The sequence below is a fragment of the Chironomus tepperi genome, unplaced genomic scaffold (assembly GCF_022539635.2).
Source record: "Chironomus tepperi strain 1889 unplaced genomic scaffold, CSIRO-AGI_Ctep_v1 contig_343, whole genome shotgun sequence".
Taxonomy (NCBI): domain Eukaryota; kingdom Metazoa; phylum Arthropoda; class Insecta; order Diptera; family Chironomidae; genus Chironomus; species Chironomus tepperi.
The window spans coordinates 54,246-126,334 of record NW_027226465.1 but is presented as its reverse complement, the minus strand read 5'-3'; the positions used below and the strand labels follow the sequence as shown (position 1 = coordinate 126,334).

The 72,089-nt window shown below is 34.1% G+C and overlaps 2 protein-coding genes across 2 annotated transcripts; both read left to right on the top strand.

Annotated features, from left to right (window-relative positions):
- Positions 1-13,045: 13,045 nt before the first annotated feature.
- Positions 13,046-59,208, top strand: LOC139093839 (neural cell adhesion molecule 1-A-like). The gene is made up of 11 exons (XM_070644689.1): positions 13,046-13,441; positions 14,611-15,107; positions 40,889-41,551; positions 44,678-44,829; positions 50,234-50,378; positions 51,116-51,252; positions 51,332-51,491; positions 53,144-53,591; positions 54,867-55,545; positions 56,222-56,467; positions 58,910-59,208. Exons 2-11 carry the CDS (start codon positions 15,023-15,025, stop codon positions 58,988-58,990), a joined length of 2,796 nt encoding a protein of 931 aa, XP_070500790.1. The 5' UTR covers positions 13,046-13,441; positions 14,611-15,022; the 3' UTR covers positions 58,991-59,208.
- Positions 59,209-63,644: 4,436 nt separating this feature from the next.
- LOC139093846 (germ cell nuclear acidic protein-like) lies at positions 63,645-64,313 on the top strand. Its single transcript, XM_070644697.1, has 3 exons — positions 63,645-63,767; positions 63,822-64,067; positions 64,116-64,313. The coding sequence occupies exons 1-3, from the start codon at positions 63,645-63,647 to the stop codon at positions 64,311-64,313; spliced, it is 567 nt and encodes a 188-aa protein (XP_070500798.1).
- The last annotated feature ends 7,776 nt before the right edge of the window (positions 64,314-72,089 follow it).

Here is a 72,089-nt window from a genome sequence, read left to right as displayed (position 1 = left end):
ATTGATGTTATGAATTTTGGAATTGCTGGTGCTTCTTCTTGTATTTACATGACTTAGTAGGGCGGGTTCGGTGAAATATAGTTCGAGGCCAGAGTAATGGAGGTCGTCCAGAGATATGGAGGCCTTATGTAGGATATTTTGCATCGTATGCGTTCCATTCAGAGACCATGAAAGTATAAATGGTAAAATCCAGTATCAGCTAGAAGTCAGGCCTATATAAAGCCAATTTTAGCTTGCATCCTGTAACTTGCCGGTTTAAATGTCTCATTTTCGACCATTTTGATGTTATCTGCGTACCATAGTTGGGCCTAATTTCATTACCAGAGCCTCTAGCCATCACCAATCCTTAAATTGGTAGTTAAATCTTCTAGACCACTCTTTACTTCGTCCACACCCTTATTACACCCAAAAATGCCATAATTGGTTCTGACGCCATCGCCAAAATCCTCTCAACATCACCAATCCTTGCAACAACAGTTAAAGAGAATCCAATACTTCCAGATCCTTCCTCCATCACATCCATACCCTCATATCTCCCCCAAAAAATGAGCAACAATATTTTCCATTAATTCAAAATTTCCACAGTAATTTTTCCTCATTTCAATTCCATAACCAAACCAAAAAAGATGAAAGTAGAGCCATCGGAAATATTGGCATTATTTAGAATCAAAAGCATCCGCATAAATACCAAAACAGCATCTAAATTTAAATTTTATTATTTACCTTTTTACGACATGAATGTCTTCAACATATGGGAATGTGCAATAATGTATTTGCATGTGGCTGTTCCTGCTGTTTCTTTTTGTATTCTATAGAAGATGTGCTTTGCGGATAGCAATTAAATCACTATCGAAATGTTCATAAATCTTCTGGCTTTTCAATAGAAAATTTTATTTATGTCTTCATAGTCAGCTTATTCAGCCTCAACTAGTCAATTTAGGCTTGTTCATATGAATAGCAGGCAATATATATGTATGGATAAGATTACCGTTTACTTTACTTCTGCCGTACTCATTTAAATAGCATTTGACTAAGTGATGTTGCTGTGTGTGCGATGTTGTTTTTGTCAGTTCATACTCGTGATTTGCAATCATATTAAATTCATGAATGTTGGGTATTTGGGAGGAGTAAAGATGGTAGGGAATAAGTAGGGGAGTTAGATTGGGGATTGAGCATGAAGCGCATTTTTTGGGTGACGTTTTGAGTATCGGATCATTTAATATAGAGTTTTGGACATTGGCTGATTGAAGTAAGTGAGAGAATTAGCTTCAAACCCCATCTAAGGGATGTCATATATACTAAATGACCTGTACAGTAAGCAAAGTAAGGAAAAAAGCAATATCAACCTCTACAGAAAGGCTGTAACTAAAGAGAATTAACGACGTAGCTAAATTAGCAATATAAAGCTTAGAGTAGTTGAGATCGTTAAACGATCTTAGGTCAAGTTCATGCTCAAGTTTAGTCGATTTTGAACCTGTTTCATGTGCAACTTTAACTGTTTACTGGTTTTAATGACTTTAAAGCTGGCAATTATTCTAAATTGAAGAAGTAGCTCACTTCAAGTCGGCATAACTAACTATTGAACACTTTTTTGCAAACAAACACAGAGATATCACACTTTAGAGGCTCACAACCTCATGAAAGTTCATCAACCCTACCAGAAGCCTTAAGCCAGCCACCATACCATCCACAAATCATCAGCTATCAGAAAAACATCAATACAAAAGATGAAAGAACAATGAAGAATTTAAAATTCATAATGCATGGAATCGACAATACAGATACAAAAAAAATGACATGCTTTCTCTCATGTCTTCATCAATATGGCACAAATCGTGTGTGAGTTTTTCATACATGAGCTTGTTCAGTGCCGTTATGATCTTCCGGACTTTATAATATGTTTTGAATACTTTGTAGTTCAGAATTGTGTGTATATATGCATTCCATATGCTTTAAATTGAATTTTAAAATTTTTCATCTGTAACAGAATTGAAATCATCATGTGCATATCTCTAAGGTGCGAGGAGAATCAAAATTTACTTCACATATCATTTCATGAATATTACTTTAAAAATGCAAGAGTTGCTTTAAAAATGCAAGGTCTTACTGTGACACTTATTCGCTTACATAAATGTTTGTATTTCATATTAGATGATAAGGAATTTTTTTTACAACTCTACAGCTTGATGACGAGATGCAGGGTTGAGAATGTAGTCTAAATTGAAGATGTGAACATTCTTGAACAAACTCCAAGCGGCGCGGTGGGACGAACTTCATTTATCGTATGTTACCATTAAGAGAGCCCGTCTCGGTATACGAGGACGAAACGGTGTCCTTGTGGACACGGTATGCTGCTTAGGTACAGAGCTCTATGAAGCCAATTCACTTATATATGGTTTAGAGCCTTGTCCTATTTTGAGAACCTCATCAGGTACATTAAAATATTGTCCACAAAACAATTAAGCAGAAAGCGTAATGAGCGTAACAAAAGCAAAGTCTGTAACTATCCAGATAGCAAGCTAATCGCTACATGTTCCACTATGACAGGTTGCGTCCGCATGATCACAGCATTCATTTGTAATTAGTGTCAATTAGGTTCCATTATATAACGCTTGACAATCAGACAATATGGACAACCGTATAAGTATGCAACCAGTAGTCAACCAGCTCTAAGTCTCTAATCATCCTAGCAGAATTATCCATGATATTCCACAACCATCGCTTCCCTCCCGATTCCACCACTAAATTCCAACTCTATAAAATTTTCATGATGTCACACAGCATGTACTGAATTTTGATGCACCCTCCATTTCCATTTAACTATAAAAATAAATGCGATAAGGAACGGAAACTTTAAGTCTTATGAATATAAGTATGAGAGTGGTAAAGTTTGCACGATGGAAAATGCAGCTGAGCATCTTAAACATTGTGAAACATCTAAATTTTTACAGCATAAAATTGCATTAGAATTAAGTCTTGTCAAGCTGTTTATTTATCAACTTAGGTATTATAAAGTTTTTTGGTTGAGACTTTTATTAAATCTATGAATCTGCAGGAATTTATGGCAATGGGGAGTCAACAGCTTATTTTCTTATTGCACCTTATTAACCTACTCAGTTCCAAATGTCCTCACAATTATTTCAACTTTGGAACTAGCACAAATCATTCAAAACTTCAACATTTTCATCCAGTGGTGGACAACCAAACATTTTTTGTGGCACACTTTCCTTGATGATAAGCCTCGACCAAGACAGCAAATTCCAGACAGTCCTTGACATTTCTAATGATTTTTAACGACTCACCAGTTTGTGCCGCGGCACACAGTTTGCCCACGACTGCTTTACACACTTTGAAACTAATGAGCACCAATAATAAGCTCATTTATTTCCTATCTCACTTATTTTACCTTCTTAATGCATCTCAAGTCACTTTTAATCTTTTCAATCATGGAAAAATAAGAAAAGTTTTTTATATTTTTAAATTTATTTTCTCAAGCACCTGTAATCTTAGCGTCATGATTCTGAAATTACTTGACAGTTGAGCTTTTATGTTTATAAAGTATAAGAATGAAGGTAGACTAATTTAAAGTTTTCTTACAACTTGATTCATGAAACGATGCTGCAATGTAAATTATGTAACTATTTATAAACTATAGTTTTAATGGATTATTATAAATGGGGAGCTGGGAAGGTGGAGTGGAGGTAGATGACATAATGAGAATGGAATGATTGGATGGAGATGTATCTTGGGTATTAGTTCTGTATCAGGACTTGCTGGGTGTCCCGAACAGCTGAATTTACTTACTTGCTGACTTGCTGACTTGCTTACTTGCTTACTTGCTGACTTGCTTACTTGCTTACTTGCTTACTTGCTTACTTGCTTACTTGCTTACTTGCTTACTTGCTTACTTGCTTACTTGCTTACTTGCTTGCTTACTTGCTTACTTGCTTACTTGCTTACTTGCTTACTTGCTTACTTGCTTACTTGCTTACTTGCTTACTTGCTTTGCTTACTTGCTTACTTGCTTACTTGCTTACTTGCTTACTTGCTTACTTGCTTACTTGCTTACTTGCTTACTTGCTTACTTGCTTACTTGCTTACTTGCTTACTTGCTTACTTGCTTACTTGCTTACTTGCTTACTTGCTTACTTGCTTACTTGCTTACTTGCTTACTTGCTTACTTGCTTACTTGCTTACTTGCTTACTTGCTTACTTGCTTACTTGCTTAGCTTGCTTACTTGCTTACTTGCTTACTTGCTACTTGCTTACTTGCTTACTTGCTTACTTGCTCACTTGCTTATAATTGCTTACTTGCTTACTTGCTACCTTACTTGCTACTTTTACTCTACTTGCTTACTTACTTACTTGCTTCTCAAGCTTACTTGTCAATTGTGATCCATAAGCTCCTATAGGTTTTGCCTGAAGCTGCGTCTATCACCATCTTCCACTTGCTTATATCCAATGTCAATTATCTCTATCAACAGCTTCGTTTTAAGAGTTTTTAGGTCGACCATGATCTAGAAGAGACAAGACAGATTTGAAAGCCTCAAACATCATACTGTGCCTTAAATAAGCCGCCAGGTCACCCTTACGTCTTGCCATCAACTCAGCATTGTAGGAGCATCAAAGCGACTGCATAATGCTGCTAAGACCTTCATTGTGCTATAATGCAACTCTGTCGATCAAAATTCATCGATACCTGTCAACAGCACTACCCTGTTATCAGCAATTACACTAAGGTAATTACCTTATGAATTCGACAATTTTGTAGTTCAAGAGCATCAATGCCTTTAACATAATCAAATGCAATAGATACACAAAGTTCGCCCATTACCATCAAACTCAGAGCTTAATTAATAAGATCTACACATCTCATTCAAATTATCAACAATACATATGCATACTAGAAAGCTCCACTTAGCGATGAATGTCAAGTGCACCACACAAAAAACTTTCATTCACGTCGTACACTCAGTAATTAACGCAAAAAGGTGTAGACTTTCTGTAAAATTCACAATTTTAACCTCACTTTAATTGTCTACCAACCAATTATTACTTCAAGCTCAGGAGCACTTAAAGGCAAACACTGTTGATGTTGACTTTCGCCCCAAGTGCACGATGATTTCTCAACAAGGCGTGCAAAATGTAAATGGTTTTGGTGTTCATGTATTTGACATATTTTTTTTTTATTTCTCATCTCCCTATTTCCATTTCACTCAGTGGTGTCTCACTCCCTAGGAATATGTATGATTTTTATTTTTGCTCCTGTTGTTGTTGTTGTTGCTGAATGTTTTTGTCACTCATAATTTCCCATGTGATTCTCGCTGTCAACGTTTACTCACTTATATCTCGTTCCTACCTACTGTTTCAAGCTGGCTAGGTTACTTTATGTGCTAAATGAGAATGGTTCTGTTTGTAAAGCATAGAAAAAAAAATATTCCCTGAATGATGTTCCTTCTCTCCCACATCCAGTTACTGTATATTTATTTAACCAAAGTGCTGTTTAGCAACAACAAAGTTTCAATGCTTCAAGCTTTTTATTTTTTTGCAAACTCGACGTGTTTTACGTTTTTCTATCTCGTCTATATGCTTACTATGTTGTTGTGCTTACTATTCAACTTTCATAATAATTTCCACTTTGTGCTCTGTTGAGTAATTATAAATCATGGCGCATTATATCAGTGAAGATGATGGGAAGAGTTGTTGTTGGATGTTGGATGGGAGTTTAAGATTGGAATTTTTAAAAAAAAAATTGAAATGGAATTGATTTTTTTTTTTGGAAGGAGATAAAGAGCTTTCATGCTTGTTGAATGACATGATATAATGTATGAGAAGAAAGGACGAGTTTACAAAAAATTCCCATTTGTATAGATTTGCATCTGAATGTAAGTTGTGCAATCCAAAGCGTTGTCAAGGATAACACCCTCAATAAGCCACCCAGACATGCGTGATTCTGTTTTTCAGCAAATCAAACCCTACGTTAGAGTCGCGCTGTCTTAGAACACTTTTTCTGACTTTTTCAAGCAATTTTGAGTCAGTTTCAGGACTTGTCAATATATTTGTAATTCTACCAAGAGCGTAACCTATTACCAGGAGCGTAACCTATGACCAGGAGCTTAACCTATGACCAAGAGCGTTACCTATGACCAGAGAAGGTTTCCTGTTGTCTTTCAAATTCGGCAAAATTTCAAGAAGAATATCGAGACTGATTCTTCAAAGTCTTGGTCTCGAGAACCTCTACGTTATGACATCTCTACAAGAATCTAAAAGGATATAACCAAGATTAAGCCAAGAAGCTTTTCATGATTATGCTCTTATCCAAACAAGCAATCAATGTAACTTAATATGCTCAATCTTGCAAGCATACTCATAAGCATGCTAATTTAGATGAGTATACTTAAATTGTGTGCTGCTAGGCTTAATATCAAGCTTTTGGTGATTTTAATACACATTCTACGCAGCAGAGACTCAAAACCTTCAATGCGACGTAAATTACCAATATTCTTACGTCAATGGCTCTTTAAATTCAATGAAAATTCCATAAATATCTCCCATCTGTTGCCTCGGATATGTCAAAATATTTAGATACTGCATAAAAGCAATTGAGGAGCCTTCCGAGATTTCCATTCAATTTCAAATAGTTACCAAGAAATGAATGAAATAAATTTCAACCCGAAATTTGATACGACGTAAAAAAAAAGTCAGAAGTCCTCAGACAATGTGAAATGTGATATTATGCAAGGACATTCCACTTACCTATCCCAAGGGCTAATACATAATTGGAGCAGGAATAAAAAAAAAAATTTATCAAATTTCATTTAAAGCTGTAAGTAGGCATGCATGGCAATGTACCGAACATAAACACTCAGGCACGCTTCATTTATAATTTTTTTTGTGGCTCCTCTTATTTTTCATCTATAAAAATTAGATCGTGGGCAGAGATTTATGGTTCGACATCATTTTTTTTTTGTACCTTGAAGGTATCAAATTTTCAACAGAAAAAAAGGCAAGCCTGGTAAGTCAGAAAAATGAAACCATTAATGTTTATTTTTGCTTTGAATTTCCTTTTTTGTGCTGTTAATATTTCCGTTTGCCTTTTTTTCTGTGTGATGATAAAAAAATAAAAAAAAATTCTGTGCTGTTTACTTTTCATATTTTCATACAAATTGAGCTTAACAACTTGATGAGCACGTAATGCTCACGAAGATTACAAAATATTCTGCCGAAGACAAAGACAGCAGATTCTTCCGCAGAATTTGTCTTTCAAAAGATTTTATCTTCGGAAGAAAGTTGTCTTCTTGCAGATAAATAAAATTATTTATCTGCAAGATAAATTATTATTTAAAAACATCAATATTAATGTTTCAAAGTTTTTAAAATATTGTAGATCATTTTAAACACATGTAAATCGAGAAAAACAACTTTTGATTTTCAAAATGCCGTTATTCTTTGTTTACATTTGTTTTTGCACAATTTTGCATGAAAATTCCATGTAAGTTGGTTTTCAAAGGTTCAAAACATTAATATTGATGATTTCCGACATAAATAGTACATAATTAATAGGCAATATATTGTTAAATTAGTGATTTTGCAAAAAAAATTAAATTTTTGGTAGATTTTTCTGCGGCAGAATAAATCTACATGCAGATTCTGTCTTCCTGTAGACATTTTTTTTTGTCTACTGGAAGACAGTTGTCTGCGGAAGATTAAATCTACCGGAAGACACAATCTTCCGAAAGACAATTTTTTTTATCTGCAAGAAGACAACTTTCTTCCGCAGATAAAATCTTTATAAAGAAATTGTCTTCTGCAGAAAAACTGGCAGATTGCAACACTGTGGATGAAAATTGCATGATTTTGCATGATTATGAAGCTAAACTTGTGGCAGAACTTAAAGTAGGTTTCCAATTCTCAGAAGGGGGCCCGGACCACCAATGGTCCCTCTGGCAACGCTGAATAGTACACGACACACTGCTCTAAGATGATTTCGATGGCTTACCACCCATACGACTTCAAATTGACATTTCTAAGAAGAGTATAACGTGTTTACTAGCTGGAAGCTTTAAGATGTGAATTTGTCCTGTCGGCATTGTGACGGCTGATTTTGGCACATTTTGTAGGACAAAAAAATAATTCTACGCAATGTGCCACTCGTAATCATTGATAATAATCAACTAGACTTTTAAAAATCTTTCAAAATTTCAATGCTTCCTCAATATTAAGTATCACTTTACATCCATAACCATAACAGTACCAATCACTACTAAACTACCCAATCATTACCAATTCACGAGACAAACATTTAATTAAATCTAACAAAATTAAATAAATTTCCAAAACAAATCACAAAAAACAATAAATAAAAAAAAGAGACTAAAACTTTTACGTTTGTATCATACTTAATGAATGACTACATCCTGTCCATTTCACATTCATCTCTCGATTTTGCTCATTTTAATTCACATCATGAAACAAACTATTTTTATTATCTCACACACAAAAAAAATTTGCTTCCTCTATTTACCTTTTTAGTTCTATCAAATGTGTTTGCACAAAAACACATAAAAAAGGCTAAGTTGAGGGGATGGGGTCGGTAAAGGGAACAAACACAGTACACAAAAAAAATCTGCCAACTTGCTAAAATATTCATTGCATGTGTCATATTTTAATTGGAAATGCTTTTAAGCATACACAAAAAATTGTTGGATATTTTTTTATTGTTTCATATGTTTTCCCCCCGTCCCCCAGTCCCCCTCACTCCAGTCAGCCAATTACCGCGCTTTTAAATTCATGAAAATGCAATAACGAATACAACGACTGACTAATAATGATGCAGTTGTTGGAACAATATGATACTAGATACGTAATGAGATTGGATTGTTTTAACTGCAATCCCATCATGTTCATTACAGTGGGTGCATTTAGTGGTGGAGATCTCGTTTTGAATGTGGGATACTAAAAAAAAAAATTATTCCTAAAAAAACGCGGGCAATTTTTTGTTATTATTCACAACTCATTTTTGAGGCTTAATTACTGATTGTAATATGATATTCATATGATACAGAATTTAATAGATGCTTTGGTATAGTTATGGTGATGATTGCAGTTTGACTGACTGGTACTTTGGGTTTGTATGAGCAAATATACATCTTGGAAGGAAGCTGTCGATAGATGTGGTGTTGCGCTTTGTATTGGAAATAGGCAACTGGAAGCTATTGATAGAGCCAGTTTCAGGCGACACCTGTGGGAGTTCACGGATTACAATTGTTCTGTACAACCTGAGAAGTAATTAAGTGAATATGAGCAATTATAGTAAATAAAGCTTGGATTGTTACTCCTTACTTATTTACTTCTCTGCCCGTATAGATCAATTGTGATTCATGACCTCCCACAGGTGTCGCCTGAAACTGGCACTATCGATAGCTTCCAGTTGCCTATTTTCAATACAAAGCGAAACACCCCCTCTATCGACAGTGTCTTTCCATGAGTTCTAAAAGCATCAGATAGCTTGTTTGCTAGGTATGGTTAGGTTTGTCACAAGATACAATCCACTCACTCCATTAAATTGTGGAATAATGATTTTAGAACCTTAAAGCGCTTTAGTTACTCCTACACATCCTGCTTCATTTACAACTTCACAATGTTCCAATTCCTTGATATCTTATTATGCAATATAAGCTCAGTTATAAAGCGCTTAGTGGTATTTAGAGCAGTTGTGTGTTGTGTGTCTAGCAGCTAATTAGAAGCTTTAAAGTTTTTAGATATGGTACTTATGTCAGCTTTTGTTTCCATTATTTAATAATAAGAAGGAAACAATGTTTCCTGGTCGGAACGAATAGAGTGTATTCAAGGCCGAGTGGGAAGTTATTATCGATCAACCAGAGCTCGAAGTCGACTCGGATTTTGTATGGAAAAGGAAAATTCGACTTGTGTCGACTCGACTCGTACATCTATCCTCTTCCCTCCTTTTTGTAAAATTCTTCAATTCTTTAGAGTTTTCCAAGAAAAAAGTCTCAAACCTCTGGATACTCCCCAGAGACTGATTTCTCGGTATACACCTGCCCCTCCTATTATATATCACAGGATGTACTTTTAAGTAGGGGCTAGTATAGGTATGCCTTGGGTAGAAGCAATTGTAGAGATAAAGGTATACCGAGAAACCGGTCCCTGAGGATGAAATTCAGTTTGCATTATATTTTTGGCATCTATAGTTGCTTGTGATCCACAATCCTCTCTATGACGACATAGTGAGACTAAGTTGTGCTGCTTTGAGTATCAATACTCTACATCATTTAAAAACCATCTCATAAAATGCGCTTAGATTCATCGTCACAAACTAACTGCAACACACATAAATTATACGATAATCATTGCTCCATTTTACCGGCAAAATGAAGCAAACGAACGTGCAAGACACAAGAACAAAAAAAAAAGATGAGAAAATTGCACAAAGGCAATTAATTGCTCGCACAAGCATAAAAAGGAATTTCACAAGACAAAAAATAAATTGTATGCAGCTTCACTTTTTTTTTATTGTTGCTTGCGACGATGTCGAGGTCAATTACTCGGAACTTCCTGTAATAAAACACCCGGAGCGTAAATACATAAAACGATTTAAAGCCGTAAAAAAAAAACGGTTTTTGGAATTTTTCCACTCTTACACACAGTTAGAGATGAAAAAAAAAAAATAATTAAAAAAGTTTTATGTATGCAACATTAAAGGTTTCTTGAATGTATGCATGCTCAGTGCTGTGAGCGATCTTCTTTTTGCTCAAATCGTGAGCGGAATGCTTTTGGCAGAGATGGAAAGGTAAAGGATTTGTAATTTTCTTTCGTACTTTTTATGCTAACTTTTTTTTACGGAGTTTTGTAGTTGAGTTATCAAGATTTGATGGAAATGCAGCCGTTGTGATGAAATTTTGTGGAATTTCTGATATGTGTCTGTGACTGATTTTTGTGGTTTAGTCAGGGTGAAAACTTAATAAATAAGAAGAAAATTTATTAAAATTGTTAAAATTCACAAAGTTTTTAACTAATCAAACATTGTTTTCTAAATCATGTAAATTTAGCAACGCCACGTCTAACTTCTTACCACAATGATGTTGCGATGACCTAGTGTTATTGCACTGCTTGGGCAGAAACGAGACTATTTCAAGTGGACTAAAATAAGTTAGAACTTGTCATTAACTAGACACATACTTGCCATCAACCAGTTATAATGCATTTTTGTCCACTCAGATATCCTAACAGCACACTGTGTTTACTAGTGCACCATTGCGTCGCCATATTAACGGTTAGACACAAAATTACCTTGACGTACTGTGACAGCAGATTTCTACCCCTTTTTTTCTGCAATTTTCCACTTAGCGCCATTTGAATTAGTATTTAAAAAGATTTGTCTATGTAAGTGTATCGTAATAGTCAATAATCTATGCCATAGATCAATTCAACACGCTTTAAGTGTCTGTCATTGTGGTAATTTACAGACATAACTGAGACTAACTCAGACTAAGATTTTATGAAAATTAGGCATTTTATGTAGTTTGACTCAACTTACTATAAATTTCAAGTTAAATTGAGCTTAAGTTTTAGATAGGTCACAGGAAATTCTTTAAGGTCTGGGTTTTTGCAGGTTTTTTGTTCACTTGAAAGGATGTAAATATGATCAAAACATTAAAAAATATTTAAAAATCTATCAGAAATGATTAAAATTAGTGAGATTAATTAGATTCGTAATTTTGGTATACTTAGTAATGAATTGAAAGGATCATGCACATTTCCAGTTTTGACAATGCTCGCTGACTGCATTCAAAAAATTGAAATTCAGACTATTAAATTTACAGAAAATTAACTCTTTTTTTGTCCAAAACATTCCAAAAAGTTCATTCTCCTCTGTTTACGTAGAAAGTAAGTAAGTATGTTCAAGAATCTAGACTCTAAATGCCTGATAATAAAAAAATAAGAATCACAAAAAACCTCACATTAAGTCACAAAATACCACAATATTCCTGTACAAATTTACATTCCTAAAAAAATCCGTACTCAAATCCACATCCTAGTCTTATTATTGTTTTTCTTAAAATTAAACAAAAAAACATTCATCACATAAAAAGAAAGAATATCCACGCAACAATCCCTCAGCTTCCGCAATTGCAATAAACAAAAGGAAAGAAAAGGAAAGGAAAAATAAAAATTTCACCCAAAACTTTCCCAAGGATCAAAGACAAGAAGTTGTCTTTTTATGACACAAGAATGCGGTAATAAAACTAGAATACATACATAAATTCTGTTCCTACATGGTAATGTATTATGTTAAGATCATTGTTAAGCACAAAGAAAAATCATTTAAAAAATATGTTTTTTTGACTTTACAGATTTTCATGTTGTTTTTTGCCTCTCGCAGCATTGCTTCTCTCTCATGTCTCTCAATTTTTCATCCCTTTGCTAACATTACTGACGATGATAATCATTATCCACGACTGTAAAACATTCAATGATTGTTACAAATGCATGCAGCATCCGAATCTAAAACATTAATGTTTTTTGGGTATGTGAAAGACTTTTACTTCCACAGCACGGTTCACTTTCGAGTCAAAATATGTCAAACATTATCAGTTTCTCGAAACGCATCGACCAAATTAGACGGAGAATAGTTTTGATTGTCGGATTATTTTTTGTTGGTTTGAGAGGAATAAATAACACAAAAAAAAGTAGATAATAATCATATGGAATATTTTTTTGGTGTGTCTGCGGCTGCAATGTAAATAAATAAAGAAAAAAAAATCTTTCGGGTGTGAATTACATGCAGTGGAATAAGAAGCTTGATGTTGATGGAAATAAAAACATGAAGAAATGTGAAAAATGTGAAACTTTTCGTCGACTAAAATGAAGAAAAATATGAAAAATTGAAAGAACTTGTCGGCAGTTGCGATGACATGTAAATAAATTGAGTGAGAAAATTAGATTTGAAATTTGTGAACAAAATTGATTGAAAAGTTTTGAAATTTGTGAATAAAATGAATTAAAATTCTCAAAATCTAAATGTAAAATTGAACAAAAATTTCTCAAAATTTGTGAAAAATTTCCTCATAAAAACATGAAAATTTCAACAATTTAAATTAAAGTGAATCCACAAACAACAATAAACCAAATGCCTATATATGTGAGAAAAAAACAATAAATTTAAAATGAGCAACTTTTCGGCATACGAAGAAGACAAATAAACTCATGAGGCACAATAATAATGAAAAAGTTGAACATAAAATGAAGAAATTGTAAACAAAAAAAAGCGAGAAATTCTGAATTAAGACCTATATGATTAGCATAAAATCTAATTTATTTAGGGTTTATTGTGAGATAATCAAGAAATTGAAAGTTTGAAAGCAAAAAAAGGAAATTTGAATTGGAAGTTGTGGGATTTAGTGAAAGTTTGGAGAATTGTGTAAGAAGATTGGTTTGTGGCAGTTGGGAAATTGATTTGAAGTTGAGATATTTAAAAAGATTTCAAAGAATTTCACAAGAGTTTGAATTTGAAAGTTGAATGAATTTTGAACAAGAGATTGAAATTAACTTCATCAAATTGACTGAAAATCGAGCAAATTTAATAAAATTCTAAGAGTTTTAAATTTGCTTAAATTTAAATTCATTCAAGAAATTTGAAAGAGTTTGAAAAGATTTGTAAAAAATTCAATCAAAAAGTGCAAATCGATTGACATTTCGAGAAATCTGAATAAATTGAATGAAATATGACTTGAATGAAAATTTGAATGAAATTTGAATTGAATGAACGTGAAAATTTCATTTCGAACAAACTTTTTAAATTGATTGATAATTTAACAAGTCAAGGAAAATTGAAAGAAAATCAGACAAGTTTATCAAATTCATCATAAATTTGATGAGCCAATTTAAGTTTGAGAAGAATTTAGAACAAATTTTAAGAAATTTCAAATCTAATCTAGAATCTAAATCATCAGAATATTCTAAAATTGTCAAAATTTCATTTACAAGAATGTCAAGAAAGATAAAATATGAATAAATTGACATTTTAAATCTGAATTTCTCTTAAATTCCGTGTCAAAATTTAGCTAATTCAACAAAAAAAAAATTGACAATTTTGTTTTCTTTTGAGAATTTTTGATGAAGACATTCGCCTTAAAATTTTGAAATCAAATCCATTTTGACAAATTCAAGTTCATTCAGACAATTTTCAAATCTTGAAAAAATTTGCATCAGAACATGATTTATGCGAAGAACAAATCTTTAAAATCTCAATAATTGATTGTGAAATTCTGGCAAATGACAAGCTTATTAATCAAGCTAATCAAAATTGTCTTGAAAATTCCTCGAAAATCAGTGATTAGTGTTATCGTAAATGCTTAATTTCTTCACTAAATCAAGAGTAGAGAACGTCTAAAACCGACTCTATCTTTCAGAACCTTATTTAATCTCAACAAAATTGAAGTTTTTTGCTACCTAAATTCCATTTAAATTTGATTAAAGATTGTTCAAATATTTGGGAAATTCAATTTAAATCAATAATTAACAAAAGTCAACAAAATCACAAATCAACAAAACTGTGAATAATTAAACTGATATTTGCTAATTACACAGAAAATTTGATCATGTGCTGATACCTACAAACAATACAGTAAATCCAACAAAGTTTAAAAATATACGAAACATCATAAAAGACTGCAACTTTTAATAAATCTACTTAAAAAATATGAAAAAAATTTTAATCAAAAATGGTAAAACAATTATTCATCCTTAATTCAACATAATCTCGGAATCTATGTAAATAATATCATCATCCCGTATCATCCAATAACTCCAAAAATATATACACATCCGTTTTAAAACTTCCCTTAAATGAATCCAGCATCATAAAATCATCTTAAATAAATCTCATAAATCTCTAATAAATACAATATTTTAAATGTATATAGCAACAAGAAATTAAGCAGGAAGTAAACAGAATAAAAAACACGAAGTGGAAGGAAAGAAATTTTGTATTTGTGTAAATATGTTGCAAATGTTAATGTGCATAAAGTTACTCTTGTTGGGATTATTGTTCGAGAAAACTTATGGGAATATAGAAGATGAAGCGAGTAAGTTCCTCAATTTTTAATAATAATATATTTTTTGGTATGTCAGGGTTGTTGTTTGTTGGCTTGAAAGGAATGTGACGTGATGTGGAAAAATATTTATAAAAAACTTTTTTCGTACTTTTTGGTTGAATGAAGTCTGATTTTGACTTAGGTCATGATTGAATTATTAAATTGGGTTGAAAACCTGTCAATCTGGTGGTTTTGTGAAATTTTTGAACATGGACAGAATCTTAAATAAATATTTGAATTTTGTTCTACATTTGTTGAAGAGTTTTGTGCTGATGTACAGCATACGGTTCATCTTTATGAAGATGTTTATTAATAGGTATGAAAAATTAATCCTTTAATTCTTGAACAAAGTATTTTGGGTAGATTTTAAGCTATTATAAGGTTTTATAAAATAGCATGAGCTGCATATTATAATCTACAGTTTTATTGAAAATTGATACTCAAAAGAATGTTTAAGTTGTAGTTTTTGTTTCGGATTATGATACTTTTTGTTGTAGATAGGTTACTTATTAAAGACATTTGAGGATCCAAACTGCAGTCAATAATGTTGTAAATTTAGTTTTAATGCTGCTTAATCTAATTGACTTTGCCAATTCCAAATCGTTTATTCGATCAAAAATCCTGACTAAATCGCTCTAATGCAGCTCTGGATCTCAAAGATCTGACTAGCTTAAGGTATTTTTTATGTTGCCAAAAATTAATGTCAGTCAGTTAGGTTCTAGATTTTAAATCTATTACTCGACGTATGCCATTTGGATATTTACTTACTATCATCATTGTGATCTAAGGTTGCCCTCAGATAATGACCGAAGCTGATCTTCTGCCAGTCAGAATGTCAGTCTATAACGTCAGATTTAAAGACCTTATCCATCGGAACAAATGTTTAACAACACACGAATTCCATACGAAATAGAATAGATATCAATTGTATTAAAATCAGCCGTCAGATCCACGAGGACACTGACTCATCATTTTTATGAATTATTTTGACGTTGGTAAAGTAATCCGGACCTAATCCAAGTAACACAATGTGGCGAACCCTCAGGGCTACTTCGCGTCTTATCGTAAATTCAGTTATGTACTTACTTACTTACTAACTTCAACCATGTTCCTATATGGAGCTTAGGTTACAACAGAAGGCTTTCCATCTGACTCTGTTGCTGACCCTGTCACATGGTATGTACAAATTCTCTGCGTGCACGTTTACCTGACATTCTTTCATTACTGGTCTTCGCCAAGTAGCTTTTGGAGCTCCTGGTTGCTTTTTCCCTTGTGGATTCCATCCAAAGGCTGTGTAACAAACTTGTGTTTCTGTCCCTTCAATGACATTTTTCTTACAGTTACGTACTAGCGCTCTAGATAATATGCTGTCCGGTACATTTTGATAGCTTATATAGTAATAAACTAAAATTAGCAAATTTATTGGGCTTAGCCGCAAATAACGTTCCATTTTTTTTCAAAATTTCAACGGAAAAAAATAATTTTTTTCAAAAACAGAATACTAATTATGTTAATTAAACTAATTTAAAGCATGATTTGCTTCCGTAGAGTAATCTAATCTTAAAAAGGAACATAAAATCTTTATGCTCCCACACTTTAAATCATAATAAACACATAAATTTAGCGATTTTTATTAATTTTTCTGAAAAATTTTAAAAATGGAACAAAAATTCACACTCAGTAATTGAGATATTTTTTGAATTTTTGCATTAATTAAAGCACTAATCATAGCAAATTATATGCCAAAATGTTGGTTTTATGAATTTCTACAATTATAACTATGAAAAGTGATCCTAAAAAGTCCAACTAAGGAGAAAAATGCCTTTAACTTCAAATTACTGAGTGTGAATTTCTAAACGGCCATGCCCTATTATACAAGTTGCCAAAATTATAGTCTACAATCCTAGATTAAACAACCCTGCTCGTTATTATTACTATTATATCCCCGAATAATAATCTTCCAATATTCTTTTTTTTTGCCTTTCCATAATTTGGTCGACTTTTTTTTTTTATTATTGAATTATGTGGGTTGAATGCAGTTGTGAGATGAAAATTCGATTGCATAAAAGCTTCTTTTTTCCATAAAAATATCCTCAAAAATTCTGTACGGAAATGAATAAAAGAGAAGGAAAAAAAAAGTTCGCATGACTGAATTTTGATGGTTAAGGAAGGAAAATATATTTTTCCTCATCGTATTGAGCGATTGGACTCTCGAGCAAGATGAACAAAAAAAAAAGTTTTTTTTTTCTGCCAGTCATGACTTGGCTGAGGAATTATTTTCTTCGTTCGTAAAATTCATCATGATAATCTGTTTGCTCTCAAAATATTTGAATGTCTTTGTGTTTTTTTTTTGTTGATAATCTGAAATAATGATTTCATCAGATGTTTTATGGAAACTGGTAAAATCTATGATTATGTTTGGGATTATAAATTGAGATGTATTTTTAATGATAAGCGGTTTTTTGTTAGGGTTAAGATGATGTTTTGTTGGCTTTTTGGCGTTTAAGCTTTACGAAAATTCTCAATGTTCTGCCATAATACAGTTTTAATAGGTCTGATGTAATTCCATTACTTCTCTGTGACGATTTATCCCTAAAAGGGACATGCAATGATGTTGTGGAAATTGCAGCATTACTCAGGTTGCAAACTACTGTTCTAGAGAGATTGTTGTACATCTCAAACAAGAGAGTTCATTAAAATTCTAAAAGAAATAATTTTTAAAGTTTTTACAATGATTTTTGTGTTCATTGTAGAGTTTAATGGTGTTTTTCTTAAACTATACTTAATCATGCTTAGAAAAAGAAACTTTAAGCTTACTATATTACGACTAATAGTAAGTTCTTACTATACTACTTTATTACGACTTTAAATTGACTCAATTTGATCCAAGTCTAAGTATCGATTCATGTCGATTTGACAGAAGTTACTATATTGAGTGGCATAATGAGGTACACCGTATATTTTGCCGTAAAAATGAAATCAACCATCACAATGCCGTTAGGGCTGCTACGCATCTAGCTGTCAATATAAAAATGCAGCAGTTTCTTACAACATGTTGCGTTGCGCTCTCGCTATCGGGATTTCGAGAAAGCATAGTATCAAGACAATTGTCCATGTAAGTAAATGTCCGGTTCTAAGGATAACTAATCACACTTGAATGAAATTAACCTCAGCAGTTTAATGTAGTTGAGCTAATAATTTCCTTTGGATTGAGTCAAAGCTCGAAGTCGACTAGAATCTGATATGAAGTCGAGTCAACTTTTTTATACAAAATTCTTTATTTTAATTAATTTTAATTAATTTTTCACCTCAAAAATGAGACGAAATACAGCCATCAGGTTAAAATTATGGTCCTTCCTCGTTCTATCGCTATTACGATTACGATACCCTTACGCTTACAATGTGCTGCTTAAGTAGACATTTACCATGATTCAATGAATCCTGTCTTCACAAACCTTCAATATTGAACATCTATTTTAAAACAAAAATCCATAAAATGTTCCAAGAAGACATTCAACACACTTTATCAGATTACATCATCAACATTCTATCCTTAAAACTCTTCTATACTCTACTTTTATCACTAAAAAAATCAAATTTTATATCCTCAAGTTATTTTGCTAACATTTTTCTCGAGAAAAAAAAAAATTCTCAAAGATCCATTTGAGTTTATAAATATTTAATACTAATTGCCAGATATCTACTCAATAGTTTGATCACGTTTTTATTTTATATATCTGAGAAAATGTGTCCTGAAGCTATTATATAAAGTTCATATTTGTTCAGACAATTTTAAAGCTTTAAAATCTACAGCTTAGGATGTAGAAATGATACAGATTGTTTCAATTTTTCATCATGTTCTGTCACAGTTCTTGCTACATGTTTCAAGTTTTTTATTGAATTAATGATTTTTAAAGGAATTTATCAGATTAGACCTTTTGACCATTTAAGGTACATAAAGCTTTCTTTATGAATATTCCTTTACAAAGGGATAAATTCCCATAAATTATGAATTTACCTTCAAGGGCACAGTAATAAAATTCAAAGATTTTGAGCATAAATTGAAATTCATGACTTTAAGCACAATTTACATAAATTGAGTATCCAAAAAAAGTTAACAAAAATCACAACATGAGGGGTTGTTAGGAGACAAAGTATGAAGGAAGGATGATGTTGTGGGATTATTTAGTATTTTATACGACTTTACTAATTTCTTTGTTGCCAACAGAAACTTTATCTTGCAATTTTTTGATTGTGGATGTAAGGAATTTTTACATTGAAGAAATGGAATCGAGTTTTTGGGATATTAGATCGAGTTTAGTTTGCTTAAAATTGATTAAAATTTAAGTGCAATTTTTTTCTGCAGGCTCTTGTGAAGTTTATAATATTATGCAAATTTAAAAACTAATAAAATTTGAGTGCAACTTTTTTCTGCTGGCTCTTGCGAAGTATATAATTTTATACAAATTTAATTCTATTCTTAACTAACTATGGTGAACTCAATTAGGATTTGAGTGATTTTTATGGAAATACTTGAGGTCAAACTACTTAGGCACGTTTGAGCCTCTAAGGCATATGTGAGCAACGTCTTATTTTTCGCGGTACACCTTGATGGTAAGCCTCGATCGAAACCATACATGCTATACGGTTAATGGCATTTTCAAACATTTTTGGCAACACCCTAGTGAGCCGTGGCACAAAGATTGTCCATCCCTGCTCTAACTGACTGCATTTTATAATCATTCTCAAGATCCATACCTCCTAAAGACGACTCAACAACAGCTTTAGTTACTTAAAGACTCAAAAATTGAAGAATTCTTCAAAATGATACTAAAAATTCTTACATCATCTTCTATAGCTTTAAATCAAATTAAACCCCATTTTTTTCTCAAAATTCCTCCTTATTTCATCCAACATCCAACAAAATGTTTAATTTGCCGAACAATTTAATCCAACAAGAAAGATGACGAGCATGAAATATTTGCTCCCAAAAAAAAATATGCAAATTTTCCAGCTATAAAATGGGTTAACACAAATTCTAAATTTAGATATCATGTAATCGTAGAAGAAAAAAAAAAATAACAATTTTATGGTCCACAGTTAGCATGTAAAATTCTGAATGAACAAAAAAGATAGAGATTCCAGAGGGGTCGTTTACAAGTGATGCAGATGCAATTTGAGATATTTTATGAAATTTTTGAGGTTAGAAGCTATTGTAGTTTGGAATTGAAATTTGTTTAATATCTCTATAATATCAAAGTGGATATTGTAGAGCTCAAATGCCTTGATAGCTCAATTGGCAATGAAGGGGCCACAAAAGTTGGTGTTGAATTTGAATTCACGGGTTCGACTCGCATCATCATCCTTATCGCTAATACAACTTTACAGGAAGTTTAAATACTATGGCTTCCTAAGCACAGCAACTTAATGATGAATTCCGAGAATCGGTAAGAACGCGGGTCATGAATGATGTGGTTAGAATAAGAAAAATATGAGAGCTGTGCAAATTCTCCGTGGAGTGGTTTTTACTGGAAAGGAGCTGGATATATTGTAACTTACTGAAAAATTGGAACAAGAGCAAACATGAGCATTGAACTTAAGACGCTAAAAGGGTTTCTAATTGACTAATCCACACAACTTATTTGAGCAGATTATGCGCTGTGATGCAGATAAGCTTTGGATTACTACTACTACTACTATTGCAAATATATGAAGCTTAGATTGCAACAAAAAGCTTTCCAACTGACACTGTTGCTGGCTCTGTCACCTAGTTTATACAAATTCTCAGTTAACACGTTGAACTGGCATTCTTTCATCACTGCTCTGCGTCAAGTAGCTTTTGAAGCTCTTGCTCGCCAATTTCTAGTGGGTTAAATGGATTTCATTCAAGAATAGTATAGCAAACTTGTGTTTCTGTCTCAAAATTGACATTCTCCCTGACGTTACTTTTATGATGCGTATGTCTAATCTAGCCTTACTTCCTCATCTGAATCTCCTTGTTGATGTCTTGAAATTTGGATTATCCAATTACCTAAATCGGTTGATAGATCCACAATCCATCCCTTGTCCGGCATGACTTTATCTTTGTGCTGGATTATGTTTAAAATTGAGTTCCTCGATCTCCTCTGTCTGTCCCAAATGTTTAACAGAAATGTAATTTGACATCATAAGCAAAGAAACCCTCCCCAAAAAACGAAGAACAAAAAATGAATTATACTTTTTGGCACAGAAGAAAAAATTTATGAATATAGCTGAATATAGTTAGTTTTTCCATCATATTTAAAACTTTTTTTTTCTGTGTTCAATGTACATGCGGCTTTTCTTTTATAGAAACTGACTAAAAAAAGGAGAGAACAAAAAGAACTTTTTTTTTGCCTATGTCTGTGCGGCTTTGGCCTTTTTTTCCTGTCTACCCCGTCTGTGTATTAAACATAAATGTTGTGCGGGGCGTGCATTGAGAATGAAGAAGTTCACAATACATAAAAAACTATATTGAGCAGTCGAAAAAAAGAAGCCAAAAAAACCTCATCATTATCTCTCAATAAACAATGGGAATGAAAGAAGAGATGAAGCAGAATCCTTTTCATGCCATGAATAAAGTGGGCTTGTGAGATTTTTTGCTGCTTCCTTTTTATTTCATTCAAATTGTACAAAAACTAAATGTGGAGATGTATTCGCCTTCGAGAGCTGCTTTTTATATTCACGATTGGAAATCTTTTAAAAAAGATTTTTTTTTTGTTCTTCTTTTGAGCTTGTCGTCTTAGGGTGATTTTGGTTGGAGATTTATGGATATTTTGTAAGTTTTTTTTTTTTTTTTTGGTGATTTTTTGGATATTGGGCATGAATGCATGATAGATTTTAATGTTTGGAACGGGGTTGATGACCAAGTTGCTTCAATATTTGTATCTTTGCGGAATTAAGCATAGTGGTGAGCAATCTATGTGTACACTTAGGTGCCATCAAAATTTTTCGAAAATGCCATCAACTGTATGTTTTGTGTGGTTTCGATCGAGGCTTACTACCAAGGTGTGCCACGAAAAATTGAAGATTATTTACAACTGATTTAGCATAAAGATCTTGCTTACGTTAAATTTACTAGATGAGCATGCTCGTAAGCGTTGCTCTGCTATCGAGAGCACGCTCTTTGCCTGCTTGGGATATTGTCTTGTCATCTGTTAAATCAGTTTTATACAATTGTATCCAAATTGAGGCAAGTATAGCTTTAATACTTATTTCGCTGGCCTTACAGATCAACTGTGATCCATGGCCGCCCTCAGATGTCGCCTAAAGCTGGTTCTATCGCCGGCTTCCGCCTGCCAATTGCCAATAACAAATGTAGTGTTGTCTCTATCGACAGCTTCCTTCCAAGATAGCTTTAATACTGAGATAAATAGTCAATTAGTAACAAATGTTTCATAGTTAATTGAAACACTTTGAATTGTTGTCTCTACGGCAGCACTGAGGATGCTGAAATTAGTACTTAGCAACCGTTTTGGCAAATACAGCTCCTTGGTAGCCATTTGATTGCCAATGGCAAATAGATGAATGATTCTAATTACTTACGAAATCGACATTTTGACTCTTTCCCAAGCGACGCACGTCTGACATTGCTACGTCAATGTCCGAAAATCTAGTTCCAAGTCGACTTGCCTCTGGTCTAAGACTGGATTTCATCAAATTTAGCGTGAGATTAGAGTCGGTTTTGGCCATTCCTAGGTAGTGTGCTTTCCAGAATCGTAGTTTAAGACTTTACTTGAATCCAGAACTCAAATATCATAAAAAGTCTGAAAAGTCCACTTGAATAGACATTTCCATACAAAATCTGAGGAGACTTCGTGCTCTACTTTAAGCTATTCCTACTAAATCTGCTCTTACAATGTTCCCCGTCAATAAGTTAGTCACCACTTAAATACAGCAAAAATTCTCCCAATTTCTCCCCAAAAAAATACTCAAATCCTTTAAAAACATCCATAAAAACTTTTCCTTCTTATTGAACGTCCAAAAATAAAAAAGCAAGAAAAAAAATCTGTGTGGACAATAAACTTTTTCCTGATAAACTTTATCTTACTTACTTTGATACTTTTTTTTTTCTCTTTTATCCTTCATCTTACTTCCTTGTGTCTTTTCATTCCTTTTCATTTCAATAAATGCTACTAAATATTATGACTATTCTGACTACTTCCTTACTATCCATCCATTCACTATCACGACATAAATTTGTCTCGTTTTGTTGTTGGCTCTTTTGTGTGACATATTTGGCGTACTTACTTGTTTCCGCTATAATTTTTTTGTATTCAAATTAGTGCTGATGTTTTTGAGAGCTTTTTATTTGTGTGCTTGATGTTTTGTGCTGTGAATGGATTTTTTGGAGGAGATTTATTGGCAATTTGGTGGCAGTTTGGGAGATGATTAATGTGGATTTATACGAGTTTTGGAGAGTTTTAGTGACGATAAAAGGAAGGATTTGAATACTTGAGAGGCATGATGTGGCGACAATCGAAATTAGTAGACATAGACACATCAGGGAAGCTTAATGTCTTTCAGTTAATACGCCAACGTAGCAGTGGTCTGGCGGACCCGGTGTGCTGTTCGAGATTGCTGCCGCCAACAGTGGTCTTTATGTACTATGAAATCTTGCTTTTTGCTTGCTTGGGTATTTAAAAAGACTATATCACCACACAACTGAAGTAACATAGAGGGACACCTAATATAACCCCTGCCATAGCATCCAGTAAACTTAGTTTAAGTCTACCTACTCCATGAATGATCAGTACAGAAGAAATTGAACCTTGTTTGCAGCATTCCGTTCATTCTTCTATATTCGCGTTACCTTAGCTAGTAAATTTGAGTTAGATCCCTTGCAGGCATCACGTAATTTAGCATTGTGCTAAATTTTGAGACTATACATGTCCATGAAGGCCACTTTGTCAGTTTTACCTCAGCCTAGGCATTAGAAGCCCACATCAAGAAAAAAGAAGAACGACACTTAATCATGAAAATCTATGTCCAAATTAAAGCATATTCTAAAATGCGCTCTAACCACTCAACACCCAACAACACTCCCTTACTTCCATAAAGCATAAAAGAAGCTTTTACTCACCAATAAACTTTTCATGAACGTAAAAAATTTTAAAGCAACAAAAAAAATTATTCTCAGTTCCTTTTTAAAGCTTTTTATTTGCAATTCAACTCAAAAAGAGTATTTTTAAGTGCCACATTTTATACACAATGGCACTGCCTTTAAGTGACTTTAATCCTAGTAAATAAAAACAAAGCTATAAACACTCAATTCCGCCTACTGATTTGTATTCTACAAGTTATGTTCACAGCAGAAAAAAAAATCAGCACAATTGCGGATTTTCAATGTAAAATTTTCTATGCCTAAAGCTATAAGTTTTTGTGTGTGTGTATTTTAGCAAACTCGTGTATGTAGAGCCTGTTGAAATATTTTTTTCATATTTTATGATCAATATTTGAATATATTGAATAGAATTTATGGCAATATATAGTGAAAATTAAATGTGATTTTATTCACGTTAGGTGGAATTTTGATTGAAAATTCTGAGAAATTTTAAGGGGTGAATTTTAGTCGTGGATTTTAAGCTTATTAGAATATTTAGTGATGAAATGTTTGTTTTAGAAATATTATTATAGAGAGATAATTATGAGCCACTATATGCAGAATTTGGTATGTAGAGTGAAACTATATTTATTTTAAGCTATTCCGAGCGGCACAAAGAAGCAAAGCTCGAAGTCGACTCGGATTTTGTATGGAGTCGAGTGGACTTGAATGGACTTTTGCATACAAAAGATCTTCAATCTGACTCTAGCAACACTATGTCATCAAGTATGGACAAATTCTGTGTTCCACATTATAGGCTGACACTCTTTCATCACTGCTCAACGTTAAGAGGCATTTGGAGCTCGATTTTAGTTCTTCTGATTCTTCCTTGCTCGAAGTCATTTCAGATTTTGTATGGAATAGTCGACTCAAGTTGACTCGACTCCATACAAAATCCGTATCGACTCCGACCTCTGATTATATCTAAATGCACCTTAAAAGACATGTGTTTCTATCCCAGCAATGAGTTGAAGGAGTAATGGTATTGAGAAATAAATACCAAGTACTCATTAATGCTTATATCTTCTTCAACATCATCGAATCTCCTTCGTAACTTGAACATTTCTTACAATTACCACACAAAAAACATCCAAAAATACCACAAAAAAGAAAATTAAAATTCAAAAGTTTAATCAACTCCAGTCTTAAAATTTATGAATGCTCAATTCAACTCGACATTAAAAAATTGAAAATTTCATAAATTATATTTGAAAATTCATTCAATTTCCAGCGATTAAAAGCTGCTCTATAAATAATTCAAGAGTTTCACGCCCCGCGTAAACAAAACGTGGAAAAATATTCATTCGAATAAATAATTTAATTTCAAGTGTCATAGTAGTGTGAAACAACAGTAGATTGGAAGGAAAAGGACTGCAAAGTCCTCAAATCATCAAGAATGAGTAGAAGATCCAGGCCAATTAGCAGAAATGCAGAAAATCCTCAAGGTGAGAATTCTTCAAAAAAGTCATCAACATCCAGTTCAGCTAACCTCAACAAGCAGTCTCAAGCAGAGACTCCTGAAGTCAAAACGGCTTTTAAGCCAATTTTCATCAATCTAAGCTACAAAGAAATCAAGTCTGCGCTTAGCAAAGTCACTTTCAAGGAGAAACCAGTTTGGAAAATTCAATCAACGAATTCAACGCAAGTTCGTGTCAATACCATTGAAGACAAAAACAAAATAATCAAGGAGTTGAAAGCCAAGAAAATTGGCTTCTACACATTTACCGAGAAGGCCGAAAAGTCTTCGTCTTTTGTGCTCAAAGGATTTGTAGACTTACCGTGCAATGAAGTGCTCAAGTTGCTGCAGGAATTCAAAGTCCCAGCTACAAAGGTCAGTATCCTGGTCAAGCATCAAGAATACACGCTGTTTGTTGTTCAATTCGGGGTTCCCGAAATGAACATTAACATTCTCAATCACAATCACAACGTGATTGACAGCATTATAGTTAGATGGGAAAAACTCAAGAAGAGCATTAACAGTATCACGCAATGCTACAACTGTCAACAGTGGGGACACACTTCAAAGAACTGTGGCTTCGAATTCCGCTGTGTCAAATGCACAGAAAGTCATCCTCGAGGAGAATGCAAGCGGAAAACCACGACTGGTGATCCGAAGTGCGTGAATTGTGGAGGAAATCACTCAGCAAGTCATCGTAAATGTCAAGCTTACATCTCTTATGCAGAGAAAATCAAGAAGAGACAACCGAAGCCGGCACTCGTTAGATTTCAAGCATCATCCAATCCTCCAGACGTTAATCAAACCAATTTTCCTTCTTTGCCATCAAAAAAGGACGAAGTTCAAGTCGATTGTAATGAAATAGTCAATGCAATCTCATATGCCGAAAAACTCAGAGAGGCCACCAAGACCGAAAGTCTTCTAAAAAGGCTTTCTGACGCTCAAGAGAGGTTAAACAAAATCCCGAACATTGATTATATGATCAATCGATATTATCAGCTAGTAGACGAACTCGAAAAACTTCAACAATGGATGAAGCCTGGAAGGTCCTCATCAACTTCAACCAAAGAGTCATAGCAGAAGCACCCAGCAGACAGACAGCGTCAACTTCTACTAGTTCCTAAGTTTAATATTTATTTATTTAACTTTTTTTTTTTTTTTAAATTGGCATTTTTTTAAAATTTTTTTGCCGTCATATCATGTGTACCTAACAAATTTATGATTCTTAATTACTGATCATTCATTATGTATTTGATTTAAAGCCGTCTAAGGCTAACATCGAGCAAATTTTAAGAAGCTCCGCCATTATGTCATTTTTGTTAAATAAAAAAGGATATTTCTCTCTATAAATAATTCGTTGTGGTTAATGTTCAGTCTTAATTTCTATCAAAATTTTAACAAAAAAATAATTCTCACCGAAAATCTGTTTATGAATATTAATGAAAAATAAATACAGCTTAAAAAAAGTTATTAATGGATATTTTTTATAGAGTCAAGGATTAGAAATTATTATTTAAAATAATGTTTAAAATTTGGAAAATTAATAAGTAAATAGAGTGAGGATCAAGGGTGGAGAATTGATCAAAATGATTGAAATTGATGAAAATGTGATTGATCGTTTTTGAGTCGATGGTTTGGATTGGGTTCTACATCCCAAATATCATTCAAAACTTCTAGATTCAGCTTTGTTGACAGTCAAGTTATCCATTAGTTTAGCGGCTACATCCATTAGTTTAGCGACTCCTTTGAACGGTTAAGTTTCGAATAAAACAAGCTTTAAATCTACTATTCCTAACCTATTTGGGGTGCTGTCACCAACAAACAGAAGAGGAGTTTGAATTTGCTCTTAATTTGTTCTTTAAAGTACTTATCTCGCAGCTTCGAGTTTTTAGTGAAATTAGGAAGTATCACGGGAAAATGAAACAGGAACTTGACATTTGATCAGCCACTGAATCAGGTCGAAAGCTTCTCCAATTCCCCATTCATTTATAACATAACTCGAAATTTCGGCCTCTTATCCTTTGTCTGTGCATTGCTTGAGGCGTGATAAAATGCCTTCAACTCCTAAAAGAGCTTTACAGAATAAATGAACTGCTTCCAAGAGTTAGGTTCAAGGCAAAATTGATAGAAATGTGATTGATCATCAATGCAACTTTGGAAAGGATACGGTCAATAATGGGCAGTTTTTGATAACTTAGCACGGTTTGAGTTTAAGGCTGGGACTCAACAAATCCCTAAGATCTCCAAATCAACAGCGCATTTGACATTCTGTCGGTCATTTCTGTTTAAGCTTCATCACCTTTTTGTTTAGGTTTTTTGGCAATATTGAAGCTTCATAAGTCGGAACGGCTAAAATCGTCATAGAAACCACTTTCTTCGGGGTTTATAAAGTTCTACAAATCAAAATTGACAGGATTGTACTCAGATTCCAAAAAATATCTAAAACTAACCTTTCTGCATCATTCAATCTCTAATATAGTCATCCCGTTCACTAAGCTCATTACCCGAACATTCATCCCTCCAATAATTCACCCTTTCCATTTTAAAACATTTCTGAATAATTAATGAGACTAAAAATTGACATTTAGTATTTAAAAAGATTAATTTTTATGATTCTGCTCCGAAACAATTTTATAAAAAAAAGCAGCAACAACGATGAAAAATTAATTCCTCTAAATCAGTTTTGTTGATACTTTTAAGTATCTGTTTATTGTTTTATAGAAAAAAATAGAGTATTTTATCTAAGACACTTGATGAATTCCCCAATGATTTTAATAAAAATAAAGAAGATGAACTCAACTGAATGAAGAACTAGATGTTGTACTGTCTGGAAAGTACACAAGTTAATGAGCAATTGCTATGGAAATATCAAATTAAAGCCTTAATAATAAGAATGTTGTTCGCTTGTATGACTTGGCACTTTTAATTAGCAGAAAACAGAACAATCTTTATTAAAGTCGGTGTGCAATGAATTTGCAGTTTTCAGAGTTTTTGGGTCGGAACCTTAAAGTTTATGAGAAAGTTTACGGAAAATCTGCTACTGAGGCTGATTTTTCAGGGGGTGGTACGGTACAGGTACACCACTGGTATGGCTGATTTAATTTCCTTTGCCATACCCGGTGAGCCAATGTATCGTAACAAAGGTGTACACTATACCATCTATACCGTGTCGTACCACTACCGGAAAAATGGGCTTCTTGCAAAATTCGTGTTTACTTTAGTTGCATTAATCTGATTTAGAATTCATTTTAATTCTGTATTCAGGGAGATTGGGGGTTTGGGGATCAACTGGGGCTAAATCCTCAATTTGCAAGAGTTTTTCATGAGAGAGCACCCAAAATCCACCTAAATTTGGGCGATTTATTCCAAAACTTATAGATACGCTACAAGATTTGGTTGGAAAATGCCAATTTTTGATGAAAATATTTCCAAAATTAATAAGCTTTGTCATAAGACATTAGGCAAAATAACTGACAAACTAGATCAAAAATCCCCAAACAATCGCTTTCCTCACAAGCTTTCTCTTTAAAAATTAAGTTCCCAGAAACCATTTTCTCTCAATTTTCTCTTCCTTTACTCAATAAGTTATTTAAAAAATTCCTAATCACGACTTCAAATGGAATTTTTTTCACAATCACAACTAAGTAATAATAAAAGAATCTCATCAACAATTTTTTCTTTTGTTTTTCTTAGAAAATCTGTTAGCTTTCAAAAAACATCAAAAGATAACAAGAAGTAAGCTGGAAAAAATCTTTAGGGAGTCGTTCATAAATGATGTTACATTAATATAATATTGGTGTGGTCAAGAAGGGTTCTACGAAGTGTTGGCATGATCAGGAAGCAAAGCAGAATAAAGGGACGGTCAATAAGGGTTTTAAAAAGGTTTTGTATGACTAGGAAACAAAGAATGATAAAGGTGTGATCAAGATGGGTTTTAGGAATGTTTGGTCTGACTTGGAAACAAACCAGGATAAAGGTGCAGTCAGAAGGTTCTAGGAAGATTTTGTCTGACTGAAAATAAAGCAGGTTAAAGGTACGGTCAAGAAAGAAGTATTCTAAGGTTTGGTCTGACTAGGAAGCAAAGACAGTTTAGAACATTGTTGTCCGAACGTTCTTGAATAACGGCACATTTTAAATGTGAAATATCTTTTGTGACAAGATTCGGAGCTTGCTCTACTTCACATAAGTCTGCCGCGATATACAGTTTACTAAGAGGTCAATAAATGATTCATTTGGACAGAGTTCGAAGGACTTTAGAGTTACAGAACCAAAAGTTCAAGAACAAATGTCCCAAAGAGTCTGAACTTTCATAAAAGAGAAGGCATCTCCAGAATTTAGTAATATCACCTCTAAGAAGATATTAAAAGAGTATAAGTTGGATTATAAGAATTCAAGATGGATCAAAAGAATCTTTAAAAGACATAATTTGGGTTAAGAGATACCAAGAAGGTCAATTAGGTATGAAGATGTCAAAGAAGAGTCAGGGAAAGATTAAAGGGGAATTTTTAGAGTTTCTAAGTCAGTACAATGTGTGCTTTAATGAATTAAGGAATAGTTTAACAAAGTGATGTGCAACCTGTGTGCCGCGACACTTTAGAGTGCAGTCAAAAATTCTTTGGAAATGCCATGAATCATTGTCACAGCTGTTTCAGTCGACGCTGTCACAAGGTGTGTCTTGAAAAATAAAAGGTTGTCCACCACTGATCTAGTTGAATCCAGAGGAATATAACTTGACATATAACTTAATTTGATCAATATCTCATTAAAAACCCTCGATTTATTCCCGGAAGTTAAATCCCAAATTTTCGATGGACATCATTTGTACATAACCTTCTCAGAATTCCAATTTTAATTCACCAAACAAGAAGTGAAACACCCCCACGAATTAGAAATCAACAGACCAAAAGACCAATTCCATTAACCAAAAGCTTTATTTTCCTTGTTGAAAATACAAAAAAAAAGTGCAGAAATTATTTTCTTCCTCTTCTTGCCGCTGTGTGCCTTTTTATATTTCAATTATGAGAAAGTTGAATTGAGAAATTAAATAGAAAAAAAAAGAAGCAACAACAATGAAGAATGTTGTGACTTGTCACTCTCATTTCTCAGAAGAAACATGAAATTCAATTTATGATGTTTGTTCTCGACTTTTTTTGTGTTGCTTCTGCTGATGCTGTTTTGTTTTCAACAGTAAAATAAAATTCATTTCCTCATGAGGATTTTCAGTTCTTTTTTTTTTGTTGTGCTTGCTTTCTTGGAAAATAATTATTTATTTATATCCTTCATGCATTTTTATTTCGTCTTCCATTCCGTACTTAGTTTGTACTTGGGGATTTTGAGAAGTGAGAAATTGAAATGAAGGAGTAAGTTTGAAATGATGTTTGTTAATTTATGGCTTTTATGGAAGTTATAACGTGAATCTACTCAAATTGATGTTTCACATGCTAATTCGGTCAAATGCGCTACTTATGTGGTTTGGAGTCATGGAACCAATATGGAACATGACCCTAACAGGCTCATTGTCTGTTACCACCTAAATGATTATGCTCATAAGTATACTTAATTAGTATAATATAAAATATTCAATTTTGTGAACATACTACTTGTCTGTTCAAGTGACTACTGCGGACACTCAATGCCTCCGGGGTATTTCATAGAAGGATTTTTGGAATCATCTTTGATCCTAAGAAGGAAGAAGACCTATTTATGTGCAAGACCAAATGAGATGGTTTAGATAGGCATTTAATATATCTTTTAACGTTCTTATCCCGGCACGTAACTCGGTCGCCAGTCGTATATTTAGGGAGTACCAGGAGACTTTTGGTCAACCTATTCGGAGTTAGACTTCGGCTTGACATTGGGAATTGGCAAGTAAAAGGAAACCTGGTTAAAGACAAGTTAATGTTCAGTTGGTGACTAATTATTACGTATTTGAGTCTTCTCAAGGATACAGCCAGCTTCAAGCGACATCTATGGGAGTTCATAGATCTCAAGTTTTCTTTAAGGTCAGCGAAGTAAATCATCAAGATGCTTTACATCAATGGGAGATTTTTTAGAATTATTCAGCAGCAAATTGAAGAATTTTAACGAAAAAAGAAGATGGGGTTGATATTTAGCCAGAGCTTGAAGTCGAGTCTACATTTGAGTCGAGTCAAGTCGGCTTCAACCAGATCGAGCTCTGCTTTTAACCCTCTCTACCCTTTGATACGCTATTGGACCTCATAAATTTCATACAAATTGCTGAAAATTGCATTAAATTACAAAACTTAACTCAATTAAAATTCCTTAACGAGTCCTTAAGTCTCATCATTCTCATTTTCAACGACATTAAATCATTTTTAATAATGCTCTCTAGAATTGCACAAATTGCATCCATTAAATGCTTCCTTTTTGAATAAATTCATGCTAAAAAAAACTTGCAAATGAATTCATTTTATGTGCAATATTTTTTAAAAAAAAAACTTTTCATTTTTCCTTATTTTTCATCATCTATCCGAAAAAAAAGAAGAAGTACAAAAAAACCCAAGCAACGTGAATGAATGAAGGAAAAGAAATAAATTAATAATTAAAATATTGTTCATGAAAAAAACTTTGTTTCTATTTTTTTATTCCATATTCATTCTCATGGAATTTTTTCAGTGCTGTAAGAATGCAACGAGCTGAGAGTGTTAATTGAAATTATAAAACTTTATGAGTTAGTCTCACATCTTCCGTTTCTTCATCGCTTTCCTGTGAAATGAAATTGCAATTTTTTTTCCTCCTTTCTTCTTTTTTCTACTTGCAGCTCATTCTTTCATAATTATATTCCTTTCATTCTCAATTGCAATTATTAAATTGTTAATTCAAAAGATCTCGGACGGAAAATGAGTTTTTTAATTGAGGAAAGTTTTCTAGCTTTTTTTGTGCTTTGGGGGAGTTGTTTGTAAATTACGACTGATTTATAAAACATGAGTTGCCTCAGTCCGACCACAACAAGATGAAGAAGCTATGCATGTGACTTCATAGTGTTAATATTGAAAGAATTTTGTGAATATTATCATATTGACAACTTTCCTGATAGGCACACAATGTTGAAATGGCCAAAAATAAAGTTCTAGGCCAGTTTGAGTCTGGCGATAAACCAAATTGTACAAAATCCAACCTTAGGCTATACTCAGGTCAGCCTAGAGTCTAATTTTTGGCCCTTTCTACATTGCGTGCTTTCTAGTATTCAATATAATGTTTTAGAGATCACTTGAAAAGGATAAGTCGGTCAATTGATTCAAAATTCGACTCCAGGCTGTCGTGAGTCTTTTTAATGTGCCAGATCTAAACTCAATTCAGAACAAAATCAGATTCACGACACTCTGAGACAAGATTTTTGTTCAATTAATCCTATTTTTGCTAGTTTAGTTGTCTTCTGATGAGAATTGAAACCACAGACTCACAAAAAATATGAAACAGGCATTCAGTCGGCTGTTTAACAACTTGACTACAAGGGTTTACTTCTGATGTAATAGAATTGTCGAAAATCACTCCCACTAGCAGGCAAAGAGGCCGCTTTTAAATATCGAAGTTGTACTTTTGTATCTTAAAAGCATGTTATTTGTCTGTTAGGGCACGTGCTCGCTGGTGCATCGCTATATCTTCAAATTACCGCAAAGTTAAGCTAATGTCAACTTGACGACTGATCTCGAGTTTTTTTTTATACGATTCGTCACACTAAAGCCAATCTGGATTGCAGAACACGAAATCTACTTGAATTTTACACAGAATCGATTCGATTTTTCGATACATAATCTGAGTAGACTTCGAGCTCTTCGGGATTGCTTTCCACAAACTTAACTCCCCTCTTTTATTGAGCAATCAGTTATTAATCATAATAGTTATGCTTCAAAATCGAATACCCTAACAGTCAAAGAGTATGATTGCATGGTACAGAAAAACTAAGTATCAGGCGGTCTCTCTGCCTGTTAGGAATACTTTGATTGACATCATTGACTAATTCACCCCATTTTAATGTGTCTTTTAAGACGATATACAAGAAAATAAAAATGACTTTTCTGTATTTTAATTAGATTTAATGTAATCGCCATTATTAGCATCATTAATAAGTCATTATCCTCATTGCTTTAAGTGATTCTTTGTAGATGAGATAAGATGTCTTCTTAGAAAAGTACAGAAATTTTGCCTAATTTATCGTTAAACGCTTACCTCTGACATTTGATGCTGATAGAAATGAAATTAAGGCTCATTTTGAATAGTAAATTGGATCTTTTGATGAAAATATTTTTTGGAGCTTTTGAAGCTTGCTGATTTTGACCTTGAGCACTTGAATGATTTCTTGGTATGATGATTATTGAAATGTTACCAGCTGTGAAATAATTGAACACACGATTTTAAGTCATGGCATGCTTTGATGGAAATTTTCGAATTTAAAATCAAGGACAAAGTTCTTTGAACTTTTAACCTCGTGTGGCATGATTTATGGCTATTAACTGGATGTCTTACATACTTGGCAATTACTTCCTTTGTGTCAAAATCCACAGATTGAATAATATCATCCAATTACCCAAAACAGCTCTAAAATCACAAATTTTGTCCATTAATTCCAAAAATCAACATCATCATCATCGTACCTTCATGAACATCGAATAAGTCTCAATAACAGCTTCAAAATATTTTCTCATTAAATCCACATAATTTATCATTAAAATAAAGTCATTGACTAAGCATCGATGTCCATTCTCAAGGTATAGACTAATAATTTTATTAATTAATTGATCTATTCAAAGGACTTTCAAGGAATATCCATACAAAATGTCATTTTATTGAGTCAACAATCTTATCATCCTTAATAATCAAAATTAAACTCATCAAGACTTAAAAGCAACAACAAATCATTGACAATATGATGCAATTCATTCACTTAACTCAATTCAAGCATCTTGTTCATGTTATTGTGTCACAGAAAATGTTCATGTACACCAATTGTGTTGTTTATTTGCTGTTATCTTATGATATTAATAACGATATTGTGTACATGCTACAAAATGAATATGTCTAAGATGTTTCACAATAATTGATGTAATGCAGCTGAGAATCTAAAATGTTGTTATTATCAGACTGAAGGTTTTGCTTGTTTAATGCCTTATTTTCATTAGCTATGTGCGGATAGAATTTAATTAAATGTGTATGGTACTGTGATTTATGGTTGAGTAGTTTTAATGTTTGTTTGTGTCTGGAATGTACTTGTAGGAGTCTAATAGCATGGGGTGTATGCACAGGGGGATCACCTCATCCTTAAAATATTTCTGGCTATATCCTGTAGCTATAGACTGTAAAGAGATTCAATTGATCCAAGGCTCTGAACTTCAAGGGCTCAAACAACGCTATTTGGACATTGTTGGCTTTATAAAGGACATAGAAATTTTGTAGAGGATTTGGAATGGTATAACAGATCATCGATCGCAGTGCCGTTGCTATAAGCAAACCCTACATTATATTCTATTCTAAGGGCTCAGTCATGTCTTGCAGGCTCTTTTTTGTGTCGGATTTCCCTTTTTTCATTTTTGACTGTGTGATTTAATCACTTCCAGAGTTCCGATGAGAGATTTCTTTTTTGTTCCTCCCGTTTTTTGGTGTTAGGTACGAAAATATTTCACACTCGATTCCTTCGTTTCGCTTCTTTTACTTTAATGACTTTTTCATACTTTTACACGCTTTTATTCAACTCACTCTGTTTGTATGTCTGCATCAAATCTTGTAATTGATTTTTCGACCACTTCTGTTGCTCCAATTGAGCTCAAATTTTTTCTACATGTGTATTCCCGATGACAATACAATATTTAGGCATCTTGAAATCACAAAAATGCTTAGTTGTGCTATAATTAATTAAATAACATTTGAGATGGGAAAAAAATCCGTAGTCAATTAAGTATATTCTCAATGTACATGAATTAGATCATATATAAGGATGAAAACCAGTTTCTATGATTTATTGTGCATTGATTAATAATACCAACTATTAATTATGTTAAATATACTATTTGTTTAAAATATTTTTGGAAGAGAAAAAACAAGGATAAGTATTTTTCTCATAGAATATTTAAAATTCAAAAAACCGTTAAAGTTTGAATCTCAAACAACCGTTAAATTGAAATGAAATTTCAAATATGGTTCTGGATGTTACTGGATCTTGATATACGGTTCTGGATGTTACTGGATCTTACTATACTGTATAGATATGTTCCTGGATGTTACTGGATCTTACTATACTGTATAAATATGGTCCTGGATGTTACTGGATCTTGATATACTGTATAAATATGGTCCTGGATGTTACTGGATCTTACTATACTGTACAAATATAGTCCTGGATGTTACTGGATCTTACTATACTGTATAAATATGGTCCTGGATGTTACTGGATCTTGATATACTGTATAAATATGGTCCTGGATGTTACTGGATCTTACTATACTGTATAAATATGGTCCTGGATCCTACTGGATCTTGATATACTGTATAAATATTGTCCTGGATCTTGATATACTGTATAAATATGGTCCTGGATGTTACTGGATCTTGATATACTGTATAAATATGGTCCTGGATGTTACTGGATCTTACTATACTGTACAAATATAGTCCTGGATGTTACTGGATCTTACTATACTGTATAAATATGGTCCTGGATGTTACTGGATCTTGATATACTGTATAAATATGGTCCTGGATGTTACTGGATCTTACTATACTGTATAAATATGGTCCTGGATCCTACTGGATCTTGATATACTGTATAAATATTGTCCTGGATCTTGATATACTGTATAAATATGGTCCTGGATGTTACTGGATCTTACTATACTGTATAAATATGGTCCTGGATGTTACTGGATCTTACTATACTGTATAAATATGGTCCTGGATGTTACTGGATCTTACTATACTGTATAAATATGGTCCTGGACGTTACTGGATCTTGATATACTGTATAAATATGGTCCTGGATGTTACTGGATCTTACTATACTGTACAAATATAGTCCTGGATGTTACTGGATCTTACTATACTGTATAAATATGGTCCTGGATGTTACTGGATCTTGATATACTGTATAAATATGGTCCTGGATGTTACTGGATCTTACTATACTGTATAAATATGGTCCTGGATCCTACTGGATCTTGATATACTGTATAAATATTGTCCTGGATCTTGATATACTGTATAAATATGGTCCTGGATGTTACTGGATCTTACTATACTGTATAAATATGGTCCTGGATGTTACTGGATCTTACTATACTGTATAAATATGGTCCTGGATGTTACTGGATCTTACTATACTGTATAAATATGGTCCTGGACGTTACTGGATCTTGATATACTGTATAAATATGGTCCTGGATGTTACTGGATCTTACTATACTGTATAAATATAGTCCTGGACGTTACTGGATCTTGATATACTGTATAAATATGGTCCTGGATGTTACTGGATCTTACCATACTGTATAAATATGGTCCTGGATGTTACTGGATCTTACTATACTGAAGTGGAGTCCGACATTACTGTGATCTATACACAGTCGGGCGAACGAAGCGAAGCGAAGTGGAGTCCGACACTACTGTGATCTATACACAGTCGGACGAACGAAGCGGAGCGAAGTGGAGTCCGACACTACTGTGACTTAATAACAGTCGGGCGAACGAAGCGAAGCGAAGTGGAGTCCGACACTACAGTGATCTATACACAGTCGGACGAACGAAGCGAAGCGAAGTGGAGTCCGACACTACTGTGATCTACACACAGTCGGACGAACGAAGCGAAGCGAAGTGGAGTCCGACACTACTGTGATCTACACACAGTCGGACGAACGAAGCGAAGCGAAGTGGAGTCCGACACTACTGTGATCTATACACAGTCGGACGAACGAAGCGGAGCGAAGTGGAGTCCGACACTACTGTGATCTACACACAGTCGGACGAACGAAGCGAAGCGAAGTGGAGTCCGACACTACTGTGATCTACACACAGTCGGACGAACGAAGCGAAGCGAAGTGGAGTCCGACACTACTGTGATCTACACACAGTCGGACGAACGAAGCGAAGCGAAGTGGAGTCCGACACTACTGTGATCTACACACAGTCGGACGAACGAAGCGAAGCGAAGTGGAGTCCGACACTACAGTGATCTATACACAGTCGGACGAACGAAGCGAAGCGAAGTGGAGTCCGACACTACTGTGATCTATACACAGTCGGACGAACGAAGCGGAGCGAAGTGGAGTCCGACACTACTGTGATCTACACACAGTCGGACGAACGAAGCGAAGCGAAGTGGAGTCCGACACTACTGTGATCTACACACAGTCGGACGAACGAAGCAAAGCGAAGTGGAGTCCGACACTACAGTGATCTATACACAGTCGGACGAACGAAGCGAAGCGAAGTGGAGTACACAGTCGGACGAACGAAGCAAAGCGAAGTGGAGTCCGACACTACAGTGATCTATACACAGTCGGACGAACGAAGCGAAGCGAAGTGGAGTCCGACACTACTGTGATCTACACACAGTCGGACGAACGAAGCGAAGCGAAGTGGAGTCCGACACTACTGTGATCTACACACAGTCGGACGAACGAAGCGAAGCGAAGTGGAGTCCGACACTACAGTGATCTATACACAGTCGGACGAACGAAGCGAAGCGAAGTGGAGTCCGACACTACTGTGATCTATACACAGTCGGACGAACGAAGCGGAGCGAAGTGGAGTCCGACACTACTGTGATCTACACACAGTCGGACGAACGAAGCAAAGCGAAGTGGAGTCCGACACTACAGTGATCTATACACAGTCGGACGAACGAAGCGAAGCGAAGTGGAGTACACACAGTCGGACGAACGAAGCAAAGCGAAGTGGAGTCCGACACTACAGTGATCTATACACAGTCGGACGAACGAAGCGAAGCGAAGTGGAGTCCGACACTACTGTGATCTACACACAGTCGGACGAACGAAGCGAAGCGAAGTGGAGTCCGACACTACTGTGATCTACACACAGTCGGACGAACGAAGCGAAGCGAAGTGGAGTCCGACACTACAGTGATCTATACACAGTCGGACGAACGAAGCGAAGCGAAGTGGAGTCCGACACTACTGTGATCTATACACAGTCGGACGAACGAAGCGGAGCGAAGTGGAGTCCGACACTACTGTGATCTACACACAGTCGGACGAACGAAGCAAAGCGAAGTGGAGTCCGACACTACAGTGATCTATACACAGTCGGACGAACGAAGCGAAGCAAAGTGAACCGTCACCGAAATATTTTAAGTACTTTCGTAAACGAATTGAATACACATGGGTCGAAAAATCTATTACTTGATATGACTAAAAAGAATAAAATAAATTTATATAAAAAAAAACTTTTTTTAAAAAGTACACGCTTTTATTCATGAGTGAACTAAAAAGAAGAAAATAATTTTTTTCCTGACACACAAATATGAAACAAAATTTTTAACTAAAAATAAAAGCGTGGGGCGCTCATAATAGACATAATGTTATACATTCTTAGTTACTTGTATATTCAAGCCCCTAATCAACAAGCTTTAACAAGCAGATTTACTCCAAAAGGTATTAATATGTTAACTGATAAAATTCTAAATGTACTTGATTTCAAATGAGTATAACCTACTTTAGAATAGTTTAGCACTAACAAGAAAAGTTAAATTAGTGCATTAAAAGAATTAGGAAATTGTAAGCAAGTATTCCGAAGAGACAAGGAGCATGCTCATGAGTATGCTCATATAATTAAGCATGTTAAATTATATTAATTCAGTATACATATAAGCATGCTCATTAAAATGAGAATGTTCATTGTCTGCTAGGTGTGTTAACTTTATATGGTAAACGCTGAAATACAATTTCAAAACTATATCCAAGTAACTAAGAATGTATAACATTATGTCTATTATGAGCGCCCCACGCTTTTATTTTTAGTTAAAAATTTTGTTTCATATTTGTGTGTCAGGAAAAAAATTATTTTCTTCTTTTTAGTTCACTCATGAATAAAAGCGTGTACTTTTTAAAAAAAGTTTTTTTTTATATAAATTTATTTATATTCTTCCTTTTTTTTCGACGTTGTTGATGGTTGCGATAATGTGAGGGTAAATGTTAGTAAATTGATGATAGTTAAATGATGGGCTGAAATGTGATTATGATTTGATGATGGGATAGATATAGAGCTGTATATACAGATAGTATGATTTGGCTATATGGAGGTTTATGAAGCTGTATGAAGCTGTTTCGATACAATGGAATAGAGTAGAGCAGAGAATGATTTTGGAGATAATAAGGTTTTAAATGTGAAGAATTATTGACAATTTGTCCAATAATTTAAGTTTAGTTAGAATTTTCTAGGTCCACGGGCTAGTTCCCTTTTCTATTAGGGCTATCTAAGAGTAGCCCAATCTACTCCAGCCTTAGGGTATCTAAAATAAGAAGGGAAAGGATAACCTTGATAATCTAAGATCACGTGATGTAGAGGTTAACATATTCTGAAGTCTAATAGGCTGATAGAAGGGTTATCACCCTCAAGATAGTGCTACCTACCCCAGTTAGGGTAGGGTATCCCGGTTAGTGTAAGAAACCAGGCTTAGATTCGATTTATAGACTCACAGCCAAATTTGAGGGTTGAAAGCTATTAAAATTGACAAAAAATATCCATCAGGACATTGTTTCCACGACATATTACAGCATAACGAAGCAAAGACACTCCTCACACTTTGACTTCCGTCCAAAACCTAATACTCCAATTTACTTCAGTTTGCAACTTCATTACCCTTATTATTGCCTTATTGTAGCATGTTAAGCAACTTTGAGTCCTAGTTGAGTCTTTATAAGTCAGTAAAGGGTGTTCCTTATTTGGTATGACATCCAAAAGACTCACCAAACACCGGAGCTTGACATCGACTCGGACTTTGTAAGGAAAAGTCGACAAAAAACTCTCTCAAATACTAATCATACTAAATTAGCTCCAACAGTCTATCTCCATCAAAATCCACCTAAACCTAAATGAATGAGTGAATGAATGACATAAGAAGCTTTAGAATCATTTTAATTCAATGACGCAAATCACGAGCAAAAAAAAAAAATCAAATTCCACCATAAAAAAAAGTATCTAAAAACTTTCATATTTCTATCATTTCAGCTGTTGTACGAAAAGTCGAGGCTGTCATAGGAAAATATGGACATTTATCCTGTAATCTTACATCTGACATTCGTGACGATAGAATCGCATTAGTAATATGGTACAAGGAGGGAAAGACTACACCAATTTATAGCTATGATGCACGTGATTCAAATGCCATCGATGGCGGTAGTCATCATGGAATAAATTCCGATGGAAAATATTATTTTAACACATCAACACTTAATCCAGCAACGTTTGCGATTGCCAATCTAACAGCAGATGATGAAGGTACTTATCGTTGTCGTGTCGATTTTCATCGGAGTCCGACAAAAAATACAAAAGTTCAACTTTACGTAATTGTGCCACCTGATAATATTCTCATACTTAATGAGCTTAATCGGCACATTTCACATTATATACTCGGGCCGTATAATGAAGGCTCATCAATAAATCTCACGTGCATCAGTCAAGGTGGACGTCCACAGCCAAAATTAACATGGTGGCACAATAATCAATTACTTGATACTGTTGATATAACGAGACTGTCTGACAAAAAAGTCAGAAATGTTCTGTATTTAAAGAATCTCGATAGGAAAAATTTGCTTAGTAGTTATACATGCCAATCGTCAAACAATAATTTAACCGATCCAATAACTTCGTCTGTCATGATAGATTTAAACTGTGAGTATATTTTTAAGATTTATTTAATTTTTGTTTTGTGTAAAATTATCATCGAAAGATGCACTGAGTGATTCTAACGAGAACCTGAATTTTAATGAATCTGGACTGAAACTATTATTTACTGAATCTGGCATAGAGTTTGATTTACAGAATCTGGCTCTATGATAGCTGGATTTTATTGAATCTGGCACAGAGATGAATTTGACTGAACCTTTCACGGTCCCAGATTTTACTGAATCTGACTTAGAGCTGAATATTACTGAATCTGGCGTGGAGCGGGATTTTACTAAATCTGGCTCCATTGTTGCTGGATTTTACTGCATCTAACATCAATTTGGATTTGGTTGAATCTGACGAAGAGCTGGGTCTTAGTGAATCTAGAACTGAGTTGTATTTTACTGAATCTGGCGTGGAACTAGATTTCATTAAACCTGGCTCAATTGCAGCTGGATTTTAATAAATTTGGCACTGAGTTGGATTTTACTGAATTTGGTTGCCTCAGCCAGAGCTGAGTTTTACCGAATATGGTGTGAAGCTGGTTTTACGGAGTCTGGTTGAGAACTGGATTTCACTAAATCTGGCTGGAAGCTGGATTTTGTTGAATCTGGCAAGATCTGGATGTTGCTAAATCTAGCATATTGTTGGATTTTACTGAATCCAGCATAGAATTTGGGTTTTTATTGAATCTAACACAGAGCTGGATTTCATTGAATGAAGCGAAATTAGATTTTATGAAATCTGGCACACAGTTGATCATGTCTGTCTCAGGATTGTATTTTTCTTTTTTGCCATGCTTTGTGCCTTTTGAAACCCTTATATGGTAATAGATTAATACTCAATATTTGAGTACTAACACGATTCTTGGATGAATTTTGATAGATTTGTCACATTTGTCCTTATTTTTACTGTTTTCAGTATCAATTATGTCTAATATGGAGAATAAATGAAATGAAAGTCGGATGCCATCTTCTCCCTAGTTTTCTTCATCCACACAATTTAAGTACTACAAGTAACAAGGATTATAATAAATCTACTGTCAACAAAATCAAACTATAAACACACCCAAAGCTATTTAAACTCTAATAAAATCTATCAAAATTCATCCCAAGATCGATTGTCCTATCAATAAATATATTTATTAATTTTAATATTCAAACAACGATGTTGCTCAACATCCGTTTGAGAAGTTATTAATTTAAAAAGTTTAGGAAATTAAAATTCCCGAAAAAAAAAGAAGCCTTTTAATGATTTTTTACGCTCGACGTTTTAAGTTTTCCAAGAAAAATTGATTGGATGGAAAATCGGTAGAGTAAAAAAGCAAACAATTCCTTTAAGGAAATCCTATAAAAAATTGAAAAAGCTCGTTTTGCTCTTGACTGAAGGCTACGCACGCTTTTCGGATTTTACGAAACAAGAAAAAAAGGAAACAAAATTTTAATGAAAATTTAAAGCGGATGTGTTGGCATCGACAATGAATTTCTATTTTCATAAATCTTATCGAATTTTTGAATTTTTTTGTAAAATTTGTTAAGGAGGTATAGAATCGATGAAAATCGTAAATTTAAGTGTAGGCATTACGGATAAAATTTATGGCTTTTCGATTTCACAAGATTTTTGTGCCTTATGAAATTTGTTTCTAGTCCATTTGTTTTATAACAATATATATATATTTATTTTACAAAGGGATTGCTTTATTATAAAGGAACATGAGTGGGATAGGCCTGATTTCTTGTAAAGGTCATTGAAATTCTTCAATCGACTCTTTTTTTTTTGTTGGATACACGAGTTTTATAATTGAGAAGGTTCTACTTGAACTAATACAAATTAAACTGAGTCAACTTGAGTTGGCATGGCTGCTTATAAAATAATGAGATAATCTTAGGAGAATTGTCTTGAAGTCGATTTGATTTAAGTTTAGTCAAGATTGAGAACCAAGTCGACTTGATTTGAGTTAGGATTGAGAATCATGCTGACGTGGTTTGGGTCTAGTCAACTAGGTTTGATTCAAGTTGACTTGGTTTGAATCAAGTTGATTTTGTTTTGAATTAAATTGACTTGGTTTTGAATTAAATTGATTTGAGTCAAGTTGACTTTATTTATTTTGAGTCAAGTTGATTTGATTTTTTATATCGAGTTGATCTGGTTTTGAATCAAGTTTAATTGATTTTGAATCAAGTTGAATAGACTTGATTTTGAATCAAGTTGAACAGACTTGATTTTGAATCAAGTTGAACAGACTTGATTTGAATCAAGTTGAACAGACTTGATTTGAATCAAGTTGATTTGGTTTGAGTTAAACAGATTTGGTTTGAATCAAGTCGACTTGGTTTTGAATCAAGTTGACTTGGTTTTGAATAAAGTTGACTTAGTTTTGAATCAAGTTGACTTAGTTTTGAATCAAGTTGATCTGAATTGAGTTGAACAGACTTGGTTTGAGTTAAGTTGAGTTGGTTTGAATCAAGTTGACTTGACTTGAGTCGAATCGACTTAGTTTGAGTAAAATGAACCTGATTTGAATAGAATTGATTTTAATTGAGTCAAGTTGAATTAATTTGGGTCAAGTTGACTTCATTCAAATCAAGTTGATTTGGTTTGAATCGAACAGACTTGAGCGAATTTCACCTATATTGCTAAAAAAATTCATTTTAAATTGAAATACATTAAAGACTTTAAAATTACCTTCGAATAACAACAAAAAATGCCTTAAAAAGGTACAAAAGGAAATCCCTCATTTGAATGCTTTGTAACAAAGAAAAATGATTCAAATGTTGAGTATTAAAAAGAAGCACAAAAACCAGCACACACAAACACAAAAAGAATGCTTCTTTCAAATGTCAGTAGATGTGAATAATTCAGCGACCTAAGCTTTTTAAAGCGTACAAAAAGTAAAAATGAGAGAATAAATATTGAATTTCCACTTCTGTTCTGCTGACAACATGTGTTCTAATTAAATTCCATTCTCTTTCCTTCCATTCTGCAAATGGAATTTCCTGTGCATTTTTCGAAATTGTACGAATGTACGATGATTTTTTTTATTTTTTTTTCAGCATGCAAAATTGTTTAATTCATCAACATTCCAGCATGATTTAATTCCTCTCTTCCTTTTTTATTCATTCTCGTTCACAGTGAGGCCTTTATCGGTTAAAATTATGAAGGATTTAAAATTCATGTCAACAAAACAAAAATACGATTTGAAATGTGAGGTGAGAGGGTCACGTCCAGTGCCGAAAATAAGCTGGTGGCTAGGCTCAACGCTGCTAACAAATACAAGCGAAATGGTAATTTGTCAAATAAAATAATGAATTTTTTGTGTAGTCATGTGGGTTGGAGTCTTTTTTTTGGCAGTTATGTAGTGAGGGTGACTATAGTGATGTTTGGTCACTTCATGACAGTAATATAGCAACGATATGCGATGTTAGGTATGTCAAGAGTGTCTGCTAGCAGTAATAAAGCAGGATAAGCTATACAAAGTCAAAAGCTTTAAATAACAGTGATTATAGCGTGCACATATGGGTATATGATCCTTAAATGGCAGGAATCGATTTCTCTCGTAGTGGAACGTTACACCATTGGTACAGTACAGAGGAACAATGTGTATGGCAATGTGGAATACCTGTAACATTCCAGTGGTGTACCTATACCTTGCGGACATATTCCACTACTAGAGAAATCGGTCCAAAGGTTTAGAATCCAGGGATCAAAGCATTGTGAAGTCTGGGTTTGATTGTGGAATCACAGACAACTCAATCCCGGGATTGCGAAGCCTATTGCAATAGCAACTTCATTTTTAAGATTTCCTGGTTCCGAAAACTTGATTAGTACCATAAATCCATTCTACTCAAAACCAACATTCTAATTCAATCTACTCCCATCTCCTCCAATCCCCAACCCCCCTCAAATATCAATCTCCATCTCCCCACCATATAAAAACAATCTAAAATTTTCATGTCCACAATACACAAATGCACACAATATGTATTCTCAATTAAACGTTGAATGAAACTAAAAAACACAAAAAAAATATTAAATTATTTCACATTTTAATTATGTTTATGTGCTAATTTTTATGGCACTAACTCTCAACGGCGATGCTACTGTGTGCATTGAAATTTCATAACGAAAAAAAATTATTAAATTTTCATGAAGTGAAATTGTGTAGCATTTAGTGGATTTAATTTGAATGTGAGGGGTTGAATGTGAAATTTTTATTGCTAAAAAGTGGATGTAATCGGATGTTGGAAGTTTCTATGGACATGATTCTTAGTTTGTTGGACATTTTAAAGGGAATTTCATTTGTAATCTGTAATTAGAGTCGCTGAAATGTAGAATTATTCTTAATCGAATTCTATCAAGCCTGAAACTTCCTGATCAAACCTATATTCATCATATCATAGCTAAACTGTCCTGACTAGTCAATGGACAATTCCATTAATTCCAAAAATCAACATCATCATCATCATACCTTCATGAATATCGAATAAGTCTCAATAACAGCCTCAAAATATTTTCTCATTAAATCCACATAATTTATCATTAAAATAAAGTCATTGACTAAGCATCGATGTCCATTTTCAAGGTATAGACTAATAATTTTATTAATTAATTGATCTATTCAAAGGACTTTTAAGGAATATCCATACAAAATTTCAGTTTATTGAGTCAACAATCTTATCATCCTTAATAATCAAAATTAAACTCATCAAGACTTAAAAGCAACAACAAATCATTGACAATATGATGCAATTCATTCACTTAACTCAATTCAAGCATCTTGTTCATGTTATTGTGTCACAGAAAATGTTCATGTACACCAATTGTGTTGTTTATTTGCTGTTATCTTATGATATTAATAACGATATTGTGTACATGATACTTCAAAATGGATATATCTTTGATGTTAATAGTTTCTATAAATTAATTTATCTTAATTAGGTAGTTGAGTATGTGGATTTACTTAAAATAAGACATCAAACATGTTATTTAAATAAATATTGACAGAATAACTTAAGAATACTTTGTGGAATTAAGAGCATTGAAATGTTAAGCTTGATATGAAAATCAGAATCAAAATGAATAAAACTTGACATTTTCTAAACAATGCAGCTCTAAATTTTGAAGACGTTCATGAATGATGTCAATTGTTAGAGATACACATGCTACATATTATGTATATTAAGATAGTTTGAAGATATAAATTTCAAATTGTGTGAAATCTATTATGTTAATCAGATGCTGTATCTTGAGGAGTGCAATGTGTTCATAAAGGGACCGCAAACCCGAGAGACACAAGTGAAGAAGGCTCGAATAAGGAGCATTTATAGGACGGCCATTTGGTGTTTTTTTGGCCGGACGCGGCTGTACTTTTCTATCTTGCTGCTGTGTCCCGACAAAGCCACAAAATGTCCCGATTTTTTCCAAAAGTGTCCCGATATTTTACGAAAATCTTCAGGCCACCAAGTATAAACCAAAAAATTAACTCAAGTAATCTAAAAATACAACATATTCAACTTCCAATGGCAATTTAATCAGTACCCTTATTGTCACACCATCCTAAATGTCTCAAAATCATGTTAAACATCACTTATACACAACTTCTTCCAGAATAAAATCTAAAATTCTAATTCAAAAAAATCTAAATTTCATATCACATTCCATATCTGCAATCACTCTTTCCCAACTTCCTTGCATCTAAATTCTCCGCTTTAAATCATGACATGACCTACAAAAGAATCCAAAATAAAATAAAGAAATCTGCAAAATTTGATGCAAATGGATGCATTTTCCTATAATTGTCTCACATTTGCAAGCATGTGTATCGTTCACAACTGTCCTAATGTCAGTCTCATAGGTACAATAAATATAATCATTATGCAAATATGTGCTATAACAATATTAAGCTTTTGCAGTCAAAATAAGCTTTTTTTTTTATTCTCATTCTCGCAATTGACATATTCAGCTCAGGTGACTCAGTCGCTGCTAAAATTCCCAAACGCTGGGTTCCGTTAATGCCAGTGTCGTACATAATCGTTCGAAATGTTCACAGAATATAAAAAAAGACACAGAAAATTTGAAAATGAAAGTCAAATAATTGAGGGAGTAACACAAAATTTTACGGAATGGAAATGAATCTGAGTCTGTGTATGTAGCAATAGTATTGTACGTGACTAATATTTACTCGTGCATAAAATAAAGCAATTATTTAGTTTGCTTAATTGAGAGAGGTTCTAGCGACAAAATAGCGTCTGAATTTTGAATCATGTTTGTGTAGCAACAGCAAGAATTTAAATTTATTTATGAGGGTATATAAAATATTTTTTTTATTTTGCGAATATTAGTATAAAATTTTGAATTTGTGTTGTTTTTATTATTGTAAGTATAATTATGTGAATATTTTTTTTGGGGGAGTTAATTAAAGCTCTTTTGGAAGGATTGAGGATGGGATGGGTTAGAATTTAATTTTATGGTTCATATTTTTGGAGAAAATTGTTGAATTTTTGGAGCTTTAAGTTAAAAGAACCCTAATAGGCAAAGAACGTTCTCTCAAGAGCAGAGGAAGCTGAGATCAACGCCCTCGAGCATGCTCATCAAGGATAATTAAGATGAGCAAACTCTCAAATGCACCATCTTTACCTGTTAAGGGATGATGTTGAATTAGATGAATTTCAACCTTTAAAACTATAGTTCCCCCTTATAGGCAAAGAGTATGCCACTATGGTAACTAAAAGCGGTTTTTGGCCTGTTAGCATTTGTTTGCCGTCCCAATAAATGGCTTATCAGAAGAATATCCCAAATTTTTTTGAAGAGGATTTTAGGATTTTTGAGTGAAAAACTCTTACAAAATCATCGATTAATCACAGGGTGATTCAATCGGGATTTGGAATTCGGACAGGCTAATGATTAAATTGGACGTTGTGCATCAATAGGCTGCATACGTTTTCTACATTCCTTTATATTTAAGAATTAAGTTAAAAATTGTGATTAAGTCATTCAATCGACATCTAGTCAAATATTGCTTTTATAGAGTTTAAATTGATAAAACGGTCATTTGGTATTGATAATTGACAGAAGGTAGTCATCGATGTGACTGGTTTTAGTTAATGTCCAGTCGATGACTAGTTCTAACGTATCCAATCGGATGTTCCTTGGCATTAAATATGCGATTATCTCTCTGCCGTAATTAGTACATTCCAATCTATGACCCACACTGTCGATAAGTGTAAGGATGACCTAATGCCTACATGAGAGTTGATTACGACTAATTTTGATGTTGAGGAATCTAATAGATTGCATAGCGCTGTTAGGGCAGTAAAAATCATCAAAAATTCTATAAAATCAATCAAATACAAAGAACAACTCAATAATCCAACGCAACAGATATTCCACCTATATTCAACCTTCAATTTCACGTCTACCTACTTCAAAAAAAACATCCCTAAATCTCTCAAAATTATCTACAATAAAATAATTTTCAATTAATACACCATACTTTAAAATTTCCAAGAAATATTCAAATTTTATAGCTTTAACTTGTCAAAAAATTTTTGAATAAAAATTACACAAAAAAAAATTATTCATTATGAATGAGTAAGCCGCAATAAATTGAAAATTCATCCCACATTTTAAAATAAGATTAAGAAGAAAAAACGTGAAATTATGTCTACACAAGATGTTTCTTGTTAGACTGATAAGAAGAATTTTAACAAAAAGTTCCTTTTTTGTGTTCCTAAATTGTCTTTAAAGTTTCATTATGAATGTGGAAATGTTATGACGTCTAAGTTATTATTACTTTCGTCAGGTTTGAAATTAAATTTTTTGAGAAAAAGTTTCACTTTTGAGAATTTTTGAAGGGTTTTGTGTCCTTGAAATTAGATTGTATGTCAGTGGTAGACAACCTTCTAATATTTGAGGCAATCCTCGACAGTAAGGCTCGACTGAAGACTGAAAGCTTGATTTTTGGATGTACTTTAATATGACACACTATTCTGCCGCGGTTCTTAGGTTGCTCACCACTATATTCTACAGTTGCAGACCTAAGGCCGGTTTCTCGACCTACTCAGGATATTCTACCCCACCCTATCCGGAATATTCTTCCCCACTCTACACTGATAGGTAATGTGCCCATTTTACTGTACCTCACCCAACCTACTCTTCCTTCAGTCCAAGGGTATCTAGGAAAGGGTGGGCTAGAATAGCCTGAAAAAGGCCTGTCTATTAATTTAGGGTTTGGTAGGATATACTGGATAGATTCAGAAACCTGCTCCTGCAGATAAAAGGCAAGAGAATACAACTTGTTCTTAAATGCACGGAAATGTGGGTAAATACTGATGAATACGGGTGAATGTGGATAAATACGGGCAAATGTGGATCTGCAGTCTTGGATCATTTTAAAGTATAACCGAAAACTGCAGACTTGTGGATCTAAAATGTTCAAAAATTAGGAAAAACTAACCTCAAAATCATCAAAATCCATTACTTCCAATCTCAACCTAATGTCAAAAAAGCTCCAGTTTCCTCATAAAGCACAACACAATTCCAAAACCACAATCTCATCAATTATTCACATCTTCATCCACGAAAAAGACTCCAAAACACATTAACAGAATCTAGAAATGTCTAAGCTTTATATAAACATTAAGAATTAACAAAAAAGTCTATTTTCTCTATCCCCAAATCACAACACAGATGCTAAAAGATGGAAATGCGACTGGTTCCGTACTAACATTCATCCCAAATATCGAGGATCAAGGAAAATTTCTATCATGTCGAGCTGAAAATCCTCAAATTCCCGACTCGGGTGTTGAAGATGGTTTAAAATTAAATTTACATCGTAAGTATTTTACACAAGATGTTTTGGGAATGGAAGCAGTAGAAGGAAGATAATTAATTTTTTCTGGGTTAGAAGAAAGAAGAAGATTTTTTTCATAGGATATGTTGAATATTAATGATATATTACTATGGGGATGGTTTGGATGTTATGTGATGCTGTATGGCTAACAGTCAAAGGGGTTAGTTGGATGATGCCGTGATGTCATCAATGTATAGAATTGACCCGATCTGCACATATTGAATTGTTGCCACAATGGCAAGGAGGTGGCAGCAACTTGGTTCTAAGTATGCTTCCGCCTCGTCGACGTTGTGGCAACATTTCAGGGGCGTATTTAGTATAGAAAAGAGTATACCCAGACAACTAAAGGATGTCACTACGTTGCAGCGCAGATGACAAGACTTTAAGGTGCCCTGATGGCTACTTGATGACTAATTTTGGTTCATATTTGCATGAAAAAGTTAAATTTTGATTCGAGGTCTGATCCTAAAAGGCAAATGATGTAGAAAATGCAAAAATGTGGTTCCAGTCCGATGTGACACTTGATTCCTACCGAAACCAGTCTATCCATAAAGGCAACTAGTTTAAATCCTCAATACATGACTTTTCCTCGACGTATGTCTTCAAAAATGCAAACTATAGGGAAAATTAGAAAATTTCACTTCAAAGCATCACCTAACATCCAAAATTTCCCCATTAAAAACATAAACTTTCCCTTAACCATCTTAAATTTTGTGTAGATGCGCCGCTTATAAAACTTGAACTCGGTACAAATCCGGTTGTTGAGGGAAATACAGTTGGCGAAGGAGCGGATGTATATTTCGAATGTAATATTAAAGCAAATCCTCCCGTTTATCGAGTGGCATGGAAGCATAATGTAAGTATAAATCTTGAGAATTCATCATTAAAAATTTAAAAAAATAAAAATAATAACAAAAATATTTAATTCTGTACAGGAAAATGATCTACATAATAATCCACAGGATGGAATCATCATTCGAAATCAGTCACTAGTATTACAAAATATATCACGCATAAGACTTGGTGAATATGTTTGTATAGCAAGTAATTCTGAGGGTGATGGTTACAGTCAACCCGTACAGTTGAATGTTCTTTGTAAGTTACTGAATTTTTAATGAAATTCTTTCTTTTCCAGCTAGGGTTAAAGAAAAGAGGGGGAATGTGAACTATGGCAAAAGTTTTCTTGTTAGTGATTTTAATAGAAAAAAAAGAAAGCTTTTAAGATTTAAGAAGAAGCACAAAAAAAGGTTAAGTAGAAATTTTCAAGAAGTTTAAGAAGAGATCAAGATAGTCTTAAGCATACAGCAAGCACATCTGGATTTTTAAAATTCTTTACTCATAAATTGAGATCTTCTGCTATTTGAAGCTATATTGACTAAAATTCCTAAGCTTAAAGCATCACAAACTTTTTTTTTAGGTAAATTTACATCCAGCATTTGACAAATTTTTTTTCATGTCACTAACTGACTACCAAAAACAGCTTTTAGCTATGAAAATCCATAACAATGCTTCAATATTGACACTCTTCATAGGACAAGATAATACTGCCGATAGCTATTATTTTTAATAGCAGATCAGCACTTGAACATTCAATGTGTTGTCAATGAGATAAAAAAAAAAGCAACAACAACAACAACTCAAAAAATATGAAGCAAATGTCAATTCACACATTGTTTTGATGTTTATACAGATTTATGGCCTCAATTGGTAGTTGTTGCTAGTGCTGTTTATAGGAAATTGAAAGAAGTCTATTATTAGGACTATGATGCACTAGATTATCAGTCGACAGTTATTGGTGATGAGTATTTGGATTGAGTATGCTAATAATGACATTTGGTTGTTTTGGTGTAGCTTTAAGTGTAGATTTGGATTTGCTGGAGTAGACTGGAATCTGGGGTATTGAGAAATATGTAGGCATATTTGCCAATGCTTATGTAAGTCATTTATGGCAGTGTAAAGTAGACGGTCAACTTTTAAGCTTCATTATTCATCCTTATACGTGAGTTCGATTCTCAATGGAGTCTTACTTGAGTTCGAAGCCTACCTGATTCCAATTAATACACATAGTGACATTGGGGACTAGAGTGAAATTCGGGACTAGGCCGGCGTGGCTCTGGATTGGTGCCGGATTCAAACCGAATCTGTCACCAAATCAAACACACGCTGGCCAAATGCCTGATTTTGGATCGATTAACCGATCGATTTAAATCCGGCACTAGAAAGCCGTAACTCTGGTAGGTCGTTGTGACTTTGCCATGATGTCAGATTTTGGACCGATCAGCAGACTTGAGCTTATTCAGCTCCAAATTTTAACAAAATCACATTCCAACAAAGCTCACATTCCCCCTATCGAATGACCAAATATTCGGATCTCCATAATGATAATTAATCATTTTCTCGAAATGCTGGCTTGGCTGTATGGAAAGCTTGTAATGTCATTCATCCTTTACCCTCCTCCTCAATGCCTTGTTTTTCTTTTACGACAGAACGAGAAAAAAACCACAGAAAACCCATCTTTTGCCACAAAATTTTTTCTGTGTCTTTTCCCATTAAATTTTGGTTCTGTCTGTACAAATTAAAGTTTTCAACATTCCGGAATCGAATGAATGAATTTTTATTTTATATTTTCCATACAGCACCAGCAGTGGCAGTTATGAGAGTTGAAATTTTTTCCCATCTTTTGCTTGCCATTTTTTTTCCCTTCTGCCTGTGTATTACTCAAATATTTATTTCATGTCTTCATTCAGATGCTCCCGTTTGTAGGCCAGGTTTACCACAAACATACAGCGTAGATCGAGGCGAAATTGCCAACATTAAATGTGAAGTTGAATCAAATCCAATGGCACATGATTTCAGGTGGAAATTCAATTCATCGTATGCTGATTTTACCGAGCTTCAAACAAGCGACGATGTTAAAAGCATTTTAGATTTTAAACCGCAAAGTGAAAATGATTATATGGGAACGGTATTGTGTTGGGGCATAAATTCAATTGGTATGCAAACCGAACCGTGTGTATTTCAAGTTGTGCCGGCAGGAAAACCTGAACCACTGAGTAATTGTACAGTTGTTAATCAAACTCAGAACTCATTTCAAGTCGTATGTGTTGAGGGCGATGATGGTGGATTTCCGCAAGACTTTGTAGCTGAACTGTATTATGCGAGAGAAAAGTATATCACAAATTCAATATCCTCAAGGTAAATAACGATACGTGCGAATAAATATCAATAAATTCTATCCTTTTTTATCTCAGCAGATAGATAGATAGATGGATAGATACATTGTCATGTTTGGTTTATTGTTTTCTTTATTTGTCTGTCCGAAGGTATGTTAGTTTTCAATTGGGGATTTGGAAGATTATGAAATTATTTTTCGAGGTATATGCATTCGGATATTTTGTGAAGCGACGGACGATTCATGCATGATTGTCCTTTTTGGTGTCCATTTACTGTTGAAAATTGATTAAAATTAAAGTTGCAAATGAATGGATTGAGTTGGATTTTAGGGAATTTATATTAGACATGCTGCAATGCATAGGAATAGTCGGCTCATCTCATGATGCTTCTAAACTGTCAACATATTAGTCCGGTTTATGAGCTTAACCTACTCCTTTATTACCGCACCGCTTCAGCAGATTGGCATAGCCAGGAATGCACTACGGGGAAGTGGAAGAAGGTACTTGGATAGGATAGGCTGAAGCGCGTTGTACACCTGTATTACGCGTCACTACCTTTTGCAATTCACTCAGACGTTTTTTAAACGCTGCAATGGGCCACCTGCGACCCAGCCACGGAAGTAAGTAAGTAATGAACTCATGTTCCTACCATTTAAAACAATATAGTCGGAACCAGGAGGTTCAGATTAACTCGAGTCTAAAAGACAGAACGCGTATGAATGACTCTAAATCTGTGGTGGACAGCATGTGTGCCGCGGCACGCTAGTGTACCCCAAAAGTTTTAGTTAGACCGCCATGAGACGTATACCGTGAGCAGTTTCAGTTGAGGCTAACGTCTAAAGTGTGCCGCAAAAATTAAAGGTTGCGTACAACTGTTCTAAATCCTCTAAACCTGACTAATAATAAACCGAATAACCCGACGAGAACCTCCCGGGAGGAAGGGGAGCTCTCCTTCCCTTCATAATTCTAACATCCCTCCCACACTAAGCATCCAAAAGAATATTGAAAAGTAGGAAAATTGATTGAATCGATTGTTTCCCTTCAACCTTAAAGTTCAATCGTTACATCTTCATTTCTTTCCCTCCTCTAGTTCTGTTATCTCCATTTTTATACCACATTAATTGTGACCTCGACTCTTCCATCTCATCAATCTACTCTCTATCTCTTCTCATTATAAATATAATCTGTTGTATCAATTTATTCCTTCCTTTTCTTTTTCCATATCCAATTTTTCTATACAAACAACACAACACATCTTTAACCGCCAACATCATCATCAATATGGACAACCAAACAGAGTGCCGATATTTGATTTAAAAGGCTTAAATCCTGGACAAGAATATGATATTATACTTACGGCAATCAATAAAAAGGGAAGATCATCACCATGTGTTATATCCGCCTACACATTAAAGATGCCGGAAAAGCATACAGATTTGGCACTGTCCGTGACGACAGCATTGATGCAAAAACGTGAAATATTAATGATGGTTGCAGGCAGTGTGATAGGAATAATTGTGATTGCATTGCTGATAACAATTGTAGCGAAAATGCGCGGATCACGACGGTTGGAATCGAAAGCAATGACAGCATCAAGTCTTCCATCACTTCCGTCGGCAAATGATAATGAAAATTGTGGGAATTTAGATCAACATCAGCATTATTTGCATCAAGAGTCGCCAGATAGTTCCGATAAAAATCCAGACATTATACCACATACGACATTAGAGGAATGGCAAGAGGCGAACCAAAAGCAGATTTATGGATCAATGCATTATCGAATTCCCACAGCATTTCCACCACCACAATCACACCTTCATCAACTACAGCCACAAACAGCTGCTTCGGCTGCAATAGCTTACAACAATCCCAACACTGCCAATGGCATGATTATTTATTCTGGCGCCACATTGGGTCGTCCTCATATGAATAATAATTTTAAGCGAATCGATTCTAATGGCATTTGTGCTCAGCAGGTGAGTTACAGCCTTTTTTTCTTTTTTCATGCTGCATGACTATAATACATCAATATATGTATGTGTGGCTTAGTCTTATTATTTGAAAATCGATTTTCAAGCTCTGAATACCAAACTGAGATGTTGTTGCTTTACTTATGCCTTTGCCATTCGTTATGATTTACAACTTCCTTTGACAATTTTTCTTCTATAACATCAATAGATGTTGTTCTGCTTCATTCCTTCTTTCTTATTGTTCAGGTTTACTCACAAGACTGCCTTTATTTTTCACATTCGGATAGGAATTGTCTGAAGTTCATGTTGTGTCTATGACATGAAAATTTGTCTTGTGCTGAACATCTTGTATGGATATGGGGAAACATGTATCAATTTGACTAATGATTATATGCTGACTATCCTCATTCTCTCAATTCATGTCTTATTATTATTATTTGCTTGCCTATCTGCCATTCCATGCCTGCCTCACTGTTCAACTTGTAATCAAATTTTGTACGCGCAATTTACATTCAATTTTATTCGAATAATTTATGTGAAAATTTAATTTTTTTTTTTGCTTCTCTTTCGCTTGCCTGAATCTTTTTCCATTTACATTTTTATTTCCATATTTATGCTTCTTTCTCGTTTGATTTTACTTCCAATTCACCAAATTTCTACATGTATTTATTTCATTCTATAGTTTGATTTAGCATCGCCGCCATTACAGCAACATTACCAAAAGTATTATCTACAACAGCAACAGCAACATCATTCGATTAATACACAAACAACGGGTCTGGTGATTGCAAGCTATCAAACAGCACCATTAACAGGTTTAAATACAGCACAACAGCATACAACATTAGATAGATTTCCAACGCCTCCATCACCATCATTATTCGTATCTGCCAGCACAACTAATCCTGTTTGCAACTCTAATGAACCGGTAAGCATCCGAAAGATTTATTGTTACTGTTTCCACATCGTTGACTGTTTCCGCTAGCTGTTCAATGAATGAAGAATTTTTTTTTGTTTTATTTTATTTTATTAGCGCAATTTTCAATGGAAATTCTGTTGTGGTAGTGGGTTGGATTTGTCTATTTGATTAGTGATTTGAATACAGCATTGATTCTTGTAGATGGCTGTATTGTTTAGGAATATATGGGGATGTGGTGGTTATTGTGTTAGTTTTAAGAGATTAGAATTGATTGGGAAGTGATTTGTAAGTTTTTAAATCAGAGTTGGAATCTTTGACAGGCTAATGGAAACAGTCCATCTGTCACTGGTCGTTACCTGTTAGCTATTGACAGGTAGATTTCTTTTGTCTGTCACAGGTTTTGCCTTTCAAACAAATGCCTAGACTTCTTGTATTAAAACCAATTAAAACTGAAAATCAAACTTTAGAAGCTCTTAGAGTATGCTGTTGTATCTTACCAAGGGGCTTTGTCAAGGAAAACGTCGTTTTGGTTAAAAACTGGCTTTTGTCCACGTTATTGATCTTAACCACAGTTAAGGAAGGTAATAGTCCAGGAGGTTTTGATTTGCAATTGACCTTAGGTCTGATTTCATCGAATTTACCATCACGCCTTGGCCACGCCATGGAGTCACACTAAATTTTGTAGGGTTTGCCAAGATACCAAGATGCCCAGGCTTCAAGCAGGCCAGCAGTTTCTATTGTTCAAGATGCGTATCTAAATGCTGTAGGCCTGAATTTTATTGCATACATGGATCTATGTACACCTAGCTTTGTCAAACCCTAAGATTTTACCTTTTCTACGATTTGTACCTTACGGGCAGCATATAGAGTGAGAATTATGAAAGTATCAGATCCATGACAATCGTGGATATAAACTACATCACTAATTGACCTTCTTTTTCCTATTCCTTAACTAAATTAGATTTCATGACAAAATTAATCCAAAATTTTGTAATTTCCGCAGTCTGTAAGCTCCTTAGTCCAAATAAATCAGACCAAAATATCCATAGACCCGAAAAATTAATTAGAAAAAAAAGTCACTATAGACATTTCGACTTAATCAAATAAATCTTCAATATGTTGATCAAAAATATTTCAATCATAAAAATACATTCCGGAATCATGCATTGATCCTATAATACCATCATAAGCTAAATTGGTTCTGAGTAATCCTTAAGATTATCTACTTAATATTTATATATGAATTTTCTATTATATAAAAGATGATTTGTGCTTTTTTTCTGAAGGCTTTTTAGAGATAAGTTTTTTTTTTGTTGTATGAATATTTATCTCTACGCAGGATCCTTGGATAAATTGTTTTAAATGTCAAGATGTGCTGGAAAATTTTTTGTGTGACCTTTTGTTTGGGGTAAGAAGAATTCTGTCTATTGTCAGAATAGCTCTTATCGGTTAAGTGGGGTAGCGAAAAGACAGCAGTGACGAATTGGTTGGAGCGTCAGATAACCGACCTTAACAACTCGGGTTCGATCCCAGGTTAGCTCTGGTCAGATTCGGGTGCCTCCTCGTTATTTCTTATCAAACCGACTTGTTTTGTGTATTCGCGGTTACGAATCTGACTTAGAGCCCAGATTCGATTTACATCTGGTATCTTGCTAGTGTCACGTCAGCCTAGAGCCAGATTTTGAATCGATCAGATGTTTCGTGTTGTTCGGGTTGATTGAAATAAGAGCTCAGCATTATGTTGAATCGATTCAAGATGTCTACGAGTCTTTTGGAATCTTGAAAAAATTTTCTATCCGATATAAGGGATTTTATGCATCATTATGAGATCCAGGGGCGAATTCAAGCAGATAAAGGTTAGGAGGTCTGGCTACGGCCTTGATGTGAAGTGCCTGAAGTTGATAAACTCTAGATTTAGTCATTGTGTTACTGGCTTTTGTTTCATGTGCTAATAAATTACAAATACCTTGACTTAATATGCAAAGAACAAGCTTTCATGGTACAGAATGACTTCTATGGTATCTAAAAGCGTTCTCATTGCCTGTTAAGGTTGAACAGCACACTGTGTTCGTCATAGCATCACTTCGTCGCCGTTTCAACGATGAGAAGTGATTTTTACATGACGGCACTGTAGCAAAGAATTTTTACTGCAAAAAATGCAATTTGCTGCATTATGACGCTTAGGTGTATCAGCTGCAACCAGTATTTCTATTGCAATTGCGCCTCAATTTCCAAAAACCTTATTACTTGACTATCCAAATTTTCCACTCAATGCAATTCCTTACACTTTATTCACGTATCATTTGAACATTTTGCTTTAGTAATAAAAAAAAGTTATTCAATACATTACACTTCATATTCCACTTCCTCGTGCCATTCCTTATAAAAAAATTATTCAGTGCCAAAAAATTAAAATTTTTTCCATTTTTTCTGTGTCTTTACATTTTCTAGCGATCGATTCTGAAGTCTACAATATCCGAAATACCCTATACACATAGTCAGCAAATGAGCAGTCACGAAACACCATTTTGAAATATTTTTACATTTTAATATGTATTGAAAAATGGCTCACAGAACTACATGATGTACGGAGGAGCCTGCGAGATGGATGGATGAAACTTGAATCTCATCGTGAAAATTCAGAATCGATTGTTTCGGTAGACAGAAGATGAACAAGAAGAAGTCATTAAGGTTGTTAGACAAACATACGAAAAAAAAAAAAATACTTTTAAAGAAAAATAATAAAAAATTCATGAACATTTTTCAGAAAAAAATTGATTTTTTTTTTCTTCATCATTTGTCAAAATAAATTGTGTATCAGATTTTCATTTTCAGTGATGAATTGTGGATGTTGACCCGAAAGACACATTGTGTCAAATTTACGCATGATGTGTATGAATCATTCTAATTTAGGTCACAAAATAGCGTTGCAATGAGGTCACGCAGATGTTGTATATTTGAAATTAAATTAGCCTAGTGCAGAATCTATGCCAGGCATGGCTATAGTCTTTAATGAGTGTTGTATGTATTTTTAAGGTAGGTTGATGTAAACGCATAATAAAGATGGCTCAATGGTCGTTAACAAGCAAAGAGACCGAAACAATGTTACTGTACCTAAAAAGCAGTCTCGTGCTATATTAGAAGGTGCAATACATTGCATATTCTATCGATAGCTAAGGGATCGTTCATTTATTACGTAACGCGCAAATACGAATTTTCGAAATCGCCGCACGGCCCCAAAGAGACTCTGTCGTTCTAAAAGGGGGGCTCTGTCGTCAAATGGCCGATTAAGTAAGACTAAGTAAGAAGTTCAAGGAGTGTGCTGCTTGGGACAATGAAAGCAAGTATCTAGAGATTTCTAAGAAGATTCTACATCGCAAGTGAAACTTGACCAGCTTTGACATGTCCTCAAGCAACACAATACACCGATCCGCATTTTTCATCATAAAAATGGGTCAAAATCAACCGTCGTGATGCTGTCAGGGCAACTTTATGTCTAATCTAGAGTTCGAAATTTGTATGAAAAAGTCAACATGAGTCGACTCGACTTCATATCAAATCCCGATCGACTTCGGGATCATATGGCTCATATATCGACGTAATACCACCCTAATGAACACATTGTGCTGTTCGGGATCTCTAAATCAATCTGTGCCCTTTGGAAATAAGAAGCCAAAATATTATTTAATATCTTTTATTTTCAGCATTCATCTTGATGTGATTGATTTCATGATAAACTTTTTTTTTATTATTGAAATATGAACATTTTTGGTCTTTTGTCATTTTATAACCTTTTTCAGTCACTGATGCAATAAAAAAGGTTTTCTTGGTAATAAAAAAAAAATTGTAATGAAAATTACGAAGAAAGTCGTTAATGTCATCAGCACTGGCATCTCTATATATATTCTTAGAAAATAAACATTTTAACTTTCAGTTGCAGGGTATAAATTGCGAATTTTATGAAAAAAGGACTTCAAGGCAAAGATGGAAGTTGTGATTGAGAAAATTATTGCAAAGATTTCAGACTGTAATTTTATGATATGAATGCTGTCGATGTTCTTTTTAATTTTGTTGGAGTTTTGTTTGGTTAGTTGCTTTATTGATAATGTTGCAGTGATGAATTTGTGCTACTGATGAGTTGTGTTGAGGATTTTAAAGTGATTAGTCATTTAGGAGTGATCATGGCTGATTTCGACCCATTTCTGTGCTGCTCGGGTGCTACTATAACTAAAATTCAAATTAAAATATGGTGCTATAATGAATAATTCACACCACAATGTCACCAGAAGCGCAACAGTAACCCCCTTTGACTCTTTTTATCCATAAATTTTGCAAATCAACGATGTGAAAATTCCAACACACCTAATTAATTTTAAATTGCTGTGTCTACCCACGCTATGGATAATATTATACATTATAATTCAGCAAATATAATAAAAAAAATAAAATATGGAAATTTTAAACGTGTAAATTTTATCTTTTTTTTTCACATGCTTAATTAGCAAATGTAATTTGATTGATTGATTAATTAATTACTTTTAAGTATGATAATGAGAGGGTGTTTGAGATTTATCAATAATATATAGCATATTGAGTTATGGATGATCAATCAATTAGCGAATTATGGTGTAACTAATTTCGGATTATTCGAGGATTTTGAATTTGGAAACCCGAATGGTACACTACGAAAATTTGTTGGAGTTCCGGACTGAGACTGAGACTGAGACTGAGACTGAGGACTGAGGACAGAGAGGACTGAAAGGACTGAGAGGACTGAGAGAACTTAGAATGAGACCGAGACAAAAACCTTGACCAATGCTTAAAAAGAATCCTCAATGTCTCAGTATCGAAAAATCGACAGGCAATAAGGTGTGACATCCAAAATCGTATACTGTACATACTTCCACCACCACGTTCGATTAAAGATCAACTTCCATTTTCCAATCAATTCTTCATCCACAAATTGGCACTTTCTACACTTACAAATTCCATCAAACACCTTTAATCCAACTTCTATTTCCAACTCAATCAGAAATAACACCAACAGCAATATCAATTCCGAATCTATACCAGAACAGAAACTTTTTCCATAAAAATCCATTGTGTATAGAAAGTGAAATTCGATCTATAGCGTGACGGAGTTCGTTTGACGCATTAAATCAGCAACAGCTAATTGAATTAAACAGAAAAGTATTGTAATTGATTGAACATGTGACGTACGAAATTGTGCTTACTGAGGTTGAAGACATAAATTCCGAAAAGAACAAGGAAGAAAGAAATGTGTTCCAAAAAATAAAAGGATTAATTTACGAGTCTATACAAAAAAATTTCCTACTTCTTCTTATTTCCTTGTTATCGTTTTCATTTTCTATTTCATACCATACCTTTATTTGTTCTCACTCACTGTGTTCACGCCATTCCAGTTGATGACATTTTTCCTTTTTTTCCTTTTTCAAGTTGTCGGGATTTTTCTAGGATTAGAGGCGAATAAGTGTGCAGAATGTCGTTGATTAAGGAATTCTGTAGAATTATTGCAGGATTCGATTGTCGAGGGCCATCCATGACTTCAGATTAGGCTTTAGATCAATTTGGTGGATGTCATGATGAAGACTGACAGGCAGATCAACTTACAACTAGCCCTGAAAGATCCATGGCGTAGACACGACAAAAAGCAGTGTCCACAGGAGTTTTTGGGTAAATTCAGTCAGAACCCATCCCGAATGGTCAAAAAAAAAACCTTAAAATTAATCATCAACTGGACATTAACTTGCCATCAACTAGTTGTAACGTAATTGTGTCCACTCGAGCACTATTAGATTTGGGAACACTATTAACTTCCGAGTTTAACTTTGATGTTATCTGGGTAAGCTTTCTCATTCCAATGGCTGTCAATTCCTAACCAACTTGACCATTGCCGCTTTTTTGATGCTTCATACTTTGCCACTTTTTCGACTCTGCTGTAGAGTCCTTAACAATCCAAACTGACGGAAGACTGGATGTTTTCTTTTGGCAGCACTAGACCTACATGCATTCCAGCCAGATTAGTTAGTCTGTAAGCACGATTGAATGATTACTGTACTCTTAAATGAAGCTTTAAGGTAGCATGGAGCCTAACACGTTATAAATCATTTTCGCCGATGCCGTACCTGGTATCATCCAGGATAGACACATTTTTAAGTACTACAGCCATCAATGGAATTCGAACCACTTACCCTCAAATTTCCACAAATACTTGTGGAATTGCCCACAAATGCTTAAAATCAGCAAACCCAAACAATCTTAAACTGCGTCTAATCCCCTTAAAATCCTAAAAAAGTCCACCCATACTTCCAAATATGTAGGCAGAAGTCTTTTGGCACAAAAAAAATTTTTTTTCTCGCCTTCCTACTTCTTCTTTTGTTCCTTTTGTTTATTGTCTTGAAAGGTGGTGTCGCCTATAATTAATAGCTTGATATTTTAACAAGGCATATCCAACAAGCAAATAGGCCATAACAAGGCAGCTAATCCTTGACTAAAGAATAGAGCAACAAAAAAAGGCATTAAATAAAATTTTTTATGTCCCCCAAAAAAATTCCTTCTTGCTTATTTGTCGGTGTAGTTTATGTCTAGTGTAAAAGTAAGCAGCATAACATTGTTAATTAATTAAAATCCACAGAATGTTCAGCAAGTACGCACTCAACAACAATATTTACAACATGAATTGATCACGATAGTCGCTTAATGTTGAGTCATATTTTGAGTTTATGACATGAAAAGGTTGTATGTGATGTGATTAAAGGAAGCAATATATACAGCAAGTACATAAAACCGACAGTGGCAATAAAGAGCAGCATGAGGAAAATTAATTGCTATATAATGTAGATGAAGGAAGAAGAGCTGATGTTGATGTTGTAATATTTTATTAAAAATCTTCGAATTCAATGTCTCCCTACTTTATGCTGCTTTATTCTCATGTGTAGCTCTTTATTGCCATTGAACGTGGATAAATTTTTTTACTCACATATACACGAATTCGAACTTTTTTTTTTCTTTTGGTAATTTTTCACGTAAATAATTGTTTGGGGATTAGAAGCTGTGTAGCAGACAGCGACTGCATACATCTTGTTAATTAAATGGAATTTTTTATATTTGAAGTGGATTTTAGGATGATCGTGTTTATGAATTTTGTAATGAAAGTTTTAGGAGTATGAGTTTGAGTATGAATAAGTCTACGGCTGACGCTGACGCTAAGGCTGATACTGATGCTGAAGCTGAGGTTGAGGCTAAAGCTGAGTCTAAGGCTGAGGTTGAGATTGAGACTGACACTGAGGTTTAGGTTAAAGCTGAAACTGAGGCTAAAATTGAGTCTGACGCTGATGCTTAGACTAAGACTGAGACTAAGACTGAGACTGAGACTGAGACTGAGACTGAGACTGAAACTGTTGCTGAAGCAGAGACTGATGGTTATTCTGAGGCTGAAGCTGAGACTGAGACTGAAGTTGAGGTTGAGGCTGAGACTGAGACTGAGGTTAAGATTATAGCCGAAGCTGATGCTGAGGCCAAAGCTGAGGCTGAAGATAAAGTTGAAACTGATGTTGATGCTATGGCTGTGAATGATACTGAAGCTGAGGTTGAGGTTGATTCTGAAGCTGAGGTTGAGGCTTAGATTGAGGCTCAGTTTGAGGTTGAAGTTGAGGTTGAGGCTGAGGCTGAAGCTGATTATGAGGCTGAGTCTGAGGCTGAAGCTGATTATAAGGCTGAGGCTGAAGCTGATTATAAGGCTGAGGCTGAAGCTGAGTACGAAGCTGAGTACGAAGCTGAGTATGAAGCTGATGCTGAGGCTGATGCTGAGGCTGAGCCTTACGCCTTAGGTTGAGACCGAAGTTGATGTTGATGCTGAGGTTCGGGCTGATGTTGATGCTGAGGCTGAGGTTGAGGTTAAAGCTGAAGCTGAGGTTGAAGTTAAGGCTTAGGCTAAGGTTGAGGCTGAAACTGAGGCTGAAGCTAAGGCTGCGGCTGAGGATGAGGGTGAGGCTGAGGCTGAGCCTAAGGTTGAGGTTTGGGCTGACACTGAAGCTGATGCTGATGCTAATAATGAGCTGAGGTTGATGCTAAAGCTGAGGCTGAGGCTATTTGAGTCTGAAGCTGATGATGATGATGATTAGGAGGCTTAGGTTGATACTGAGACTGAGGCTGAGACTAACACATCATTAGCATACACTCTCAAGCTTCCAATCCTGAACTTCCCATATCAATTAACAAAACAATTCAATTTTTTTTGTCATCATACATACATACATACATCTATACGACAATTATTATTTCCTATTGTTAACAAAATTTATCTGCAATAATAGGGTCGTGCCTCTCATACATAAACAGGTATAACGACAAAAGTATTTATTTCGCATACAAAATTGCCATTATATATTAAACAATGAAGACAATAAAATTAATTATTAATTAATACAAAGATATTATTGACACTAGATTGTTTATGAACATGAAAAATTAATGGGGGATGAAAATATGGGAGGTGGAAAAAAGTTGTGTGATGTCATTATGGGGAGGATATGAGGATATTTATAGAACAGATGGATATTAACACATAATAAAGGAGATTGTTGTGACTTTGAGTTTTGTTATTGTTTTGTTGTGTGGATATTAATGATATTTTGAGGATATACTCATGAATGTAAGCATATACTCAGCTATGAATCTACAAACAACACAAAAGTGCCTCAAGTTGCCGGAAAATTTACAAAAAAAAACACAAATTTTTCTTCATTATTTTGTAACTTTGTCCATAAAGGATGCAAGAATCTTACAGCACAAAGCATCTTATGCACATAAATTCATTTAGAAATCTTCATGTCCGAAACAAGAAAACTCAATTATTCATGCAAACTACACAATCAATTTCCTTAAAGCTAAAAGGAAAAATTCAATAAATCCTTTTTAAGTTCACATGAATTATTCAATTATCTTCAAAATTTAAGACTAAGCACAACAGACAATAATAAAATTTAATTAAGAAAATTTTTTCAGAAAGACTGAAAAGTCTTTTGCCTTTTCTTCATTGTTATGTTGTTAAGTAAAGTCAAGGGATGGAAGGTTTTGTGTGGTTTATGAGGCTGTTAGGTAATTTTGTGGCTTTGATTCTTATTTTTCTCGCTGTATTTCAAGTTGCACTTGCATCTTAAAATGAGTTTGTTCAAAGAAACAGTGTAGCACTTGGTAATGGCAATTGCCAAAGAGCAGCCAGCAAATAGAGCTAGTTTTAGGCGTCAACTATGAGAGATCAAGGCTCACATCTGATCTGAATGACCAGCGAAGTAAATAAGGAAAGTACTTCAATTTGGTGAATTGATCCTTAATCCAACGTTGCCCAAAGCTCACTTTTAGTCTTCAGTTGAAGTATCTTAACTTCTAAATATCCAATCTTTAATAAAATTGGCTTAAGAGATCAGTAAAATCTTAACGGTCAGTATAGAAACTACTTTGGGGCTGATTTATCGACACACTTGGAATACACTGGGATCTCGAAGTACTTAATCGGGTATTGGTGCCAATTGGGCAATTTATTAGTTGACTAGTTAAATATCTATTTCTAAGGACGACACTACTCGGTTCAAGTCGTCCACAGGCTATTGAAAGAGACATTGTAGCACTTAGTATTAATAATTGCCAAAGGTAAACCAGTAATTAAGCTAGTTTTAGACGTCAACTGAGAGAGGTCATGGATTTCAGTTGATCAATATGGCCAGCGAAGTAAGTAGGTGGTAAGTCAACCTCAGTCATCTCTACTCGATCACTAAAATGACCTGTAGAACTGGGTATGTATTTGGAAGGAAGCTGTTTATATAATATTGCATTTGCATTTGATACTGGCCAAAACGGGGAAGCGGATTTACCTCTGAAAAAGTTTCAGAAATTTGAAATAACCCAGCAAGTTAACTAATTAGCATGCATTACCGTCCAATTTCAACGTCATCAAGTCTCCATCCCTAAAATTTCCCTAATTTTAATGCTAACAGGATTTGAATGAAAACTCAATAGAGTAAGATGGCAAAAGAAAGAAGAGCAAGGCAAGGAAGAAGAAGAAAAAAAATTAACAAGTACTGAAATTAAATAAATAAGCTTGCCTTATTGTCTTATATGAGAGTAAAAGGATTACTGCTAGAATTTTAATATAAAGTTGTTGTAGAAAGCAAGAGAGCTAAAATCGGTCGGTAAGGGTCTGGCATTGTTGCATTTTCATCCTTCCTTATTGGTATATCCAATAGTCTTCTTTTTTTGTAATTATTGCAACGAGATGTGTACACATAAAAGCCAGCACACAGACTCCTTCTCACATAATATAATTTACGGAATAAACGAAGGAAAAGCTTTAAAGGCCAATTGATAAAAGCCATGAGTGGAGCTGGATTTGCTTAAATGGATTTTTTGGGATATCTTCTTATTCCATAGTTTTCAGCAGATGATAATGTTGAAACAATAGAGATGAAAATTCTATTGAGAATTTCTTCTTTTCATCGTCGTCTTCCTCCCTCCTTGAACTTTTTGTACTTTTTATTCACAAGTCAAGGCTCCCGCAGATTATAATCTTCAATAATCTTTCTATGAAGATTATAATCTTAAATAATCTTTGTATGAAGATTATTAAAGATTATAATCTTTGTATGGAAGATTATAATCTTTGAAAATTTTGTATGAAGATTATAATCTTTAATAATCTTTGTATGGAGATTATAATCTTTTCCATACAAATCCTTTTAAAGATTATAATCTTTAAATTTATTGTCATATTAAGTTTTTAACTTTTGCGAAAGGGTAATTTATATTAAACTATCGAAATAAGCTGTATTTGGCTTTAGTATTTATATCTATAATGAAAAATTATTCGAAAAAGCCAAATTTTACTTCAGTTTTGTTATTTGAGAGGAAAAACCCGTGAAAAACCTGTCAGAAAAGCCGAATTTGGCCTCGGGTTTCTCATTTAGGATGAAAAACTCCTCAGGAAAGTCGAATTTGGCCTTGGTTTTCTTAATTAAGATGGAAAACACCTCAGAAAAGCCAAATTTTGCCTTGATTTTCTTATTTATGTTGGAAAACTGCTCAGAAAAGCCAAATTTTGCCTTGATTTTCTTAATTAAGATGGAAATCACCTCAGAAAAGCCAAATTAGGCCTTGGTTTTCCTAATTAAGTTGGTAAACTGCTCAGAAAAGCCTAATTTTGACATAATTTTCATATTTGGTATGAAAAAACACTCAGAAAAGCAAAGTTTTACTTAAACTAGGCAAAAAAACTCACGAAAATGTCAATTTTTGTTTCAATTTTCTTAAATCAAGGGTGAAATATTCCAGAAAATAGAGTTTTTCGGATCGATTATCATTGTAGTTGAGTGAAAAGCCATTTTGAAACCTAATACAAAGTGTACAGTTAGCAAAAAGCTCAGAAAATAATTAATTTCGCATAAAATGTTTATTTTCCTTATATTTGAAATTAAATTCACTGTATTAGAAGATTATAATCTTCTATATGAAGATTATTTTAAAGATTATAATCTTTCTATGAAGATTATTAAAGATTATAATCTTTGTATGAAGATTATTTAAGATTATAATCTTTGTATGAAGATTATTTCGGATTATAATCTTTGTATGGAAGATTATAATCTTGAAAATCATTTTGTATGAAGATTATAATCTGCGGGAGCCTTGTCACAAGTACATTTTTGAATTTTAAATGATAATGCAGAATCGCCGATTATGTTGAGACGTTAAATAATTTTAATGCAAAATTCATGTTTTCTTTCTCCTTTAACAGATTCCCTCCTTGAAATCTGCACCTTTTCAATAAGATCCTTGGGTGGAATTTTGTGAGATTTTTTTGGGAATAAAACTATTATTATTTGGATTATTGCATGCTTATTGTCAATCTGATGAGTTTATGGACTAGTATTTCTCATACTTGATGCATATCTTAACGTGTTAATGTGAACAGGGTTCGATGCGCAGGACATGTTATTAGAAGACAGATAGTAGAAGCTCCTTTAAGAAATGTCTTTAAGTCTGACTTTGTGGATGGCAAAATATCACGAGGGCTTCAAAAGATCTCATGGAAGGCTCAATGTTGGGGTCTGGAACCTGAAAATCCCGGTAAAGTCCCCTCATGAGTCTCAAAAATTTCCCGGGACCGGGATTTCGGGAAAGCATAGATAGACATATTAAAGAGACAGCATAACGAACCATTTCGTATTAGCAGCCACCACGTACGAGCTTCGATTAGTGACGATTATTTGGGGACTGGCGCTGGGCTTTGCTATTACGAAATGTTCGACGAATTCCTAAAAACTGTAGGCCTAAGCATCTAAAACCAGGTTTGTGGTTCTTCGACGAACCCTAATTAAATGCATAGAATCTGACAAAAGTCTTCCTCACAACTGTCTACTTGATTTTTTATTCGATTTTCTTTACTTTTTGTTCTTGAAAGATTTAAACTCATTTATTTTGCTGTTTTTTTTCGAAAAAATTCAATTAAATTTAAATGATATTGATAAGTAGGAAAGCAAGTAAGTAAGATGAATTTTAATAGATTGTGCTATTACTGAACTTTTTTCCCATTTCTCCATCCACCAAAAAAAAAGGATCATTTAATTTTCAATATGTACTATCGAACTGTTTAAATCTCTTAAAATATATACTTCCATATAATCGTGACCTTAAACGATGTTTTATAGCATATTGATTGAATTACTTTTTGTCTATCTTATGCTCAGTTGGAGGATATTCTTTTTATCGTGAAAGATGAGAATGTTTAGGGAACTGGAGGATTTTTTTTTTTGGGGTGACTGGAGATAAATGACTTCCGGGTTTTTTTTTTGTTGGTCGGGAACTTTTTGGAGGATGGAATGAAGAATTTGGTTAGTTAGGGATGAATTTTGAATGTTTTTGGAATTTTGCGGCATTTTTTCATATCAAGCTGGTTATTATGGAATCTAAATAAAGCAAATTCATGACGATTACACTTGGTTATGCTCCTCAACTTAGAAAAATTACTATTCTGAGAGAAAGCATTGAATGGGCAGTGTTGTCGATCAAAAAAGTGCCAGGTTCCTACTTTACTTACTTGCTTCCATGGCTAAGGCGCACGAGGGTCTATTGCCGCATATAGAGCTCATCAGAAGCTTGATCTGTATTTAGATAACTTCTAGCAGTTTCCAATTCTCAACACTTTTGCATGGTTGCTTATACAGTAATCCTATGAGCTCTTTGGTCAGTCTCCTAATTTAATTTGCCTTTTTTTCATCTCAATCAAAGCCAAATCTAGTTAAGTTTGAATTCTCGAGCAGCAGTAGCTTCAGTTTAACGATTCCAACGATCTACAACTGCTCTTGGTTGGTTCCAGCTAGACCAAATCATTTTGAATATTCAAGACACTACATTGCATCGATATGACCTACTTACTAACTTCACAGTAAGCCAACGCTAAGCTTACTCATTTTGTAATAAGCAGAGTCTCCTGCCCACTATGTAGAGCTAAGCTAGACCCACATGCATTGCGCATTCACCACCTAGAGAAAAAATCATATTGTGTAAATTTGGACATTAATCGTCACCTTTCTCGAGATCCACAGATGACATAGGTCAATCACGACTCTTGAAAAAATGCCAGCTCAACGTGCGGACAGAGAATTTGTACAAACTAGGTGACAGAGCCTGCAACAGAGTCAGATGGAAAGCCTTTTGTCGTAACCTAAGCTCCACGTAGGAACATGGTTGCAATAAATCACATCTCAATCAACACTCCATCAAAGCTACTTTTCCTGCTCCCAAATTGCCTTTACCATCATATGATGAAAATATCCCTCAATAACACAAATTCCACTCTAGTTTAACACAACAACCAATAAATTTACAGCAATAACCTCTTAAAAATAGCACACAAATGATTTTAGTCATCGAAAGTTCCATCAGAACCTCTACAAAGCAACATACAACAAAACGACAAACTAAGTGCCTCATACAATATACTTAAAAATAAATTTTCATTCACATGGCATATTTATTGATGTTTATTTTTTTCAATGAACGAAACTTTGTTCCTTCTTCTTTTATTATTCCAAAAAAAAAAGTAAATTTTATTATAATGATGGCATTAAGGAGCAGCAAATTGGTCCCCAACACACTGTATGTATAGTCACAATATTTTCTTTTTTTTGTGTGATGCTTATTCCGCTTCCTCGCCTTGCTCGCTCTCTTTTTATATCGAAATTGATATCCAATATTCATATTTCTTTACGCATTATAACAATAGCGAATTTGCTATTGGAAAAAAGTGAACATTTTCTGTCTCTTTATGGGGAGAGGTTTTCAAGGGGTGGGGAACTTTTTGGTGGAGTTTTGGTAGGAATTGACTTGGAATTTACAGAATATGAGGCAAATTTGAGAGGTTTTCGGGCAAATTCGAGAGATTTTAGAGGAAAATATGAGAAAATTGACAGACAAACTGAAAAGAATTGAGAACTGAGAGGCAAATTAGAGAGAATTTAATGGCAAATTGGAGCGAATTGAGAACTAAGAGACAATTTTGAGAGAATTGAACGGCAAATTGAAGAGAATTGAGAACTGAAAGACAAATTAGAGAGACTTGAACAGCAAATTGGAGCGAATTGAGAACTGAGAAACAAATTAAAGAGAATTGAACGGCAAATTGGAGAGAAGAAGTCAAATCAGAGAAAATTGAAGGAAACATTCACAAAATTGAGAATTAAGGACTCTCCATCACCACCCCTTGAACCTCCAAAATTGTCTCTTCACTTCAAGCTTTCCCATTCAACACCAGTCGAAACTCCAACACCTCAACTACAGCAACAACAATTTCTTTATTCTATTTCATTTCAACGCACAATATTCCGTTCGAATTTTTTTATATATCGCAATAAATTTTCATCAATAGCGTTAGCAATGAGGCAAAGTGAAGGCAACAAAAAAAAAATGTTGAATATAAAAGAGGAATTGAATAAAGCTCATCGGCGTACGTATAAACGTACAAAATATATATAAAATAAAGCAAAACATGTTGGTAGCAATACTTCAATAAATCAATGTAAAAAAAATCCTTCCGAATTGAATTGCGACGGGGGTTTTTGTGTGCGCTTCTTCTCGTTTAGCTTGCGGATGAATATAAAAATTCAGTATTTGAAAAAAGAGAAGGAAATGAAATGAAATCAAATGGAGACGAGTTAAGACAATAAAATTTTCGTTTCTTTCAATTCTCAATTACATTAGAATCTTATCGATTGGCAGATGCTTGAAGGATATGTCGGGGAAAATCATGACGACAATGATGATGATGAAGGAGGGGAGGGAGAAGGTTTGGTTGGATTTATGAATTAAAATGTCTTGCGGGGGATAAATTTCCAATTTTCATTTCTTTACTTTCTCTTTTGAAATTGCATTAATGGATTTAGATAAGGGAAAATTAGTTGAATCTGTTCGCATTTTCTTTTCTAAATTTATTAGCGTATGCTTACTTTATATTGGCTTTATTACGCTTTTACTTCAAAATCATATTATGTTACAGTTAAATTTTCGTCGCATTTTAGTCTGATGGGTTTGATCAAAAGATAAGCCATGAACTTCCATT

Coding starts and splice junctions, on each gene's coding strand:
- LOC139093839 (XM_070644689.1), top strand. CDS start 15,023: ATGTTGCAAATGTTAATGTGCATAAAGTTACTCTTGTTGGGATTATTG. Junction 41,552..44,677: donor TGTCATGATAGATTTAAACT/GTGAGTATATTT, acceptor TCTCGTTCACAG/TGAGGCCTTTATCGGTTAAA. Junction 44,830..50,233: donor TAACAAATACAAGCGAAATG/GTAATTTGTCAA, acceptor ATCACAACACAG/ATGCTAAAAGATGGAAATGC.
- LOC139093846 (XM_070644697.1), top strand. CDS start 63,645: ATGAGTTTGAGTATGAATAAGTCTACGGCTGACGCTGACGCTAAGGCT. Junction 63,768..63,821: donor AGATTGAGACTGACACTGAG/GTTTAGGTTAAA, acceptor GCTGATGCTTAG/ACTAAGACTGAGACTAAGAC. Junction 64,068..64,115: donor TGAATGATACTGAAGCTGAG/GTTGAGGTTGAT, acceptor ATTGAGGCTCAG/TTTGAGGTTGAAGTTGAGGT.